Below are 72,089 nucleotides of genomic sequence, written 5' to 3' on the forward strand. Positions count from 1 at the left end.
ATATCAGCACCACCACCCTGCCACCCCCCGTCGTCCCCAAACTTAGGCCCTTTGTCCCCCCGTCCCCACGTCCCCCCATCCCCAACGGTCATGGAACACTGTAAAAACTAGAATGCAATCAATATAAGAGATCGAATTTTTTGTTTGATATTTTTTATTTTATCTTTAAAATTAACTTTTATTCTGTTCGAAGTTTCATTAAATCTTGAATCATTAAAAAAAAAATGCACAAATGTAATACATCATCATTTTCATATATATAAAGAGAGAGACTTAACCATAAAAATAAGAAATCATTATGTTATAGTTAAATTTCTACAAACTAGGCCCTTCAGAGATATAGAAATTCTTTTATTTTTACAATGCAAATGAAGTATGCATGATGGTGAAGGTGTATGTCCTTGAACATGAAAATAAGAGATCATTATGTTAAGGTTAAACTTTTACAAGCCAGACCCATTTAGAGATTTAGTAATTCTTTTATTTTACAATAGAAATGAAGTGGGCGTGATGATGGTGTTTCTCCTTGACAATGAAAAGAAAAGATCGTTATTTTATAATTAAATTTCTATTAGCCAAGCCCATTTAGAGAATCATAGATTCTTTTTATTTTTACAATAGAAATGAAGTGGGTCTAATGTTGAATGTGTATATGCTTGTTCACAAAAATAAGAGTTCATTATGTTATAGTTAAGCTTGTATAAACCAAACCATTCAGATGTTGGCAATATAACAAGGATATTGAGAAGGTTGTTGATGATTATGGACATAACTGATTAAAGATGTTTTACTGTCTTGATATTATTATTTTGTCATTGATGTCAAGAAATTGATTTTCTAATTCAGTATGATGTTGCCATATCTTATGAAATATGATATGAAAATCATAAAGAAGTCGGTAAAGACACAGGAAAGAATATGATGAATAAAAGGATAAGTTATTCAATGGGCAACTCTACCGAGTCAGACAATGATGAGATCTTGATGTTTTAGATTGTTTTAACATCATACATATGTTATAAAATGTAAAGGTTAATACTACACTATGTTATCAGCCAAAGGACCTAGTCGGTAAACCCTAAGGTTATCGCAATCGGTTAATGAAGATAGAATGTCTACCGAGTAAAGTTTAGTATTCACCGAGTTGTAACCGAGCTATAACAGAATGCATTAAATGTTTACATGTGATATTTAATGAAAGAAGTTGATGAGCTGGAGCGGATCAATGATTGGCAAGCCGTGGAAGAAGTTTGTTAACAAATCTAAGGCAATGGAAAGTCGGCAAGAAGATCTACAGCTCAGATTGAACCGCATTACCCTAACACAAGTTCCAAGATGATTGTGCAAGTTCCGAGGTAGGGTAAAACGTTTTTCAGATCGTAAGATACAATGAACCTGGACAAGATTGAAGATCTGATGGCTATGATTGATCATGGGAAATGTGATCAAGGAGATTAAGCGGTTAGATGATTGTTTATAAATAAGGAACTATTGATAAACAATGTATGCGAGCAAGTGTATGCACAGGGATGCTACATAGTAATCACCGAGCACAGAAGCTTGAAGACCTGTTGGAATAACAGAGTATTGATGCCCAGCAGATAGACAAGATTAGTTCTATGTCTAGATTGTGATTGAACAAATAAGAATCTGCTTTAGCATTTTAGATGTAAAGTTGCAGATAGATTGTATTACTGTTAGCTTGTGAAAATAACAGAAAATCTCTTAACCAAGTGGACTTAAGAGTCTTATAAGTAAATCCTCTAACAAGGTGACATTCTAAATGAGTGTTTGAAATCCTTTGACAAGGTCACTTCTAACAAAGTGAAGATCCTAACAGATCTGAGGGAAATCCTTTAACCGGGTCACATCTAGCAATGTGTTTTGTAATCTTTAACAGGATTGCCTTTTAACCGACCATACTCTAGAAGAGTATATTTCTTAGTGGGTCCGAAATCCCACAGTGGTTTTTCCCTATTTGGGTTTCCATGTTAAATCTGGTGTTATGAGATTTATATAGTTCATATGCTTTTGAGTTTGCATGTTTGATAGTTTTATTCTATGACTGATATATGTTACCGAGGTTGAATCTGATGTTTTCATTGATGATTAAGTTTGTATGATTCACCCCCCCCTCTCATCTTGTTGGCTATTGGATCTGTACTTATATTAAGTATTAGAACTATCATCAGAGACAGTTCCTTTTATTTTTACAATAGAAATGAAGTGGGCATGATGGTGGTGTGTACCCTAAAAGAGACAAGTTTGGATCTAGAACGGTGTAGGGTCTTTATGCTTTGTTGAAAAATGCTCAATAACTACAAAATAATTCCCTCATCCGGGGCCTAAAAATTTACATCTTACCCAGTTTGTGCTTCCTAAATAGACTTATTTCCAGCTAAAATTTATTAATCCAACAATTTTTTACTGAAATAAATTCATATTACAAAATTTCAATGTTTATTATTTATGTTTGAAACCCCATCTCTAGTCGGATAGATTTAAAATATGTGACAATCTAATTGTTGGGTATATGAAGCCCAACAATCACATGGCTGTTTGCCTTCCCCATAAGACTCTTCATTTCATATTTGATATGTTTATATAAATGGCTGTGTGCTGCCCATAAATGATGTACTGTGTAATTGGATATTGGTTAATAAGAATTCTCCCTGCATTTTTGGTGGACGTAGCCACTTAGTGGTGAACCACGTAAATAGTTGTGTCATTCTGTGTGTTTGTCTTAATTTGTTTTCAGCTGTTTTGTATTCTTTATTGTTTTCTCTGCTGAATTAAACTAATAATTGGTATCAGAGCCACGGTTGGCTTGAGCAGAGATGGGATCCGATTGGATAGTTGATCCTGGACATGGGTGCCCTTACTTTGTGTTTGATCCGGAGCTGTGTGCTTTTATGTTATCGACAAACGGGCTGAAGTTTCAGATGATGAGGCCAAATCAGATGATGAAGCCGAATCAGTCATCGAAAAATTTCTTGGCAGTCTAGACTCGATAGAGAGTGATGTCCAAGTGGACGTTGAAACCAAACGTCATTGGTGGGATGGCTGGGAAAAGGAGGAGACTTCAGCTGAAGAAGAAGAGGGTTTGTTGTATTCGCTATTTGAAGAAGAATAGACTAGTTTGTTTCCCTTCCAAGATGAGGAGGATGCCTACCGGGGTGAAGAGGATGTAGTCTCGAATCTAGCGAATGAGGATGACCCCGAAGACGAAGAGACAAATTGCAGAAGCGACGATTTATTGATGAAGATTGCAAAAGTGGAGGCAGAATGGAATGCATTAATTGCACGTTTCTCTTCCAGACCTTCGAACCTTGTAATTGAAACTTCATAAGGTGCTAAGGATAGTGTGGAGTTGGCAAAGGCGAATGGAATTCCAAATGAAGATATTCTCTTACGGGGGAGCACAAGAGCAAGAGACTTTGATGGAGGAGTATATTATGCATCTACAGATAGTAGTGTTCCTGATTATGGATTACCGGATGAAGTAGTTAGAGAATATGTTTTTAACTCTGATATGACTTGGAGAAGATTAATTCGCACTGTTCATGAACAAAGTTTGGCGATATTAAAATCTTCTCAAGAGTTGGTTGTAGTATGAGCCTTGGAATGGAGATGCAGGGAATGTTACAGGCTGTGCCGGTTGGACTTCACGGGGGAGATTGTTGGGTATATGAAGCCCAACAGTCACATGGCTGTTTGCCTTCCCCAAAAGACTCTTCATTTCATATTTGATATGTTTATATAAATGGCTGTGTGCAGCCCATAAATGATGTACTGTGTAATTGGATATTGGTTAATAAGAATTCTCCCTGCATTTCTCGTGGACGTAGCCACTTAGTGGTGAACCACGTAAATAGCTGTGTCATTCTGTGTGCTTGTCTTAATTTGTTTTCAGCTGTTCTGTATTCTTTATATGTTTTCTCTGCTGAATTAAACTAACACTAATGGAGTCCCCTAGAAGAAAGAAAGCTTCCAAAAGATACAAGGTTCTAGGACGCCTACTAAAGGCTGGAACTGGAACGGTCCAAATATCAAAGCAGTTACATGACAATTAAAATATTCATGTCAGTTCGTGGAGAGATATTGAGAATTTGATGCATAGAATTTGCTTATCAGTATTACTTCTGCAATTCTGATTTACAAAACGCAGCTTGACCATCTTGGTAAGGTAGCACTAGTAAAAAGTTACTGATCCTAATTCATGTGTGAAAGTCTCAGTTTAAAATTTACTTTTTAAGTCAATAAACACCTCAAGTACAACCCTGATTTACTGTCTAACAGGAATTCAATAAAATTAAATTTCCAAGGAACCGTAACCCATTACTCTCCATCTCATCTCACTATTAAGAAACATTGACCCCAGCTGCTGAGAGCAAGGAAGCGAGTTCCCCATTTTGGTGCAACTCCAATGTATCTAGGAAGCAATATAAAATAGCAGTTAGGACACCAGTCATGTTTTTGACAATTCATGAGCCACCAATATGCAAAGGGACAGAATAAAACACATGGTGTAACAAGCAATTAAATAGCATGCTCAGAAAATAAATGCTCACTTGGTACAGATAAACTTTAGCAAACACAAATAAGTATGAAGGTAAAAGAAGCACACTGAATGTGCTGAAGAATCTGAACCACATACTAAGCAAAAGAATGCTGTGGCAATTAATAGAAAAGTAATTTCTTCTAAAGCATCACTCTGACACATGCATAAATTTTAGATAGTGAAAATTTAAACTCACCACTGCAACCTCCAATGTGCTTTCCACCTGCTTAGAGAAAAAAGAATTAGAATCTCATAAAGTTTGGATATGATCTTTCAGAAAAAAAATTAATTTACAGTAGATGCAATATTTTCTACAAAAAAACGAAGTCTTTTATTAACAGTTACAAGAAAGCTGGTTTTAGGATTACAGCTCTATACTACGTTCTCTTTGAAATGTTTAAACAAAGAAACTCAATTGGTCAAATAAATATCAAAGAATAATATATAAATACGAGTGGTTTCTTCATCAACTGAAATGGTAACATCAATATAAAATTGAAGAAACTAAGAAAACATGAGAAAACAAACCTTTTCAAGCAGTCAAAGTAGCAAAAAAGCAAGAACATGAAGAAATGCCAATCTAAGACCATCAAGCAAGTAGCAGATCCAGTGGGAACCAAAGCCTTGTTCTGATCTTTACTTGCCACCAATCATAAACTGTGTGAAATGTGAAGGGAGACTAAAGAAGAGTCAGTGTGAAGCAGGAGGGTGGGGTACCAAGGGGTATAGAGGCAGTTTTGGTAAGGATATCTATCCATATGGAACTTTAGGAAATAAAGCTTCCTCAGTTCACAACCTGAAACGTTTCCTAGGCCATGGACGCCACAAGCCATCCTACCAAAGGCCAAATGTAAGTTTACAGAAAGGAGTAGGATATTGTAGAATATTTGGATATTTCTTCAAAGCTGTAAACAATATTTGCTATAAACAATCATGAACGAACTTAATCTTCTTATTCATTAAACATTCGTAAAAAAATTTGTACACTAAATCAGTTAAAACCAAAGTTGCACGGAAACAGATATGGATACGGATACAGGTACAAATAGGAGGCCATTTTTTGAAACCTCTCATTTGGATATGGCATTCATAAAAAACATATACACATATAATTAACACAATTTTCTAAGTTATTAAAGAAGATTTTCATTACTGTGAAAGCAATATGGACACATAATTGTGACATATTCCAAAATACTATATTTAAATATAGTTCTATAATTAAGACAAAATTCAAATACAAATTTAGTTAAGAATGTAATTCAAATAATTTAAAATACATAAATAATATATACTATTCAAATTTATCTTTTAAATTTAAATTTAAATTAATTATAAATTTAAAAAATTAACAAAATATAAAATGAAAATATTATATATGAGCATTATTTAATTTCATGGTAATGGTGATCTATAAAACAATTATATAAATAAAAAGCTAAATAATTATAAAAAAGTTATATATATTATAAATACAAAAAAAAAAAAATTAAATTTAACTTTTAAAGGCTAAATGAAACACATTAAAATCTGATTAAATAAATATGTTTTAAGTTGGAATAGATTACATAAATATTAAATTGATTATATAGTTTAAATAAATTAAAGTTGAACTATTAAATATTGATTCTAAATTGTATAGCCTAAACTTCCAATTCTAAATTTTAAAGTTTTGCAAATTTTGCAAACATTACACTGTGAACAAAGGGAAAAACGCAGTGTTCCACGAGGACGCGCCCCCCCCCTTTTTGGGCGCGTCCCCCCATCAGAAACATCTCGGGGACGGGGGGACGGGGACGCGACATCCCCCGCCATCCCACCACCGCCACCCAAGCGCCGTCGGGACGCGGAGACGTCCACGCGTCTCCCGTGGAGACGTGGAGACATCTCCTTGGGAGACGTCTGGGCGTCTCCCAGAGAGACATGGAGACGCCTCCACGTCTCACGTCTCCTTGGGAGACGTTTGGGTGTCTCCCCGTCCTTCAAGAGACATGCAGACGTCTCTCCAAGGATGGGGAGACGCCCAGACGTCTCCTGTCGCCCCCACTTATATGCAATGTTTAAAATTAAAATTTAAAAAAAAAAGTGAGTTTTTAAGTTTTTTGAGGGTTAAGGGGTAACTCTAATTGGACGTGGGCCAATAGAAAAATAACACTCGACGCCTTTAGAAAATAATAAAAGTATTTTTGGCCTCGCGGGGCGTTGCCCCTCGACCCCGCCCTGTATCGCGACAGGGAACACGCAAGGGGCGTTGCCCCTTGACCCCACAAGGGGCGATGCCCCTTGACCCCAACTTGGGGGCGTTGCCCCCAAACCCCCGTTGAAAAATATAGGGGGAAACCACGCCGATAGAAGTAGGGAAAATCTAACCTCCGAGTTTGATTAGGCTCCATATAACAACACAGCTTAGAAATCTTGGTATTTAGATTTAGTATTTCAAATTTCCTATAGTCTCATTTGAAATGTAATTCTTACACTGTAATACTGTCATACATCTTTTCAAAACTAGTTTTTCAAGTACTATATGTATATGTATAAGTATATGAGCACCACCACCCCGCCGCCGTCCCCAAATTTAGGCCCTTGGTCCCCCTGTCCCGGAAACGCGTCCCCCCCCCCCGTCCCCCCATCCCCCTGTCCCCAATGCTCGTGGAACACTGGAAAAACGTGAGTAGGAATGGAGCAAATTGAAAAACTCATGCAGTACCCCCAACGACCAGAAACCCCAAAAAAATTGTGCAAAGAACTTGCCGAAATTCTTTAGAACAACTCTCGGAAATCTAAAATCGAAATTGTAGTATCAGTTTTTGCTGCGGACAGTTATTTATAAAGAAATTGTTTTGATTCTTTTAGGTGAAGTCTATAGTTAACTAAAGATTTTCCACACTCGCCCTTTTTTTTTTCAGAAATTGCATGCCAGCGAATCTAGCACAAGTGCAAAAGCAGTAAGTCTTTAGAAATGGAGGGAAAAAAATTTATGCTGTACAGTATCCATATCTGTACCAGGTATGACGTGTGGTGTTTCTAGTAACCTTGGTTAAAACACAGTATCTTTGGAGACATCAATATTTGATGCAAGAGCATTGAATCCACAGGCAATCCTACATCACCCAAAAAAAACAAAAAAATCAAGTATGTTCGTTCAGTTTTGATCTAGTTTTGGTGTGTTTTCAATTGGTTTTAGTGTTTGCTTCACGACGCAAATTTTCAAGTTGAATTTTGGTCAAATGATGATGACATCTTGTTAAATGGCTTAATGGGTATCCATAGTTTCAATTTTGTGAAAATTGAAACAAAATCAGCTGAATTATACCAGATCTAAGGTTCGGTCTTAATCAAGAATAAGTCATAGGAACAACTGGTTCCAGGAAGTTTTGGAACTATCAATAGATTCCAATTCCTACTAAAATTGCCGACCAATTTTTGAAACTAGGCTTTTTGCAAAATTCGATTCCACCCTAGAGTATAGCCAAAAGGGTAGCAAAGTTATGGACGATCAGAGGTTTGGGCCATTCGAAGAACCACTGAAACCATCGACTGGTTCCTAGTTCCTAGTCTAGTGCCAAAAAGTTTCCAATTGGAGTGTAAGTTCCAATTTTTTTGTTTCAACCCAATGAAGTGATTTTTCTAAGTGTTTACATTGTTTCCTATAAGGCAGGAACCACCAACAAGACCTCAACACTAATAAGTTTTCATAAAGTGCCTAAGGACCGCACAATTCTCGATGGATTGAAAATCTCCAACAAAGGATAGTGGTAGTGGTGGAACTAGTTCTAAAAACCCCTAATGATTTGGTTCCCACCCTTACCTCCAACAAAATAGAACAATGACAAAGGCTTCAAAACTTGGTTTTTAGGACTTCCTAGTGAGCCTAAAAGCCTCGACAAAAAAGAAGGATTAGAGTTTCAAATGGGTTTAAAACCCCAACCAAGAGACAAAGGACCAAGGAATTGTGAAGGTCGAAACCCAATGAATGCAACAAAGAGATAAGTTAAACATTTTGGGACTTTTCCAAGAACCAAAACCACTGATAGGGCTAATTCCTAATAGGACCAAAACCCCTAACCAAAAGGCCACATAAGACAAGTATGAGAAATTTCCTACAGAGGCAAGAAGCCCCAATAAAGTGTTTCGTGTTGGGTTTCTACGAGCTTAAAAGTTCCGACAAGAGGCAAATGAGATTACTTTGAAAGACTCCTATCAAAGCAATAATCTCAACCAAAAGAAACTAGTTCCTAGTTTTTGGAAAATCACTAACAGATCAAGATTTGATTGTTAAAGCAAGCAAGTGCCTCCAAGCTATGTAGGAATTGCCAATAGGAACACTCAAAGTGTTTTGGAGGACCATTTTAAATTTTAAACGACAACACATGGATGAAGGAGATGAAAAGAATGGCGATCATTCAATTCCATGATGGATGGCCGATAATTTGAGTTCCAGCAAAAGAAGTATAAAAGAAAGAAAAAGAATGATCATTCAATTCCATGAGGTATGGCCGACAATTTAACTTCTAGTTAAGTATCGACGTTAACTTACTAGTTCCTGACCGTTGTGGCACTCCCTGGTTAGTTCGTGATGCTAACATCTTCTATATCAGTCTGCTGACAGTGGTAGATCAGTTTATTTTGGAGGGCTTCATGAGGGGAGATGGTGAGATTTATATTTTATGGTTGAGCAGATTTTCTTTCTCATTGCCTAGGATTGAGTCTGGCAATGGGATTGCTACCAGTTCCTGACCGTTGTGGCACTCCTTGGTTAGTTCGTGATGCTAACATCTTCTATACCAGTCTACTGACAGTGGTAGATCGGTTTATTTTGGAGGGCTTCATGAGGGGAGATGGTGAGATATATATTTTATGGTTGAGCAGATTTTATTTCTCATTGCCTAGGATTGAGTCTGGCAATGGGATTGCAGATATGGATTTCACTTAGATGCCTTGGGGATTTTTTGAGGTTCCATGAGAGGAGAATGCAATTTGCTCATGTTGGTTTCACAATTATGATCAAAGTGGTGCAGCATCAACATTGTGATTCTTTTCTGAGACTAACTTGGAACTCTGCGATCTCATTGGTTTGTAGTTCAACGGCAATTGGGAATGTGAGAAGTAATATTGACTTTCTGGAGTTTACTCCTCTGGTGCATCGGGTTGGTTCTCTCGAAGAGCAATTCTCTAAGTTGACCTAGTTTATGCAGTATTTGATTGTTCATTGTTCTTACATTACAAGATAGCGCCTTGAGTAGAGCTACAGATATACTAGGTTAACTTGGGACCATGCAATCATTCTTGGTTTCAGCCTGGATCAGTCTAATGATTGTGGGATTGTGTTGGCATTTCTTGAGGACAAAAAACAATCTTTGAGAATGGAGAACTGTAATGTCCCAATTTTCGAGTTCTCTTGCAATGTAGTTGACATTTGACTTTTCTGGGTTTGTGTCAACGTGGTCAAAGCGGTAATCTGATGTTACCAGTGCACTTAGATAGTTTAGTGGAGCTGTAGGACTCTTTTGGATGCGATTTTTGGCTTTTGGTTTGGGCATCAAGATTCTTAGGAGCATCTATTTTTAACTTTAGGTTAGGTCTGGTTATCTTCTTGCATCATTGGGATCACTCTTGCACAATCATTTTTTTATTCTAAGGCTTTTAGACCATTTTCACTAATTGGGTGTATTATTGAGCTATATTTAACTATGTTACCCTGAGTTTCCAGGACAGGGACGGGGGACGGGGGTACGTGTTTCCGGGACGCTAATTTTTTTTTACCAATTTTGGGGACGGCTAGGAGACGGCAAAGGGGACGGCTATATAAAAATAGGGAAATCTAAAATATATAGGGAATTTTAAAATATTCATATGAAAACATGGATAAAACATGCACATATACTGTTGAAACAATGTAGCTTCGATAAGATAAATGATTAAATAAGAGATAAATAAAGTCTCTCATTCAATCATCTATCCTATCCATAAATCTACATGCTAATGGTAGACATCATAATCATCTTTATAAGCATTTCTATCATCGATCAAGATATGATCGTATTTGCTATGCAATGATTTCATTTATATGCTGTGATTGTAATCGGTTCTGCATATCTAACAACTAGCTAGTTGTGCACGAAGCACTTAGGGAAATAGAAGTTGTGACTAATCTATTGTGCAGCAACACTTATTTGACATCAAAACCTACTCTAGTATATACAGGGTGTTGATCATACCTCAAAACCAATGCTTGGGGTGAATCCCAATGATGTAAGGCCTGCTCCAAAATGCATCGAATTTGGAATGTTTTCAGGCCTACTTTTAAGAGTGTCCCATTCCAGCACTATGTCTCCTTGGAAATTTCTTGGAGATGCCTTTTTGTCAAAAGAACTCTTCATTTAAGCTTGATGTTGTTCTATCTTCCTCATGCCATCATTCTTGGTTTCCTCTAGCTCAACTAACTGAGCTAATCTAACTATCAAAGGGCCTTCTTCTAGTGTGTCCAGCTGATTGGCTAAATCAAGTGTTGGAAGCTCAAATGAGATAGGAAGCCTTGCTTCTTTAGCATATACCAAATTGAAAGGTGACTGCCCTATGGACCTTTTGAGAGTGATTCTATCAGCCCATAAGGCTGATTTCAACTAAGTATGTCAGATCCTCTGGTTACCTTCCATAGTCTGTTTGATGATTCTGATCAAATTTTTATTTGTTGACTCTACTTGGCCATTGCTTTGCGGATAGTAATTGGAAGATGTATTCAGATAGATCACCTTCTTGACAACCCAATCAGATATTTTGAAACCGACAAAAGCAAGGCCATTGTCTGAAATGATAGACTCAGGCACTCCAAATCTAGCAATCAAATCTTCATAAAAAACTTAAAACAACAGACTCAGTGGCTTCTTTGAGTGCCACTATTTCAGTCCATTTGGTGAAATAGTTTGTGGTTGTGAGAACCCACTTATAGCCGGCACTGGATGGAGGGTTGATGACTCCAATAAAGTCTAACCCCCACTTCATGAAAGGTTCTTCAAACTGAATTGGTTGCAAAGGTAAGGCTGTCAATCTCTCTTTGCCAGCAAACAAGGCACATTCTTTGCACTTCCTAACCCATAAGTGTGCATCTCTAAAAAGACTGGACCAATAATAGCCACCCTTCATCACCTTAAGAGTTGTTGCTCTTGGTGAGAAGTGACCTCCAGTTGACGCCTCATGAAAATCATGCAACACTTTATCAACTTGGTTAGGCTTGATACACCTTAGTAATACACCATTGAAGTCTTTACGAAAAAGAACACCATTAAGAAGAACATATGGTATGGATTGAAGTATGAAATACCTCCTTTTAGCTATGTCCAAGCCTTGAGGACAATCACCAGTTTGCAAAAAATGAACCATTTCCTGCACCCAATCAGCAGTAGGGGCAAAAACATCTGCCTGTTCCTCATCTTGCAATGTTAGGGCAGCTTCTTGCTCATGCTTTGTACTGCTAGTAACACCATCAGCAAGTTGTTCACACAGCCCTTTGCCCCTAACCAGCTTGGTAACCTGGATCTTAACATCATATTCCATTACCTTGGTTACCCAGCCAGCTCTCTTATCACTGAGATCCTTAACAAAAATTCTTTCACGCTCGGATGAGCAACCATTAGATTAATACTATTGTTAGACAACATGTGCTTGAATTTCTTTAAACTTTTGATAACAGTAAGTACATGTTTTTCTACAAAAGTGTACCTTAGTTCATAATCCTTTAAAGCTTGACTGAAAAAAGCTAAAGGCTACTCAGAACCCTCATCATTTTGCTGTACCAACATAGCAGAAATAGAATCAATACTACCGTAAGCATACAAAGTGAAATCCTTAGAAAAATCAAGATTCAAAAGTGTAGGTGCAACTGCCAGTGCTTCATTAATAAGCTCAAAGCTCCTCTTCCCCTCCTTAGTCTAGCTAAAAGACACGTTCTTCCTCAACATAGCAATTAGAGGATTTAACAAATCTGCAATGTCAGGGATAAATCTCCTGACAAAATTGATCCTTCCGATGAAATTTTGCAAACCTTTCTTGTGTGCTGGTAAGGGGAGAGCTAAAATTGCACTGATTCTCTCAGGGTCAATAGTAATTCCATGTTTAGAGACCAAGTAGCCAAGCAATCTGCCCTCATGGACAGCAAATACACAATTTTTGGGATTAAGTGATATCCCAAATTCTCTGCATCTCTCGAGAATCTGCCTCAAGTGGTTTAGATGATCTCTAGCTTCCTTGGCAAAAACTGTGATGTCGTCAAGGTATACTAAGACAAACTTGTACATTAAGCCTTGAAAGACCATATCCATGGCTTTCTGAAAGGTTGCCCCAACGTTAGACAAACCGAAGGGCATCTTCTGGTAGGCCATAGTCCCCCATTTTGTAGTGAAAGTTGTCTTAAACTGATCTTCCTCTTTAACAAAAATCTGATTGTAACCAGAATAACCATCTAGCAAGGAAAACCTTTCTGATCTTGAGACTACTTGAAGTATCTGTTCCATAGAGGGCAAAGGATGACGATCTTTCAAAGAAGCTCTATTGAGGTCATGAAAATCTATGCAAAGTCTAATCTCTCCATTTTTCTTTCTAACCGGTACAAGGTTGGAAACCCATGAGGTATGCTTAATAGGAAATATTATGCTACTCTCAATCAGTTTGTTCAGCTCTTTCTTCATAAGAGGCTCTAACTTAGGATTCAATGGCCTCTACTTCTGCCTAAAAGGTTTGGGGTTAGGCTCAAGCTCTATAGTATGTTGGGCAAGTTGAGGGTCAAATCTTTTTATGTCACTATATTCCCATGCAAAAACATCACTAAAACCTTGAAAAAGTTGAATAAATGCTTGTTGTTCTTTTGTTGTACATACCTTGCCCAGTTTAAGTAGCTTACCCTTGAAGACTTCAATCTCTTCATAATGATCATGTTGAACTTGTATGTTGGCCTTGGGTTTCATGGCTTCATCATCAATATTGAAAATAGACTCTAAGGTGACTAAACCCTTTGGCATCTTGTGTTTCTTGAGCTGAATGATTTGGTCATTGTACTGGTGTTATAGTCTTTCTTGGTTAGCATGAGAGAATTCAGCTTCCTCTCTAAGGAAGCTCACAATCTGCTGGTCACTTTCAAACACCTGCCAATGAATATTGTTATCTGGTACAGCAGGCCTAATAATAACCTTAACATGCTAATGGCTACTATCAGTACCAATTTCCTTGGGAATATCAAACTCAGCTCCTATAGCAGCTAACCTATCAGCATGTTTATTCTGATTTCTGGGTACGGATACCAGATTAAAAGCATCAAATCCCTCCAAGAGACCCCATACCCTATGGTTATAAGACTTAAGCAAATCATTCTTTGTAACACAAATGTTTCTTACCTGATTAGCAACTAACTCACTGTCCCTGAATACCTTCAGACAGTTAATACCCCTCTGCCTTGCCCATTCCAAGCCATGGATAAGAGCCTCGTATTCAGCAGCATTGTTAGTACAGCTGAAAGAGAATCTAAAAGTTGAATAGTACCTCTCACCCTTCAGGGAAATAAGCATGCATCCACCACCGGCACCAACTCTATTCTTTGAGCCATCAAAATACAGCTCCCACACCTCATTGTCTTGCTGATTATCATCATGTTCTGTGTTTTTCTCAATATTAGGCATAAAGAAATCAACCTCATGCATCATATAAACACCAAAATCAACCTCTTCCAACTGCTCACATGGACCAACTGCCTGAGTCTAAGCTGCCCACTCATCAAGGAGGATATCCGGTATGCCTTCGGTCGATGTATTACCTTCTTGAACAGCAGGTTGTTCCTCATGTTCACTTGCAACCAAACTGGCATTAATAGGGGGTGGATTATACGGCTCAATATGATCTTTGGCTATGGGTTCTAACCTTATAGTGACTTTTGTGCCATACCTAGTCCTAAAAAGCATATGAGACCAGTCAGAGGAGAGATAGCCACCTATCTTGGCTGTGAAATCCCTAGATAAACATATGGCAAAAAGAGGAGGGAGTTCAATGATATAAATATCTTGTGGGATAGAGAAATCTGGGCAGGCATGCAAGGTCAGGCTCAGACCCTTTATCACACCTATTGTATTGACAACAGTCCCATCCAGTTGAACTACCCCCTTTTCAAGTGGTTCATACGCAATACCCAACTTGTCAACAATTTGCTTGGACATAACCGAACTACTAGCCCCTGAGTCTATCATGCAGTTATGTACTAAATGGCCTCCTATAATGACAGACACATAAAATGGTGGGGGCTTAACCTTTGAAGCTTGTTGTTCCTTATCATTCACTGCAACATTGGTCAACACAGCCTTGGCTTTATCTCTATTAAGCTCTTTAGATATGCCTAAATTTGACAACATTGATTGGAAAAAGTCCTTTTGGCCACAGATACTCAAAGAATCCCACATAGACATAATAGATACATTCATTTTCTTCATATGTTCCAGAATATTAAAAGAAGATGTACCTGACTTAACTTGCACCTTAGGGGCAGCAGCATCACTCTGAATAGCAGTTGTTTGAACTGATGGATTGGGTTGCTCCTTGCCTACCAAAGGCTCACTTGTTGGCAAAACTCTGACATTTCCAGCACTTGATGGGCCAGCAGCACCTTGATCCACATTTGGCACTTGATGCACATGAGTTGGACTTTATCAGACTATTGCCCTTCATCTATAGCACTTTTCTTAGACCTTGTATAGACTATAGCTGCTGAATCGGGCTGATTGACACCACAAAATTCCCCTCTTTGCCAATTAAGAAGCATTGTCTCAAGTTGTTGACCCTCTTGCTGCTGAATAGAATCTTTAGGAGGCACATCTGACTGCACACTTGAACTATTTTGGACCATCAAGGCCTGGTTAATCATCCCATTTGCACAAGTACTTTGGTTATGGCGTTGATTACAGGGAAAACACCAGTCAAAGTCCTAAGCCATATTGTTCAGAGTGGGTACGAGCTCCTTCGAAGAGCTGGCAGCATTAGGGTTATAAGCCTGATAAGGTTTAGGGTTGTAGGCTTGCCTTGGGCCTTGATTATTTGGCTGATAAGGTGGCCTATTTGACTGGTTCTGCTGATAATTAAACTGAAATGGGGGCTGATAAGGCCTAAAACCTTGATTTTGCTGCCTCTTCAAGTTTACTATCTCGCTGCCAAACGTTTGCAGCAGTCCCTTAATCTCTTGTAAATCATTAGACTGCGCTGGAAAGGTATTCTCTTGCCTAGCAGACTGAAAATTTGGCACTGGCAATGCTAGTGCAGCTGGAATAACAGCTAAAGGAGGTACTTGCATTGGTATGGGTGGCTGAATATAGACTGAGTCTATCCACAGTTTAAAGTTGATTGTTTGCATTGTAAACCTTGGAGGTGCCTTATTTAATCACAATGTTTAGCATATGAGGTTTCTTTGTTCAAGAGAGCATAGAATAATCGGTATCTTCTTTTGTGTTCAAGGTGTCCTAAAAAAAACATCAAAGATGAACTCTAGATTGTGGAATTAAAGTGAAGGTATCTCAAGTTTTTATTTTGTACCCTCCCCTACGCTCGATAGAATTACCACAAGAAGGAAGGCGAGAACGCTGGATCATCAACTGATTTTGCAAAAGAAAGGAAGCAGTTCACATTCAAATCAACCGCAAGATGGAACCAGTATGAGCTTTCAAGTGCTAAATTTGAGAAATGCTAGATCCCTTATATGTTAAAAATCCAAAAAAGAAAAAAAGTTGAAAATATCCATTAAAAAAAGTGAAAATTTAAAAATCAAAAAAGTCAAAAAAATAAAAAATTGAATATATATATATTTCTCAATGAATAGGCAGTAATTTCACATTTCTTGTGCCCAAGAGAATCGTCAAGTTGATATTCGTCAGCTTTTGTGGACTTTGAATGCACAACTACATCCACGAAGTTTGATCGAATTTGCATTACTAGGAGAATGTAGAATCCACGACACAACTGAACAAAACGAGCTACATTGTTTGACATTCCTATCAAGGGTTAAGTTAGCAATGCAAGGAAAGATCTTCTTTTGGGATATCTCCAAGACAAAGGTATTCGTCAACCCTGACAATTTCAATGCTCCACGCTTTCACAAGATTCAAAGGGTTGATTGAGAATTTACTTAAGCCTTGACGATGAATTATGCTTAGAAAGTATGTTGCTACCTCGGTGGTGTAGGATTCACAATGCACCCCATTCAAAATTTACTTGCTCATTATGTCAAGAGGCCATCCACCAAGTCAAGTACCAATGTGGATTACCAAAATCAACAAACAAGTGCATCACTGACAAAATTTGGAGTGCATATCTTGCAGCTGAGGAGTATAGAAGAACAAAAGAAGACATACAGCATCCCCTTTTTTCATTTCTACTTCATTTTTCAATCATCCCAATAAAAAAATTTTAAGGCCATAGCCACCGAACCCCCACTTCCGGACCACAAGGGAACAATATATATTGATGTCCCCCAAAATGACCTAAAAAATCCCATCCCCAAAACACGTCCCCCCATCCCTGAAACTTGGTTGAACATAGTAAATTACATAATCGATCACTAAATATGGCAATACCCTACTCCTTTTGTCAAGCTGTATCTTATACATAAACATGGGTGCTAAGTACTTACAGCACTAAGTAATATAAAAATATTTTCTCATACCCACAATTCTTCGCATTTCTTTCTACATCATTAATTTATATTACTACTATTTATTCTTCACACAATTGACCAGCTACAACCATTTCAGTCTAATCTATAATAATTGGTATTGTATCATTTATTTTTAAATCACATTGTTGCTTTCACTTATCCATTAGAGAGAACAGGGATTTAATCAATACTAACAGTTTTGAATTGATCTTAAAACCAAGTCTAAGCAAAGACTTACTGCGTGATGGAATAAAAGAAAGAAGGAAGCCATTTTAGGCATGCAGATGATCCTAGTGCAAATGCTTTCACATTTATAACAATATATCCATCTTCAAAATCTTGTCTTCTCTGCTTTTTGAAGATTTTTAGAAGAGGGAACCTTTTCAATGTTTCAGTGTCCATGCCTTCAAACTTGAAAAGGTGCCTCACTCAGTCACCTGAATTTTTAATCAAGGATCCTTATTTCTACTATTACAGTCAAAATTTCAATGTTCAAACCTACAGAAACACAAGGGATTGCCCAAAAGAATCATTGAAATCCTAGGAACAATAAATCAAAGGAAAAAAGCATGGCTACATAGAGAGGGCAGAGGAACAGGGGTCAGAGATGCAGGACCAAGTGGTGGAGGCACACCTCCATGAAACATAGGCTCAATCGACCCCAAAGAGTGCTGCTGCTTAAGTAACTTCAATTACGCTGCTCCTTAACTGACTTCAATTAAAAAATAAGAGGCTTTTCTTACCAATAAAGATATTTGGTACTGTTGATTGCCCCGTTAGTGCCTTTAGTGCATCTTGTGCTTGGAATTCTCCAGTCCCTGTAATCAAGCATGTAATATACGAGGTAAAAGAGATTTATATTCTTTGGTAAACATATATATTCTGTTGTAACAAAATTGATATATATGATAAAATAAGAAGTGAAAAGAAATCCCTAACAAGATCAACATGCATAGTGATACGAAAGTACTGCAGCAATCAGTAACAGAAGAAGAGAAGAAAAAGATATCAGTTAGACATATTAACATTGAAAAGGGGTAGTGTAGTACCCATATCGAAATGAACCTTTTCACCTTTTGTCAATAGTACTATTTTACTTCATTTTGGCTATTTTAAGATGCCGTTCACATCATTATTGTGATCTGGGTGGATTTAAAGTCAAATAAACACTGTACGATGTCCTCATTATCAATAAATTGCAGGTACAAATCAAGAAAAAAGGAAAAACTGATTCGGGGCCCAAAAAAATGCAACCAGATCAAAGTTTCAAATTCTCCTCCAAGCACACCGTAATGCTTCAAAATTAATTTTGTCCAAATTTGATGAAAATTTACAGGCACATGAGTTTTCTGATCTGAGTCTACTAGCGAAATCAGATTTTATAAAAAGTAACCCAGGCTCAAAGTGCCAAAACACTCTGCCAATGTGCTTTGTCAAGCAAAAGAGGAAAGTGAAGTTTGAAAAAAAGAGTCAAGTCATTTTGAAGAGTGGCTTTCATAAGAATCCACGAGGTGATTTATGTGTATACAGATTCGGTCATAAGGTTTCCAACATTTACTTTTATATCAAGGTTGCTAGACACAGCAAGAGGCCTCTTATGCTACCCAAGTACACTAATGTCAAGATTATTTTACTAGAATTGAACAAAAATTTGGCAATGGTTCATTCCATCTTCAGATACATGCACAGAGAGAGGCTACGGGTGAAGAATACTCAAGTATACTAAGAGGGGGGGTGAATCAATATACTAATTAAATCTACTCCTTTTAAAAGTATCAATACACTAATTCTATGTACAAAGTAAAAACACATAGAACATTTAACTGATTTTTAGTTTTTAATGAAACTCAAATGAAATGAATTCTTATATGTATAATGTTCCTTTTTGCAATTACTTGTAGGCAACAACCTACTAGAGGCACCAACCCCTAAACTAATTAGTGAGCACCAACCCACTGGAAGCACCAACTCCCAAATCTGATTTTGTGAGCACCAACCTGTTGTGACCTTTTTCACACATCGCCCCATTGCAAATGGGGACCCCCCTCGTTTTCACTCACCTGATAGTTTGCTTTAAGTCTCTTGGCAGTGTCATCGTGACTTTCCCAATTTCAAGTGTTGAAGGGCAATGCAAATAAAACTAAGTCTCTCCAAGTTTATAGCGCCATCATTTTTAGGGTTTTTGTCTTGTTAGTTCTGAAAGAAAAGGCTTGAGTTGAAAAATGAATCTTTCAAGGGCCTACCAGTAAAATTTGAGCATTTTTTTAGAACTTTCTATTTTTAGAAAGTCTATTTTTAGAAAGTTACATTGTGGCCCTATTTGACCTAATTTTGCAATTCGACAAAACTTTTTATTTATAGCGATTTCTAATTTTAGAAACAAATAAACGTTAACCATGCATGGAGCAGATATCCAGATTCAAGTCCAAAACAACGGAGATCAAATGTAGAGCATAAAAAGTTAGTGCAAAATGGAAAAATCCTCCTCTAACCCAAAAATACGCTTGAGTGGAAAATCCACCCCAAGGAGGAATTTTTTGCGAGGAAAAACCCTTCTCCCTAGCAAAAGTGCACCCAAGGAAGAAATAAAACGGACATAAAATAATTAATATTTTAATACGTTTTTAAATAATTTTATGGGGTGGGGTCCACACATGGAGGAAAAATTAATTATTTTTTTGAATAAAACTAGCTATCCCTAAATGTAATTGGTTGTTTTCCCCTTTTATAGACCAATAAGATGAAGAGGTGCGAGGAAAAATCGCGTATAAAAGTAAATTGGAAATTCAGTTTAACCTCAACTTGGGAATTCAAAGCCAAAACAACAAGTGCGGTTTTCAGAAGGAGAATTTTGGGCGAATCGATCAAGGCATTTTTTTTTTCATTTTTTTTATCTTGGAATTCTTTCTTGGCAAGGTTGGTTATTTATTTATTTATTTTCATTTGGAATTCTAGGTATGCAATCATTCCAACCAAAACCACGCTATGGACTTGTACATTTTTCCTTGCTGTCAAGAATTTTAAATTTATATTTTATTAATCCAAGCAATGAAAGATTATAGATTATAGGATGGATTAATAAACTTTTCAAGTTATGATTTTAACATTTTTTTATCCTTGGTATCCAGGAAATTGAATGGCGGAAGTCAAGGTCGCAATGGAGTCTAGACAGGCACTGATCAAGAAAGAAATGAAAGGATTTCTTCTTGAATCCAAAATCCAACCAAAGTGGGGAAATATTGGCGACATCAACTTCGGGACATTGAACTTAGAAGATTTCAGGCGAAAGGCGTTCAGGTGTGATGGCATAGTTCCTTCAACAGTGGTGCGAACAATAGTTCGAAGTGGAATCGTCCAGGCAACTTAATTTCCTCCTTCCATCCAGTGTCCAGAATTGATCGTTGAATGTGTGAAACACTACAATCCAGAGAGAAGAACGATCTCAGCTCCTGATGGCAAGTTGTTGGCTAATCTCACTCCAGGAGTGATCTTAGAGGCATTTGGAATCACCACATACCGCTCTATGGAGTATAAGAATAAAGAGAGAGCGTTGAAGTTATACCATGTAGGAGCTGATGAATGTGCAACTGCTGTCAACCGTAAGTGGATGGAGAAACCTAAGCCTCATCATTCTAAATTGCCAAAACAACTCATCAAGATGGATTTCAGGCAGGAATACAATGACCTAGAGGTGCTAATGAACAGACTCATGGGAAGTCAGCATGCCTACGCCTATGAACCATGGATGTTCTTCTACATTGCAGAAGTGATACAAGGAATTAGAGTTATAGACTGGTCCAGATTGATAAGCGACAACTTGGATGAGCAGCTCGAGGACTTGGAACAAACTCGTTCCTTCTACATGGAATCATAATTAGTCTACAAGAAGTATCATGGACTCATATGCCAAGGACCGATTGGACTTGGTGAAGGAAAGTTCAAAGTATATGAATGCTTTTCAGTTACAAGTGACCAACACTAATCATTACAGGAGAGTGAATGATGCATTTTCGATACGTATTGTTGGGAGTATGCAAGGATGTTTTCACAAGAGGTTATCCTCGAAGGCTAGGAAATTGCTAGAAAAGTATGGCACATGGTTCATTGTAATGTCCCCTTTTTAGCAGACATGGAATTCTGGACGATAGCCTATCATTCCTGACCCTCGTAGGCTAATGAGGATGGTTAGAGGGTCTTCTAAGGATTGTTTCATCTCCAACATTCAAAGATTTATGAATTTGGCCTTCGTTCAATATCATTTGGACTCTGTTTGCCATACTTACTATTTATAGTAAGTCAGAAGTAATAGAGATGGACCCTTTCTATTTTTAGAAAGTGTATTTGGTCACATGGGGAATTATGAGGAGAGGCTCCTATTTCAGACGGCATGATAAAATGTTGTGTATTTAGGGAGATATTAATATTTTTGTGGCCAGAATAATATTAAATCATTAAATGATTAATAATAAAGTTATCAATTAACTTTATAATTGTTGAAACAATGTAGCTTCGGTAAGATAAATGATTGAATGAGAGATAAATGAAGTCTCTCATTCAATCATCTATCCTATCGATAAATCTACATGCTAATGGTAGACATCATAATCATCTTTATAAGCATTTCTATCATCGATCGAGATATGATCGTATTTGCTATGCAGTGATTTCATTTCTATGTTGTGATTGTAATCGGTTCTGCATATCTATTCTAGTTGTCATATGACAACACTAATTAGTGTTGTCATATGATAACTACAATAGTTATCATATTAACATTTTTTGCTCTTATACCGATCCATAATCGGGTTGCATTTACCATCGATTACCATGAAATAGCATTAAGAATAAACCGATTAGTGATCGGTTAATGATAACTAAAATTGCATTAGAAACTAACCGATTCATTATCGGTTACAATGATAATCAAACCACATTAAATCACAAACCGATTGGCATCGATTATCATTTGTTATGTATCGGCATTTATATTAACCGATAGTTATAGGTTTGCATTATGAAGAGGCACCACCCTTGATCAAGACATATCTTGATCAGACATGTCATGAGACATGTCCGATCAAGGCATGCCTTGATCTTACAAGGCAATGCCTATATATATGTGCTGTGAAGAATGCTGGAGAAATATCGAAATCAATAAATATTATCTACAGCCACCTGCAAACAAAGAAGTTTCAGTTCATAATCAGAGATAACTAGAGAGCATACATTAATAGCATTGAATATTGTCTAAGGAATTAAAAGAAAGACAAAATCCTTAACATTCCACTTTTGAACATAAATTTGAATACTTTTACAATAATAAATCACTTAAGTGAGGGTCTTGGCATCATGAAGAAGGGGACCAAATATTAATTAATGTGAGAGCTCATTTTCCAAAGTTTGGAGGCCATTATTATTAATTGAAAAGTTATATCAATTTTAATGTTATTATATGCTTTTATGGGGAAATTCAAGCTTGATGAAGAAGATATTAAAGGGCTTCATGGAGAGAAAACGATTCATTCTTTGGCATTTTGATAAACTTCTTTTGAGAGCATTGAGACGAGGTTTTTTGCGTTTCAGCTTGATTAGCCATTGGAGAACGGACAATCTTCAGTGTGCGACCATTTGAGGGAGTGAAATATCTTCTGAATTTGGTTTACAGGAGGGCTTCACATCGGGAGTCCATTTGGAGCTTACAGGTGAAGAATCAACATAGGGTTTTGAAGCAATTTGAAGGTATATCTATTGCAGACCTATGTTTTTATCATTGGCAGCCATTATCAATCAGATTCCAAGCTTTATTTGCTGCTACAGTACCCGTGAATAGTGATGCTACAGTGCTCGTGAATAGTGACGCTACAGTGCCCGTGAACAGAAATTGCTACAGTACCTTCCTTTTGGCAAGGGTTTCAGAGTATACTTATTTGCAGATCATAAGTTTGAAGATTATTGTTGAAGAATATTTGACTGTTGGATGTGTGTCATTCTTCTTCAGCACGTGGGGTTCTATAGTTGCTTCCAGAGACTTCAGTCATCCGGGTACAGAGATTAAAAAAATTTCAATCTTTGCTTGTAGAGCTGAAGTAAATATATTGAAATATTGCATGTTAATGTAATCTGAAACAAAGTGTATCAGATCTGATATAATGGTAATAAAAATTCATTTGAAGGGTTGAATTTTTATTATTTGTTTGTGCAAGTTATCGGTTATCATTTCTATGTATTGGTATATGTTTTGGAATTGCAAATTATTGAGATACAAACGAAACAAACACATATACACTCAGAAATCAGAACTTAAGCATTGCATGCCAGCCATTTGACGAAATGTCAAAAGGTCAAAACTGAGTTTTTGGAGCAGAACTGGTAAGGGTTCCTACATTCATCCAATTTCCCAAGTTCACGTATATCAAAGTCCAAGGGTTTGATGGTAATCCTCTTCGGTTACCAAGATACCCAACTGATAAACTAATCTTACTGGAGGTAACAAGATAGTTAACAATATATGACAAAATTCAGAAGAAGAAGAAGAAAAAACAAGGATTACAATTTCCCTTTATCATGGGAGATGCATATGAAGTTTGTCCATCACTTTTAGCAGTCAAGAAGTCAGCTGAGAAGTAGTAGTTCTACAAACTCGCCACATATATATCAAGGGCAAACTTTGATCCTTATAACAAGATCAAGATTGTGGATGGCTAGAGACGTCAGCATAGAGCACACATGGAAGATTATTGGGCAAATGACAGAGATGATTTTGAGATTAGAAAAAGAATGTTTTCCAGACTGCCACTGAAGCTAGTCCGAGCATGTGAACTCTTTCCAGTGTCTGATCAGTTAGGAGAAGATTAAAATAGAGTGCACCCAGACTTTGAAAAAGAAAAGAACAAGCCAATTTTTCAACCAAATTGGACTGATCCAAAGATAGCCGATCTTGATGCCTTGCCAAGACTAGTGACCAAAAGAACCAAGATATGACTTGAAAGGCAGGTTAGCAGATTCTAGGCCCAAGGTACTCAATTGACATATGATTTGATGGGTGATCCTGAATCGCGATCCACTCAGGATGGGATTACTGAGGAAACATAGGATGATTTGGCTGGCATGAACAAGGCCAACAGGAAAATAATAGTCAAAGGGTAAGGAGATTGTCGAAAGTCCGAGTTCAAGGAAGGCAAAGAAGCAAAATACACCAAGTATAGGGTCAAACTCAAAGAAGCAGAAGACAGTGACACCTAAGTCATCACCAAACAGTTCTCCAAGCGTAGAAGAGGTGGACCTATTTACGAGAGAAAAGATATCTCGACCCAAGAATGAAAGCCAAATGGAGATTGAATCTACTGTACCTAACAAGCAAAGTGGGAATGCTTCCTTGGAACCTCCTCACCAAGGAAACGGTGAACAGGAATCTCGTCAAGATGAAGACTTGGACATCGTGAATTTCTTTGACCAGCATGATACGACAACAGAAGCGGAAGGTTTGGGGAATCCCAATTTTCCCTTTTCCAGCGAAAATTTCCTTGAGAATGACACTTTACCAAGAAAGCAAGAACAAATGGAAATGCATAATCAATAGTCGAAAGTACCAATGTGGTTAAAAGACCAAATGAGAAAAGATCTTGAAGAAGGTGGTGATCTAGCGGGAGTATTGGAAGAACTCCTCGGACGGATAACCAATTCAGAAGAAAATAAGGCAGCCAAGAAGTTCTCTCGATGGACAAGAGGAGGATCGGGATCAAGAATTCTACATGTTGTAGTTCCCAAAGTAGACAAGGGATAAAATCACTCCAAAGGAGTCTGAAGTAACAAAGATTGATTTGGGACATACTTCAAGAGCCCAAGCCATTGAAGATTTTGATGACTCCACTGAAGCATTGAAAGATAAAATCGAAAAATTGGAAGGAAAATACAAGAAGTTGAAGAATGATCATAAAGCCTTAGGTGGATATGTGCAGCGCCTAATGAAACCGATTATACAAGAAGATGCGACATTTGTCCCACCCACTACCCCTCCAAAAGAATCGGTTGAAACCCTTGAAGAAAAGAAGATAATTGCTTAGGGAACTAAACACTGGTTGAACAAAATTTACAAAGAGGTGGATATATTCATTAAGGACTTAGTGTAGATGTATAGCAAGAATCTGACTATACTCAATTTAATCCAAGATATTGATCATGCTTGGGAAGACACTCGTATCTACCAAGACAAGACTATCCCATGCCTAGGAGCATTGATGGAGATTCCTCGAGACACATTGATGAAAGGAGGGGTAATCAAGGAAAAGGAAGCATATGACTTCTCCAAATGGTATTAAACAGTGATATTAGGAAAAGAAGCACTCGAGAAGTCAAATGAAGAATCAGCCCAGCTAAGGAGGATACTCAAATAAATTCATATGGAAATCCTCTCCTCAACAGAGGAATTATTTGTGCAATAAATGGGAGATAAGGAAATGACTACAAATAATTTGAAGAGCAAGGTCAAGGAATACGTTTTCAAGGACATGAGTTTTTTCTCGAGGAGTCGCTATGGTGACATTTCCATATTCATCAGTTTCATGAACAACATTCAAGAAATCAAGCCAACATAGGCGAAGACTCTCAGTCAATGTGAAAAGGATACCACAGTCATGAAGTACAAGCATGAGACTACAAGTGTCTCTGTAGATGAACTTGAGATAGTGATGTCTAGGTTCATTGAATTTGCCAACAAAGAGAGAGATAAGGGACACTTACTTCTAGATAATGAATTGTTTGATGCTTAGTTCACACTCAGTTATTGGCTTTTTACTCTAGTTCTTTTTGCATAAAACGTGGTTATTTACTTTGAAATCCTAATTAGGGTTTGCTCTCATTGCCTCTTGAAGGCCTATATAAAGGGATTTACCCCCTCATTTGTAATCAAGAGAGATATTATGAAATTGTTGTTGAAATACAGCCAAGATAATAATAATTCATTCATTGGTTCTTTGGTGAATATTTGTGTTGTCTTGAAGTTGCATGGTCTCCTATCCTTCAAAATAAACTAGAGTTTGTTTCTTTTGAAGTTGTTTACTGAATGAAAGATCTAATAGTATTGATTAGTGGTGAAATCCTTTTGCTCATACCTTCAGTGAATAGATGATTTCTTTTTATTGTGTAAGGTTAGTCTGAGCTTGTTTTTGTAGATGTTTAACTCAAAGTTACAGGACTCTACGAGTCCAAAGGCGCGTCGACTCTGCAAATCTAGACGACCCTGGACTCGGACTCGATCAAGTCTAGCTGGGTCTGCTTAGATTCACCAAATTTGTCACACTCGCCAAGTCATGCGCCTAAGACTCCACCGAGCCCAGCAAAACCCATAAAGCAAAAAAAATAAAAAAATGTTTGTTTTAGTTAATTATTGTTGTATCTTTGTGTTTGAAGCAATGAAATGTTATTATGACATAAACAAATTTCAAATCATTTAGGTTTATGAGCAAACCATTTCCAATCAGAAAATACATTGTAAGAAGAACTAGAAAACCATTTGATAAATTGCCTAATCAATTATAAAGCTGAATTGGAGCAAAAAGTTGGGTCAAAATTTGGTAGGCTCTTTACAGTGATATCAGGGCAGAGTATCATGTCAGCATGTTTTTATTGTAAGCATGGCATCATTTTGTGAAGAAGAGCTGGTCAATAATTTTTTTAATGCGAAAACTAAACTCGAACATTTATCTCAGCCAAAAAGATGTAATTATTAGCACTATAGAGGAAGGTAGAGGACTATTTGCACGAGGAAACCCATTGGAGGACCCCTAGCCCGAGGATGATGTGGATGAGGATGTTGATGTCATTGAGGCTCAGCCTGAGACAAAGGCAGATATTATGGTTGCAGAACGTTCCAAGACCTATCTTAGGGGCACACGTAGGAGGGTTGCGGCATTGAGTGATCACTGATATTGGCTCCTCTGAGCCTTAGACTTCTAGGCTCTAGCTTTTATGTTGATATATGTTTTGAACTTTTGATGCCATGGATTTAATATTTCATGAATTTTGTAGACATTTGACACTTTATATTTCTAATGCGTTATTTAGTTTAGCTTATTTCCTTCAGCTCAAGCCTTAAATTTGCATTTATACTTATGTGATCAATGTATACATGTGTAAGTGTTCAAAGTAGCTTCTATTTGATGAGATTATTGTGTCTTTAAAGTTTATTTACTATAGGATGCATGAAATAGGTTTTAAATCCTTAAAAATCTATTTGTCGAGTCTTCGCCGACTTTTTACCGAGTACGGGCACCAAGTCCAAGTCTGAGTCTTGTAACTATGGTTTAACTTCTATCCTTAGATAAATATCGTTCATTTTGATGGTAATTATTCAAGGTATGAAAATCATAAGCACAACCTTTTAGGATTGCACCCACTTTGTCTAGTTGTTTCTTTCGGCAAACCTAAGTGTGGTTTGATTCACCCAATCAGTCACTATCTCTTGAATTCTTAAGGAGTAGAATAGAATTCATAACCCAATCCTTTTTCATTTTTTTTTGAATTCCATGATCCAAAATCAAAAAAAAGACTGCCTTCATTGCTATATCTTACGTATCATATGTTTTGGAAAGTGCATTGTTATCAAAGAACAACAAAACCGTAAGTCCCCCTTGGATTACCAGCACACATCATACCAAATAAGCTATATCCATCATAAAGTTGCAAGTTCGTAGGAGCCTTGGAATCACTTTTATGAACTTTTCAATCTTAGCATAAAAGGCGATTTTGCTCAAGAGAGGATAAAGTGTCTTTGGCATTTTTATTCTGTGTTGGTGTGGTCATAAAACACCCATCAGCACAACCCCCAAGGGTGAAGCACCAACTTCACCCAAATGAGGCACCAACTTCAATACACAATTCTGCTATAATCTCCTTATATTTTCTTTTAATATGCTTCAAAAGTCTTCATAAATGTCTCCTTTTCAATATGTATGTAGTTTTGTCTTCAAATCTGATGTAAAGTCTTCAACAAATCTGCTATGAAGCATTCATAAATCTGTCAAAACTGATCACTTTGAATTCTTAAATCTGCAACATAATCTTCATGCTCTTCCCTTTTAATAAATTACTCATATATAAAGCCTTCTCTTAATCTGGTATAGAGACTGGTAATCTTTAGGGAACATATACACAGTTACTAGTTTCCTTTCTTATTCTCCTTTTATACACATTATATTCACCTTACACACATCCTAAACTGATTTTAATTTGTATGTATATCTTCTTCTTACCCTTACGTGGAAGGGTTATATACCTTCATCTTACCCATTTGTGAAGAGTTATGTCTATTGATAATAATCACCAGTATTACTATTGATTACAATCACCAAACGGTTTTATAAACAATGATTTATGATTACCAATTAACATAACTAGATGGTAATATACACGTTCATAAACTAGATAATAATATTATCTAAGTAACATCGATTGTAGATTGCTTGCTTTCAGACCTACATCATTTCTTTTCGAACCTCATATTGTGATTATAAATAGATTGCAATGTGAATTGCCGTATGAATTCTGTCATCTGATTCTTTTGGTATTGAGCATGATCTCAATGCAGTTTATAGTCTCTTAATACTGATGTTTAATTCAATACTTAGAATGAAGTTAATCTATATATTTCTTCTATGGTCTGGTCATTTATTGACTGATGTTTAATTCAATACTTAGAATGAAGTTAATCTATATATTTCTTCTATGGTCTGGTCATTTATTGACTGATGCACAAATACAGTCTTGTCCATTTATCAGTTCTTATAACAATGCTGGTCTGGTCTTGTTCTTATATCAGTTCATATAACAATGCTGGTCTGGTCTTGTCCTTACAAATATGTACTCCTTCGCACCATATCAATGCTTTATAACGTATGTGGTTTATATACAAGTTTATTTGACATCAATGACAATTTTTCAACAACAGGTGGCCTATTATTATTGGTCATTACACCTACAGTACAAGTGATGCAGTTGAGGGTGTTGATACAGAGATTGCTATTTATAACCTGAAGGCTGTTTCAACTTTGAAGCCATTGGGAAAAATTCTGCTTATGTACCACTAGAAGATGTTTTGGCAAATTGTGCCAATGAATTTCAAGATAGAGAAACAGATTATTGCCACCTTCCTGTTAACTAAAATTAGATCCTAAGTAATTTAATTACCTTGCATTTGTAGAGGACAATGAAGAGGTGAGATCAGCTACATATGAACAGAAAAGATCACCACAGCTCCATTCTCAATAATAAATTGAGCTGATTCATCTATTATTTTCTTAGGGCAAAGAAGTGAGAGAGAACTTTAAAGTTTAAATAACTTCTAAGCAGATACAGAGATGAAAATAGCAAAGCTCAAGGAAAACAAGTTTATAGGTGCATCTTCCTCTAGGGTTCCAAAAACCCCTAAGGTTCAACCACATCAACAAAAAGCAGCAAAAAACTTATATGATATGGCTCCATCTTCAACTCCATAAATTACTCTTTTGATGGAAGTAGAAGAAAGTCATGCTAGCAGGGTTGTTGTAGAAGCACAGGGTGATGCACAGCCCAAGAACAGAACCAAGATTTGCAAAGTAAAGGATAAAATCTACACAACAGATGAGGCTTGTTACCCCCACACAAAATGCTCCAAAACCACTAGATAAAGGCAGTTGATTAGAATCTATTGTTACTACTACAACAAAAAAGAGGAAATCTTTTGTCACCTGCTTCAAACTCTCTCTCTCCTACTATTCTTTTATCTGGGATATCACCCACTCCTTTGCCCTCTCCCAATCTACCTTCACCTCTACTTCCAACACACCCACCCACCACCTCTCAATCCACTATTCATATCACCACTCCCCACACTATTCTACATTTGTAGGTACTTTCTCCTCCACATTCAGCTAAACAATTGTTTGTAATGTAGGGAAATATTATTTGCCCTATAAAGTCATATTCTTCAGATCCACAAAAGGGAAAATCACAAGAAAACCAACAGGAGGCTCTAGAGTGGTCAGTTAAAATGATAAACAGAGAGGGAAATAGTGGAAACGGCACCACTAAACATCAAAGCAATTTCATTCCTATTTAAGGATTCTCCAACAAAGAGGAAAAAGAGAAGAACCATGTTAAGAAAGGGTGATCAGGGAAATATTTTTTCCCAAACAGTCATAGTTCCACCGGATACAAGTATTCAAGATGTGCAGCCAACAGAATACATGGTCATAGAAACCCATTAGATATAACAACTTGAGTGAAAGAAAGGATGAAAAAAATGATGGAAAGAGAAAAGCTAAGTCAAAAGAACAGATCAGAAAATAGACAAATTACATATAGCACGTGGTCAATCTGATCCCAAGCACTTCTTCAGCCGCACCAGGTGTGAAAGATTCTATATGTACACAGCTCAATAAGATTGCATCATAATAGGGTTCTGGAGGCTTCAAGCAAAAAGTTGTTGCTAGGGCGTTGCTAGAGGGGGTGGGGGGTGCTGAAATTAATTGCATTCAACGAAGTTATGTGATAGGTTTGACACTCTGGAGCAAATATGGGAAACAGTTCAATCTAAAATGTATCCAAAAGCAGTATGGTCACAGCACTTCCTCAGACTTGCACAAAATAATACTTCCAACTAATTTACATAACCTGGTCTAACACCTAAAAGCTAACGATTTTAGCTCGTCTTTTGCATGTAGGATCAATCAATTTTCAATTGACCTACACTTTTTTTAAAATGGTACAACTTATACTAAGATAAACATAGAACACATTAGAAAATACAAAATTTAAGTGAATATCAAAATACCAAATTACCAATAACTAATAGTGAAACATAATACCTTCAAATATTTGCAGCACCAACTTTTTAAGTAATATTATTTACAACCCTGTAGTAACTAAAACAAAGAAAATTCCATATAATACCAACATAGCTTTCACGCTCACCTAACTCATCAAGTTCTACAACAAAAGGCTTCACACCAAGTCCTCGGAACAAACCTTTTGCTTCCTGGCAATACCTGCAACGCTATAACTAACATTTTAGTAGTTGACCTCCTTTTAAAGATTAAATCATTGAAACATGAACACAATTCATTCTGAATGACATAACTCTTCTGAAAATTACATCTATTTTCGCTATACATAGTTAAAGAAAAATCAAAATAGTTGTGTTGAACATTATAGATGAAAGTGAAGTAAATTATCAGTTGGCATGCCGATGGGAATAAACACTAGGTTATTCCAATTCTTCAAGTAAAACAGTTCAGTTGCTCACAACATAGAACTTTTGTGATTCTGGTTCATAAATTGAAGCCTCAAATGTAACCCATACTTACTATGTGTACGATTCTAATGTGGGTTGTGAGATTATCTCATACGACCTGATCCCACCTGTGTTCCATGGGGATGCATCCCTAGGGGACCTGGACCATGACCTAGATGTTAGGAGACAGAACATCTCCTGCCTCTCAACACTGTCCCACATTTATTGAGGAGATGGCCCTTAAAAAGGGAAAATCAAGGGAACACCACCTATTTTAGTGGTATCCTCAGGGCAGCCAGGGGGGGCTATGAACATCCCCCAGCAATCCCAAGGATGCTAAAACTAACCCACAAAACGCATTTAAGAAAAGAAAAAGTAATAAAAAATTAATATTATATGACTAATTTTAATATATTAAAAAAATCATTAAATTGTTTCAAAATTGTCATAAAAACTAAAAACAGTTATAAGAAACTTTTTTTTAAATGTATTATTTTAATAGCTGTCCCCCAACCATCCCGAAATCCACCAAAATTTTTGCCATTCATGAAAACTTGGAGAAAAACTGGACAACACAAATCAGATCCTTGTAATGGAGCTCTCCATATAGGACTGGATTGAACTCAGATGTTACCCGCATCCTGTGTACAATGAAGACCCATCAGTCAAACTGATTTAGGACTGGATTGAACTCAGATGTTACCCAAGAACCAATTGAGCGATGACAAGGCCATCAACATCCAAAGGACTAATTTACAACAAGTGCAATTAATTCCGGCCATGTTGATATGGGCATATGCCACAAACAAATCCATATATGGCTGAATTTATACAAGCAATTGTGCATGGCTAAATTCTGCTGTACTTTGCATTATAGTTCCTTTAAATGGCTCTTCCTGGACTCAAGGTTGAACATGGATAAAAATTTGACCCTGTTTTATATCACAAAACAAATTGTAGACAACAGTAAGACATGAATTCTGTGACAATTGCTAGCAACTGACATTAATTATCAGAGATTGAAACTCCACTGAAAAAACATCATTCCACAACACACTAACAGGAAATAAGCAAAGACTATCCATGATCAAGGGGAGTTTACATAATATAATTGATGCCCAAGTAAAACTATGATCAGTATAGTAACTGCAGTTATTTTGATAACATTGTCTTCCTGCTGTTGTTCGGATAGATAGAAAAATGCTAAAGTTTTGCATGGTTTAAAAGACTGTTTCTGACAGAAAAGGGGGGTTGGCATCTCAGCTTACAAGTTTTACAGGTCTAAGGTCTTTTAACCCTAGGTACCCGTGGGTGTTTTACTTGAATCAATTCATTTTTATCTTTCTAAAAACCAGAAAAATCAGACGACTTTTCTGTACGAATAAAAATTTGTTTTATTAGAAGTGCTTTCTACCCTTTTTCTAACAATGAAATTTAAATTGTTAATTTAAGATAGAGAATAAAAGTTAGATAGACAATGACAAAGGGGTGGTGCTCAAACAGTTAAGCCCTTTTTTTCTTACAATGGTGAACCGAGTTCAAATCCCTGCAATGAAACGTAAGCACCAGAGTGCACGTTATAGCAGTATTCCCACAATTGTAGTGGTATCCCCTAAGGAAAATCTTTCAAAGTATTTTTGTGCAACTAAAAGGAAAAGATTTTTGCCATTAATGAGTTGCTGGTACGCGAGAAGAATATTCCATATGTATGATGCACAACTCAAGAATTTATGGAAATTTCCGTTTTTGAACTCATTGATGGTGGGGCCCGGTTGCATGGCGAGTTGTCGAAGGAAACATGACGCATTTTAATGCAGCTGCCAATTTTAGCCTTTCACCAACCTAGCAGCTTGGTGGGAGATTTCTATTTAAACAATGAATGAGAATTCATTTCTCACAACGGTTATTGGAGAAATTTGAAGTTAGAGAGAAGTGGAGAAAAGTCAGAAGCAAAGTTTATTATTTTTCAGAAGTTCTTGTTCTCTGAGGTTTTATTTTATTCCAAGTTTGGAATTTGCAAACTAGAATTCCTTCTTCAACGATTTATTAAATTCTTTTATGATGATTTTAATGTTATTTATTTTATTTTGTAGGAATGGAGGAATCCAGCAAGGCTGTGAACACTTCCTAGCAAGCACAGATCAAAAATGAGCAAAAGGGATTCCTTCCTTTCAAAGTGGAAGGAAGTCAATGTCACCAACTTAGGAACATTCCAGTTGGGAGAATTCCGGAAGAGGATTTTTGGAACGGATGGACGTTCTCTGTCAACTATTATCACCAGGATTGTCAAGAGCAAGATTGTTGCAGCTGTTGGCTTCCCTCCAGCCATCCAATGCCTGGAGCTGATTATAGAGTGCATGAAACATTATAATGCTAAGAGAAGGGTAATTTTGGCACTGGATGCCAAGCTCTTGGCCAACCTGACAGCTGAAGCACTTGGAGAAACATTCGAAATTCTGGCATACCAGTCCATGACTTACAGAACCAAAGAGAGAGCAACGATGATATATGATGTTGGCGTTGAGAGATGTGCTAGCATAATTAACAAAGTCTAGATGCAAAAACCAAAACTGCATATTTCCAAGATGCCCAAGCAAATCACCAGCTTTGACTTTAAGGAAGAGTATGCCAACCTTGTGCTAATGTTGAGCAGAATTATAGGATGGCCACACGCCTTCATGTTTGAAACTTGGATGTTTTTATTTATCAGTGAAGTAATGTAAGGCGATGGAATAGTGGATTGGGCAAGACTGATCAGCCACTACTTGCATGAACAGTTGAAGAATTTGAAGACATCCCAATCTTTTTATATGAGTTCATATGCCATCTACTCGCTGGCAAGAATGGGCAAATTAAATGGCTTGCAAGGAAAGAGACTCATGGGATGTGGACCAAGGCAATTGAAAGTTCATGAGTACCATCCGCAGTTGCACTTGTATGAAACTACTTCTTTCAAGTTGGTAAGCGACACCTTCACGATGCATATAACCAGATTGTTACAAGGTGGACTCCACCCAAGGTTGTCACAGGAGGCTAGAAAGTTGATACAGAAGTACGGAGCCTATTATACTCAATTTCCGAAGCTTACCTACATCCAAGTCCAAGGGTTTTCTTTCCAACCGCATAAGCTACCGAGATATCCAACAGACAAGACCAAGTAGTTGACCAATTGAATTTCCAATTTTCATAGGTGATTACGCAAAAATGTGTCCGACGTTGGCAGCAACTGAAAAGTTCGTAGATGAATTGTTATTTTATCACCTGACATCCCATATGGCTAGGTCCTACTTTGATCCATACAACAAGATCAAGATGGTTGCTGGATTGAAGCACAAGTACAAAATCCAACTGGAAGATTACTGGGCCAATGCTAGGGATGATTTTGAAGTCAGGAAAAGGATGTTTTCCAGATTGTCCCTTAACATGATTAGACTTTGTGAAGTTGTTCAAGTGCCAGATAAAGTTAAGGAAGATGAAAATGTGGTTCAACCAGAATATGAAAATCTGAAGGATGGGCCTATTCAAACTCCGAATTGGTTAGAGTCAGAGGTTGATGATCTGAATGATTTAAGTAGGCCAGTCCTAAAATTCACTAGGCACTGGGTTGAGCAACACACCATGAAGTTAAAGGCAAATAATGCTTGTCTGACTTACCAGTTGATGGGAGACCTAGACTCCCATAGCAAAGCAATGGAAGGGTCATCAGGAGCGCAAGTCGGGGAAGAGGAAATTCCACAAGAAAGAACAGCGAAAAGGAAAGAGAAAAATATTCCTAGGAAGTCACAAACAAAGAAGAGAAAAGAAGTCCAACTAAAAGAGTCACAGTAGAAAAGGCTAAGGATGGAGGAAGCACAATCACCGGCTAGTTCTTCCAGCGTGCACGAGGTTGAGATGTTCACACAAGAAGTTGCAAGAAGCCAGCTGCAAAAAAATGATCTTGACACTGCACAAGCGCAAGATATTCTCAGCATCAATGCTTCTCATAGACATGTTCAACAGGAGAATCAAAGGCAGGAACTTCCTCCTAATCCAGAACTGCAAGATCAAGATTGTTTCATGGAAACAATTTTTGGAGACTTGGGCACTTTTGAGGATGTTTCACAGGAACAAGTGCAGATGGAAGTTCAGGATCAGCCAGTAGCCGCTCCAGACAGGTTGAAGGAAAGGATGAGAAAGGAGCTAGAAGAAGAAATAGATCTGGCACAGAAATTGGAAGAACTTCTAAGCTGAAAAGATAAACCAATAGAGAAGAAGGCAGCTAAGAAGTTTTCCAAGGTTACAAGCGACGAGACAAGATCCAGAACATTGCACTTAGCTATGCCCAAAGTGGACAAGGATAGGAGCGAAATCACACACGATGAATATGAGATTAAAGAGGTCAACTTAGAGCGTGCTTCCAAGGCACAGGTTGTGGAAGACTTTGATGAATCTTCCTTGGCACTAAAGGAACAAATGAAAAGAATGGAAGAAAAGAATAGGAAGTTGAAGAGCACAAATAGGGCATTGCACGAATATTTGCAGTGCCTAAAGCATCCACTTAGAAGATTCATCCTTTGTTCCTTGCTCTTCTTTTCCCAAGGAATCCATTGATGGCATTAAAGAAATGAGGAGAAGAGCTCAATATTCTAAGGAATGGGTGGAGGACGTGTTCGCTTCAAATAGGAAATTCATTGAAGACTTGGCTCACTTCCACTGGATAATTCTTGCTATCCTAAACAAGCTAGAGATTGCCACTGGATAATTCTTGCTATTTGAACAAGCTGAAGACTATGGATAGTTCATGGGAAGATATGCATATTTATCAAGACTTGACTATTCCACAGCTTAGAGAATTAATGGGAATTCCTAGGCAAACCTTGATTGATGGGAAGGTTGTCTAGGAGAATGAAATTTATCACATCCCACAGTGGTTTATGTCGTCTGCACTGGAAGGGAATCCTTTGAAAGATTCAACAAGGAGTCTACATCATTGAAAGAGTCAATCAGAAGATACAGGGATAAATCCTCAACGTAGTTGAGGCATTATTCAAAAGAAGGTTGACTAAGGAGGACCTGACAGTTGACTTCTTGAAGGACAGGCTACATGAGTTCTTCTTTGTAGAATCCTTTTCCAAGGAACGTCTGGAAAATGCTTCGTTGATCTCCAGCACGATGCGAAGGACTCGAGAAGCAACAACAAGTTGGGAGAAGTTTTTCTCCGAGTGTGAAGAAGATATTTCGTTGCTAGAATTCAAAATGGAGAATGTGCCAAGCGTCTCCGTAGGAGAGCCAGAAGCCATTATTTCCAAATTCGTTACGTTCACCATTAATGAATTAAATAATGGTCATCCAATTTTGGACAAGAATCTTTTGACCGCACGAGGGCATGGTAGTGCATTGATTGCTAGTAATGTTTGACCAAGTGGCGGTTAATTCAAAGCATGGCAACCATCATAAGGAGATGGTGGGATATTTATTGCATGTTTAGCGAGTTTGGAGATAATGGTGCATTTATTACACAGTGGGTGTTTTTTGAATTTAGTGATGTAATTAATGCATTATGCGCGCCATTTTGAGCAAGGAGAAATTCATAGTTTATAGACTCACCGAGTCTGTGAAAACACACCATATGGAAACCCTAACAAGCAGCTCGCGAATTAACTTGCAGTTGTTTATTAGGGAAAAAATCGCCGATTTGTTTGCTTAAACTCGCCGAATAAACGCAGAGAACGCGCCGAAAACCCTCGATGCGGAAAAGGAAAAAAAGTTGCATGAATCTCGACGCGTTTTTTTGAGTTAAACGCCCAGTTTCAGATGCTATATTTCTAATTTCGAACACTATTTTTCCAATAAATACCCTCGCACGATGTAAAACCAAAACACAGCGAATTTAAATACTTCACAGCAATTTAGGACGATTTCACAACGATGAAACCAAGTAGAAAAAAAATTATTTGTTTGATTTTGTTTCATTTCTTTTGCATTTTCCTTCTATTCCATTCGGCGTTTTGCTTCTGCATTTGTTTCGTTCGCATCTTGCTTCTGCGTTCGGCGACATGAAAAAATATTCGCAAATTAAAAAAAATTAATTTTTTTGTAAAATTCCCTAACTAGGCTTTGATTGCAGTCAGTTGCATAACCAAGACATAGCAGAAGATTATTTATGCAGCATAGTCAAAGGTGGAAATGAACACCTTACACATTATTTTCTTTATTTGGAGTCTTCCTTATTTGCATTGATTCTAATTCTATTTTAGTAATCACTGAAACATATAACAAACTAAAACAGACATTGATATCAATTTATTCCTTCAGAGAACAAGGTAGAGAAGTCTTTTTATGATGCACCTGGATGGGCAGTAACGTCCGTTGATTAAGACTTCACGTTGACTCATAACCCTTCAATAGAAAGACAGAATGATACATTACTGGTTGCAGCCGAATCACCAGAGCGTATAATGTCTATACATATGCATCAAGTTTGAAGACGCTGCACTTCTACTGTGTGCAAATACTCCAAAATTCTCCACGCGATTTCCATTTCCTCCACACCGCGATGATGGCAATCTCTTCCTCCACATTAATTGACGACACTACCCGTATGCAGTAAGGTAAACGTCCGCGTCACTACCCGATATTTGGGTTACCAAGGCACGCTTAGACGTCCTACGTCGATGCAGTGTTTCCGAATTGCAGAGGGACTGGCGATAGTTTGTGTGACGCTGTGTATGCTTCTCGTGATTTCGCTGTTTAGTTTGGGTGACGTCATGTATGCTACCCACGATTCCGCTATTTTGTTTGCACTAATACGCACTCCGCATTATATACCAAGGATCACTGTGAACTTCATTCTGTAATAAGCAAGATTGATTCTTCTCCATAATCGTATGACCAATAGGTCAATCGAGGACTGACGAAAGGCTATTAATCTCTGAGATGTGTATTAACACACGCAGGCTTCAAATCTATTCTTCCACGCATACCTCCCATCTCTCGAAGCCATCCTTTTATTCACCAAAAATTGGTTTTATTCCCGTAATAGTTAAGTAAATAGTTATGGTGCTAATGAAATGTTTTATTAAAATGCTTTAATAAATAGGAACATATAATATTAATGAATGAGATATTAATATAAAGTAATTAATATTTTCCACGTTTGACCACATTTAGACCCCATTTACTAGGGGACATTACTTTTTTGTTTTCAACTTTTAAATACTTTGACATAAATTAAATTTATATTTATTATTTTCCATTTCTATTTTGTACACTTGGGGAAATATACAAAATTGTGGTTTCAACCACAATGTGTGAGTAAAACTCTCCTAATCAAGGGAAGGCTCCCCCTATCTATATCTAATCTAAAACTAAACGGGATGAGACAGCAGTCTTTCTTCTTTCTTCAAGAAAGCCAATATCCTTTTCTCTTCACAGAAAAGTGATAGCAAGTTAACTTAAAACAATAATGACAACCTTTTGAAATAAGATGAGAGAAAGGAAACGAAGTTTCCTGAAAGCTCAAAGACTTCCGTCACTTCCTTTGGGACGAGACAGCAATATCAAGCTCAAAGACTTGAATATACGAAGTCCTATCTATCCTTTTCTATGCTAATGATATCAAGAACAAATTATAGCAACACAAAGTCTGAAATATCTTATTCTTTTTTACACAATACAGTAAGAACTAGTATGAGCTCAAAGACTCACAACTTTTCTCATCACAAAATCTATTTCTAATCTCTCTCTCAAGAATAAGTGTGAGCACAAAGGCTCACAACTCTTCCCCAGAGAATATTTACTCTAATTGATATTAACCTCCAATACTTGCAAACACAAAGACTGCAAATCAAATTCGATTAAGCTCTCTAAGAAACACTTGCAAGAAAGATAATATGGAACACAAACTCAATAATGTAGCACAAAGACTGAACACTTGAACAATCTTCTTCTATTTCTTTCAATTCTTCAATTTACACATAAAAGCTCAAAGACTTTTGTGTTGCAAACTCAGCAGAGTTTTTGCTTGCTTTCTAAAAGATAAGAAAATACAATAGACCCCCTCTAAAATTTAAAGGAGGAGAACCTTGAGAAAAAGGTGGGAGGATCCTAACTTGATAAACTCTCTCAACCACCAAGACTTATTCAACAACTAACTATGACTTATTCAAAGTTACAAGTCCTATTCGAAATTGACTTGTAATTTGTCTTCTTGTAATTACAAAAGTGCAAGTAATGACTTAACTTGCAATTTACGAAATGTTTTTACAAGTAAACATGTCAAAAGAGAAACTACAACTAAGAAATTACAATTCTGAAAATGCAACTAAGTGTTGAAAAACACTTATGTTGCAGCATGTGTAGACATGAATCCTTCAAACTTCTGGATGATCATTTGCAGCTCATCACGATTCGGTTCATGGGTATTCTTTGCCACGATCATGGTCTCCACAATAACATCGTTGCAACGAAGGATTGTGGCATTATTCTTCTCAAAGGAAGACTGAATTTCATGTAAGAAGATTTGGTAAGTAACCAAAGCTTGAATAGATGCAGCTGAAAATGGTTCACTCTTCCACTCATGATGAATCTTCAACTGTAGATCTAAGAGAACCCTTTCTTCTGATAATAATTCCCCATTCTGATCCATGATATTACAAGAAGCTTTCTCACAATGAGAAACAACATCCTAAAATACTTCCACTCGCAATCTCATGGCATCATCAATGTCTTCAACAAGTGACTTGATAACAAGGGCTTTGTTCTCCAAGAGCTCTTGGTATTCTAGATACACAACCCTCGAAGGAATAACCTGATGTTCTAGAAGAACACTTAACTTTTGTTGAGGAATCTTGAGCCAAGTTGTCAAGCTATCTTCCACCTTTCACAAGTTCTGTTTGAAAGTGTCAAAAACCCGATTCAATTGTTCCTCAATGTTCTTCAATTTGACCATCATTTGAAAAACCTCCTTCAAGACCTGTGCACACAAATCATGAAGTTGATCTACCTCAGATTCCAATGCTTGTAACTTTTGAGCAGCTCTCTCAACTCCTTGAATTGATTCTCGTGGACCAGAAGAACTTGAAATATTGCTCCCTTCACTAACGGATTTAGTGATATTTTGAACAGCTGCAACAAATTGCCTATTCTCCTCTTCTAGCTTGTCCTTCTTCGCTAGAAGCTCATCATATCGTTGTACTAGTGAAGCTATGGACTGTTGGGCATCATGCTTGACTACATGTGTTTGCTTACCCAACTCTACCCTTGTGACCCTGTAATCAGCAGCTTGCATCTCCTCATGTGGTTTGTCTACAAGAGGCTCAACAATTTCAGCCACCTTCATCTTGTTCCTGTCAACTATTAACCTTGAGATTATCTTGGCTCTTTTAGCAACCTTGGGCCTAGATTGCTTAAGCTAGTGATAATCAAAGACATCAGGAAAAATTTCCTGCTTCTTTCTCTTGGGAGTGAAAGAACTGAGCCATGGAGGTAAAGCCATTACTTCTCCTCCAATAGCAGCTGAAAGCAAAGGAGAAGCAGTTTCCGTTTGAACAACCATGGTCATTCTGGGGAAAGTATCTGTCTGGATGGCAACCATGGCTTGCTCGGTAACCAAAGGGCATGAAGATTGTCTCATAAACTCCTCAAAGCCAGAAGTAGAGATATCAATTTCTAACAAATGAATACATGCAGGAGTATCCTCAAAGATTTTAGCAAACTCTCTTGTTGATGATCAAGAGGTGGCTCAACTGCTGAAATGGGAATGGCATTCTGAGGGGACTCATCCACTACTATAGGAACATCATGAGTTGTGGAAGAAGCATCCACATCTGTGTCAAAGGGAGATAAAGGTCCATGTTGTCATTTTATGACACCCTTGGTCCATCACTGAGAACCGATCAGAGATACGATCCATGGACCGGCGTTGCCCTAGTTGATCAAGAAGAAAAGTAGTGGATTTATGAAGTGTGAAGTGTTGTCTTGTCTGGAGGAAGTTCCTTCCTTGTTGCCTTTTCCCTCTCCCCCGGAACCCAGAGGTTATGAAGTTCCTTCCTTGCTCCTTTTCCAGTTCCCCGGAACCCCGAGGTTCCGAGGTTCCTTCCTTTTCTTGTCTCCTCTTTTGTTCCCGGGAACTCCGAAACCCTGAGGTTCCGAAGTTCCTTCCCTTTGCTTTCTCTTCTTCCCTTTCCCAGAACTCCAGAACCCCAAAATTCTGAAGTTCCTCCCTTTCCTTCCTCCTCTTCAGTTCCGCGGAAATCCGAAACCCAAGGTTCTGTAGTTCCTTTCCCTTGCCTTATTCGGAACTCCGGAACCCCGAGGTTCCGAAGTTCCTTCCTTAGCCCCTTTTTCCAGTTCCCCGAAACTCCGAAACCCTAAGGTTCCGAAGTTCCTTTCCCTTGCCCTTTTCTTTTCCCAGAACTCCGAAACCCTGAGGTTCCGAAGTTCCTTGCTGCCTCTCCTTCCCTTCCCGGAACTCTGGAACCTCGTGGTTCCGAAGTTTCCTCGGCCTTTTCCTTTCTTTCTCCGGAACCCCGAGGTTCCGAAGTTCCTTTTCTTAGCTTTTTTCTTTCCTTGTCTCTTCTTTTGTTCCCCGGAACCCCGAGGTTCCAAAGTTCCTTTCCTTTGCTTCCCTTCCTCTTTCCCAAAAACTCCAGAACCCCGTGCTTCCGAAGTTCCCTCCTTGCCCTTTTTCCAATTCCCCGGGAATTCTGAAACCCCGAGGTTCCGAAGTTCCTTTCTTGCCTTCTCTCCAGTTCTTCGAAACTCCGAAACCCCTAGGTGTTAATTTAAACCCTAGGTATGATAACCAGATTTATCTTATTTAATTATGCCCTGGTTTGTATTAGATTTGCAGTAGTTTAGTGAACCAACATGCATTAAATTGTGCCCTTGATTGTAATCAGATTTGCAGAACTTAGTAAGACAACATATATTAGAAATATTATAGAAGACAAACAAGCATACCCTGGGAAAACCTCCAAGGAGGAAAAACCAAGCATGAAAGACCCACAGGTCAAATTATATATTCTCCTCTAAATAACAGTACAATACTTAGCTCGAATCTGATCTTCACATATCAGATCTATCCTTGTATGCTTCAATGACTTGCCTCAAGATATGCTATGTCCCCTTGGACAATATTACACCAAACTGAGTAATTCGCCCTCTTCCTTATGTTTGCACAGCAGAGCTAATTTGCATTCTGATTTTAATTGAACTTGATGATTTGACTTGCAAAATAATCTTTACTTATATGCCTCTTTACTTTATTGAAGTCGGCCCTTTCTTGTAAGTCGGCCTCCTTGATATTTGAGGCGCTAATGTTATTTTGGCGCTAATATTTAATTGGTGTGTTTTAGCATGGTATTTAGGATAGGGTCACGTTAGGGTAAGACCTGGTCCTAAAGGGGTTCGGATGTTGCCTTAAGGCAATCCGAACCCCTATACCCTAGTTACAATCAACACTCCCTCTTAACTAGGGAGGAGGAGAATACATAATCTGAACCTTTTACGTTCCATCTAGCACACAAGCATAGAATTACATCTTCCACCTAGCACACAAGCATAGGATGGTTCTAGCACACAAGCATAGAAAGTGTAATACACCAGTGGGTCTTTACATTATTACAACTATCCATCTAGCACACAAGCATAGATTGGATGAAATTCATTCTTGCACATAAGCAAAGAATGATTCAAAGTGCTACCAATAGTCACTGAGATTGAAGCTCCCTCTCAATCAGGGTTCCGTTTTCCATGACACCGAGTCTATCTCTGAAGTACTCGAACTTCACTCTGGATAAGGGTTTGGTGAGGATGTCAGCAATCTGTTCATCTGTGCTAATGTACTTTAGGTGAATGGCGCCTCTCTACACCATATCCCGAATGTAATGATAGTGTGTTTCCACATGTTTGGACCGATCATGAAATACAGGATTTACTGACATCTTTATACAGCTTTGATTATCACAATGAATAGTGGTAGGATCATTGACTTGACCAAATAATCCAACAAGAAGCTTACGGAGCCACACTGCTTCTCTGGATGCAACAGATGCGGCAATGTACTCAGCTTCTGCAGTGCTTAATGCAACCGAAGATTGCTTCCTACATGCCCAAGAGATTACTGCGGAGCCCAAGTTGAAGCAGATGCCTGAAGTGCTTTTCCTGTCCTTGACACTTCCTACCCAATCTGAATCTAAGTAGCCTTTCAAGAGGATTGGGGTATTAAGTGTATACTTCAACCCATAACCAATCGTGCCACGTAGATATCTTAGAATGTGCTTGGCAGCAACCAGGTGAACATGTTTCGGTGAGCTCATGAACTGACTGAGAGCATTCACAGCATAACAGATATCTGGCCTAGTATTGACTAGGTACATTAGGGAGCCAATCAATTGTCTATACTCAGAAGGATCTGCAAAATCTGAGTTAGCTTCAGAAACACTTAACTTCTTTAAGTTAGATTCCATAGGAGTATGCATAGGTTTACAATCTATCATTCTAAATCTTTTCAAAATATCAATAGTGTATTTTCCCTGACTTAGAAAGATTTCATTAGCTCTTTGCCATACTTCTAACCCTAGGAAGTAGTGCATTAGACCTAAATCTTTCATTTCAAATTCTGAGGCTAATTCCTTTTTACATCTTATGATTAATTTATTTTCACCCATGAGAAATAAATCATCTACATACAAAACTAAAATAAGCATCTCATTATTATAAATTTTCAAGTAAATGTTAGCATCAGCATCATTCTTGGAAAACCCTAAACTTAGTAAGTACTTATCAATTCTTTCATACCAAGCGCGGGGAGCCTGTTTGAGCCCATATAAGGCTTTCTTCAACTTGCAAACATGAGAATCTCTTTTATGGATTACATAACCTTCTGGTTGCTCAATATAGACTTCCTCCTCAATGACTCCATTGAGGAAGGTTGTCTTAACGTCCATTTGATGCAGCTCCCAACCTTTGGCTGCAGCAATAGCTATTATAGACCTAATAGAGGTATATCTAGCAACAGGGGCAAAGGTTTCTTCATAATCTATTCCTTCCTTTTGAGAAAAGCCACGAGCTACAAACCTAGCTATATATTTTTCAATACTACCATCAGCATTATGTTTAATTTTAAACAACCATTTAGAGGAAACGACAGACTTACTTTTGGGTCTGGGTACAATGTCCCAAACATCATTCTTGATGATAGACCCATACTCTTCATCCATGGCTAATTTCCAAGCATGATGGGACATAGCTTCACCGATATTGTGGGGTTCAGACTCAATTATATTGCACATCACAGAAATGTAGTTGGCGTGATTTTGGACACTCTTGTTGTTTTTGAAGGTTCCTCTGGGAGCAGCAAACCCTTCAGCATCTTGAATTGTATTTCTAACCCAGAGTGGTCTCTTCTTGCAGACCACAATATCCTGAGGTATATCGGTAGATTGCATGGGTTCTGATGAGTCATTTTGAACTTCCTGATCTGGAAGATCAGTAGACTCCTCCTGTAACTCAGGGTTAGCATCAACAATTGAATCTTGTTTTTCCATCATCATATCATCATTGTTGATTAATGAACCTTTAGATCTTTTGAAAGCAATATCTTCTTCAAAGGTTACATCTCTACTTACCTCAACATACCTTTGACCTGAAATGTAGATCCTGAAAGCTTTGGAAGATTCGCTGTATCCTACTAGGATGCCTTTCTTTCCAGATGGATCCAGCTTGGTTCGTTTTTCTTTAGGCACATGAACATACACAGGGCTTCCAAATATCCTTAGGTGACTGATGTCAGGTTTGATTCCTGAAAATGCTTCTTCAGGTGTTACATTCTTTAGGACTTGATGAGGACATCTATTCTGAATATAAACTGCAGTTTTGGATGCTTCTGCCCATAGAAAAGGATGCAAGTCTTGATCATGAATCATGGCTCTTGCAGCTTCAACAATGGTCCTATTCTTTCTTTCAGCAACTCCATTTTGCTGAGGGTTGTAGGGAACACAGAACCCCCTCTTAATTCCTGCTTTAACACAAAAGTCATAGAAGCTACCTGAGGTGTATTCACCTCCATTGTCAGACCTCAAACATTTAATTCGATTTCCTGTAGTATTTTCAACTAAGGCTTTGAATTCTTTAAATCTATTTAGGACTTCTTCAGACTCTTTAGATTTAAGAAAATAGATCCATGTTTTCCTAGATAAATCATCTATGAAGATAACATAATATAAGAACCCACTAGGAGATGCTACTGACATGGGACCACATAAATCTGAATGAATAAGCTCTAACCTTTCTTTAGCCCTACTATCGCTTTTATGAAAGGGATTCTTTACATTTTTACCCATTGCACAACCTTTACAAGCATCATCATGAGATAAACTGAGACCATTTTACCCAGAGTGGGAAGAGCTTGAAAGTGAAGATGACCCAATCTTTTGTGCCATAGCTCGCATGATTCAGGGGTCTCATGAATGAGAGCTTGAATTGGATTGGCTGCAAGCTTATATAAACTATCACATCTATGTCCAATAATACGAGCAGATTTGAAGTTAGATTTCTTAGACCAAGCGAGTACTTTCCCTTCAGAAAATGCTATTTGCAAACCCTTATCTTCTAAAGCCGAAATAGAAATAAGATTTCTTTTAATACCAAGTACAAATAGAATATCACAGAGTTGGAAGGAAATACCAGAATCTAGTTTTAGAGAGGTAGTACCAGAACCTTTTACCGAGTATCAAGCATCATCATCGATTACAACATGAAGATTGGTGTCTTTTTCAATCAGATCTAAGAGATGCTCACGAAATCCTAAGATGTGTCTGGAGGCACCACTGTCAAGTATCCATGAATTGCTATCCGTAGGAACATTGCTGGAAAGAGCAGAGATAAGAAGGTAGTCTTCACTTTGTTCGGCAACCTCATTTAAGTTAGCTTCCCTTTCCTTTGGGTCATTTTGACAATCTCTGGCATAGTGACCATACTTATCACATCTGAAGCAACAAATGTGAGAGGAATCTCTTGACTTTTTCCTTGGATCATAGGAGGAGGATCTAAAATCTTTGCTTCTCTTTTCTTTCTTCCAATGACCACCTTTCCTAGATTTAGATAAGAGAACATGATTATCTTTGAGAGAGTTTTTGAGTTTTCATCTTACCTCAATTCGAGATTCCTCTTCAATGCAATCAGATTGAAGACGCTCAAAGTTGGGACGATCAGCTCTTCCACCAATGCTACGAATGAATGGTTCCCATTCATCTGGTAGACCATTTAATGCAATCATAACAAGGTCTTTATCTGAGATTTGGCAATCAAGAGTGCTTAGCTTGTCCCTTAGTTCATTGATCTTCATGAAGTAGGCTATGATTGAGTCTTCTTCCTTCATTTTTATGTGTAGAAGTTGTTGTCTTAGGGCAAGAGCCCTGCTGAGATTGTTGACTTCATAGATCCCTTCCAAGTGTTTGATCATTTCTCTGGCAGATGTAAACTTTGATATGACAGTCACAAGATGATTCTTGACGGACTCAATTATGATCCTTCTAGCCTTGAGGGAATCTTTCTTGAACAGTTTCAGCTCTTCAGCATCTTCTGGAGGAGACAGCCTTTCTTCTTCTACAAATTTCAGTAGGTCATTTTCTTCAAGGATCAACAGAATATGAACTTTCCAAGCAGCAAAGTCAATGGCTCCCTCAAGCCTATCTTCAGCCTTTAAACCTGACATCTTTAATCTGAACACAAACAACAGCTATATGCAACAATTGATCTACTAAAATCAGAAGTTAGTAACACCTAGAGCTCTGATACCATATTAATTTAAACCCTAGGTATGATAACCAGATTTATCTTATTTAATTATGCCCTGGTTTGTATTAGATTTGCAGTAGTTTAGTGAACCAACATGCATTAAATTGTGCCCTAGATTGTAATCAGATTTGCAGAACTTGGTAAGACAACATAAATCAGAAATATGATAGAAGACAAACAAGCATACCCTGGGAAAACCTCCAAGGAGGAAAAACCCAGCATGAAAGACCCACAGGTCAGATTATATATTCTCCTCTAAATAACAGTACAATACTTAGCTCGAATCTGATCTTCACATATCAGATCTGTCCTTGTATGCTTCAATGACTTGCCTCAAGATATGCTATGTCCCCTTGGACAATATTACACCAAACTGAATAATTCGCCCTCTTCCTTATGTTCACACAGCAGAGCTAATTTGCATTCTAATTTTAATTGAACTTGATGATTTGACTTGCAAAATGATCTTTACTTATATGCCTCTTTACTTTATTGAAGTCGGCCCTTTCTTGTAAGTCGGCCTCCTTGATATTTGAGGCGCTAATGTTATTTTGGCGCTAATATTTAATTGGTGTGTTTTAGCGTGGTATTTAGGATAGGGTCACGTTAGGGTAGGACCCGGTCCTAAAGGGGTTCGGATGTTGCCTTAAGGCAATCCGAACCCCTATACCCTAGTTACAATCAACACTAGGTTCCGAAGTTCTTTCCTTAGTCTTCCCCACTTCGGGAACCCGAGTTTCCGAAGTCTTCCGACTTCTTTCCAGCTTGCAACACTTCTGGATGGCGTGATCAGCACTCAAAGCTTTAAAAGCTCTGACGACTCTTGCGACTTGTACACCTTTTCTAGAGCTACAAGGGTGCATTTAATGATTTTTGCAGGTGGGGTACACGGCCATGCTTATTGTAGTTACTTATGTCATGCCTGCATGCTCTGACTTTGGAATGTCAATCAATCCACCTTCTTGAAGTGCTTTTCTTCTTAGGATTGCATTTTCAGGGTATGGCTAGGTTGCTTGTATGTACAGAATGTCAGGTGCATGCACTTCCCTGCATTCCCTGACTTACATTTCCCTACACACACGGGGATCATGATCACTCTTGTACCCAATTTTCTATATAAAGGCTGGTAAGCCTCATTGTAAAGAGTTCTCTCCCTGCTGGCTTGAGCTATTCCATTCTCTTTCACTTCTCTTGTATTTTTCTGCATTTTGCAACTGTAAGTTCAGCCATTGGCCTTCGAATGAATTGAAATTGTTATTCTTGTCTTTCTTCGACTTATGTATGTTGTGTATGTTTTATCACCTTCATCATAGGTGTATGTTTTGTTGCTCTTCTCTCATATATGTTGTGTTAATTTATTTCTGAGTCTGACTTGTGGGAAACCTTCTCCCCTCTTGGCATTCAGCGAATTCTAACCTCCATACATGCATTGGGGTCACTCATACAACTAAAGTTTGTGCATCTTCTAGATATTTCAATTGATTCTTTGTGTCATTTTGGGTAGAGAGAAACAATCTCTTCTAAGTGCATCACCTCCTTTTATTTTAAGCATTTCTCTCTTCCCTTTTCCTCTGCAAGTTGTTAGGATAGGCTTAGGAGTAAGTTTTGAAGTGTTGAGTTGGTTCAACACCTGCACCTGGATTGAGAAGGAAGCAAGCCTTCTCCGGAGATTCAACCCCCTTGCGCAAGGTCCCACACTTCAGAGTTGTTTCCATGTTTCACAAGGTTGCTGAGTTGATAGCTCAGCAAGGGTGCAAGCTTTTGTGATAACAGTAGCTCCATGGGGATTGAAGAAGGAACCTCATGAGGTGACTCCGAAGCTGGTGACTTAGGAGCATCATCTGATCGTTGTTCTTCCTCTGGATTTTCAGGATCAATCACATGAATATGAAGCTGGGATTTCTCCTTGCCACGAACTGTCACCTCCTCAGGAGGAAGTACCATTGCCCGACTCACCCGCAACTTAATTCTAGTGCCTGAAGATGATTCAACTTCCTTGTTATCTATTTGAATCTCGGACCTACGACCAAGGGGTCCTGTAGAGTCATCTTCCTTAACAATTTTGATCTTGATAAGTTTAACACCATTACCTTTGAGCCAAGTGTTGGTGTTAGCTAGGATAGGCTGAAATCTCTCAAGAATGGAAGTGCATTCTTTGTGTGACCACTGAATTACTGGAAGTGGGGCTTCATCAACTCTTCGTGAAACATACTCTGGATCAAGCACATTCCCATCATCAATCATTCATTGCGGAATGTCCACCAGATTCAAATCAACAATCAGCTCAAGGGTGAGCTTGCAATAATCCATCTTACGAACCTCCTTTTTTGTACGAAGATCCGCCCAAATGTCTTCTATCCAATGCACATGTATAAAGGATTTTTTGATCCTTTCTTTCATGCCTCGGTAGTCAAAATCTACTCTTGACTTAAACCTTTTAAGTTTAATCTCCTGCAACTCGGTCTCCATGGCCTTGGCTTTGGTAGATGTGATGAGGGAATATCGGCCAATCTTCAATGGGTTTGCTGAAGAGATTCTCATTCCAACCTTATGCTTGACCAATTGATATGCATGAACAGCCATGATCTATCTTCCCAACTCCATAAAAATAATCTTATCGGTTGGGTATCTAGGAAGCATGTATGGCTGCCCACTGTAACATCCAACTCTCATGTATGTGAAAGTTGAGAACTAAAGAAACAAACAGCCATACTCATTCACCTTCTCCCATGCTTCGTCTGACACTCTTTTGTTTCTCAATGTCTTGTCAAACTAACACATGTAGTGACCAAAGAAAGCATCCTAAACCCTCCTATAATGCAATCTGTTGGACCTTAAGGGCAACTGAACATAGTACTCCCACACAGGTATAAGCGAGCGATCACCCTTGGTAGAAAGACCAGGGAAATATCTAAGTGATGCTGCTATATACACAAGATATGAGTTCATATAGAACTTCATAGTGGTAGGAACTGTTGCAAGTTGTTCATACAAAGCTTCACTATTTACTTCTCCCCAAGAGATGTGATGGGACTGCCTTATGAACATGATAAATTGATACATTCAGGGTTCGAAAACATTAGAATGTTCCAAACCCAACATCTTGCTAAGGAGAGTGATGGTGTCTCCGATTTCCCACTTGAAATCACAACGATGCAATTTGGTCCATCTTGTGAGAGCTACCCGTGGTTCATGAATCCACCTATTAATGTGGCGCTTGCAATCCTTTTCCCTTTTGGCATAGTAATCAGCTGCACTACTTTTGGAAATCTCCATGTATAGGGAAGCAGATGGGATTCTGAAAACTTTCTCAATGGTGTCTGCATCAAGACGGATTATGGCTTCTCCATCATCATTCTTGATGGTTCTTGTCTCCTTGTCAAAATGGTGAGCACAAGCAAGAACGAACTCAGGTTCTAAGGCAGCCACCGGAAAAGAAGAAGCATGGTAAATGTGGCTGTCCAACAATCGCTACATATTGCTATCCTTTGGATCCTCCACCCTTTTGATGAAATCCGACATGTCAACATGCCCTATTTCCATATCCTTGATATGATCCATAGGAGAGGAAACTTGTGAAGGGGAGACCTCATCCTGATACTTATCAAATTTGTATTTCATCTTCTTTGGAGGAGAAGATGATGGTAAATCTGACATTGAAGAACAACCTGGTATGCTGCGATGAAGACTGAAAAGTTTCAAAGAAACATCAAGATCAGCTGCAACTATCATCTTTCCTCTTCAAATGGGAGACAGGCTTTTGCCATACGGTGTACGGTCTACACGTACGGACACAGTAAGCAAAATTTGCCTGTGGAAGAGACCGTACGGCGTACAGTATAAGGAAAGCAGCCATATGGGAAGTGTACGGCGTACGTCGGCAGTACTTTGTCCGTACGGTAGGTACCAACCTCGACAAATTGCTCTGTACGGCAGGCTACCTCGGCACCCTATTCCATATGGAGCCCTGCACATATCATACGACCAGCTAAGGAGAAAGAAGTAGGAAAAAAAAGTACCGTACGAAAACCAGTACACAGTAGTCCGTTCAAGTAGGCAGCATGCAGATATAAGAAGGGGGTCGTCTAGCAAAACACGTTAGGGAAGTTGTACGGCAAGGGAACTGTGAGTGGTACAATGGGTCGTACAAACTGGAGAGACACTCTCTCCGACAATTACAATAACGACCAAGGACGGGGCAAGGGAAGAAGAATAGAAAAAGGCAGTTGCAGTACAGCCATGACTGCCACAGAGCCCACCAACAGCAATAAAACCAGGAGCAGACCAAAGCCACCTAAGGACTCAAAGGGACTCACAGCGGCGAATGTAGCATTTGAGAGTGTGACCGTCAGCGAATGTCGTACCTGGTGAGAAGAAACCCCTCCAAACCATGTGACGAAGGAATCTCTCAGGAGGGCACAGGTCGACCACGCCATCCAAATGCCCACATTCAGCATTAAGGAGTTCGAGCCAGTCCTGCGAACCATGGTATCGGGCTATAATCCCCAGGAACGAGCTTTAGTCATTCAGTTCCAAGGGTGCACAGTGCGAGTTTCGTTCAAACCAGAGGATTTCAAGCGGGTATTTGGTATACCCAAGAAAGGGGCATCTGCGGCCAAACCAACCAAAAAACTCACCAGGAAAAAGAAGAAATGGTTGATGGATTTGGTGTGCAAAGACGATCTCACGGAGGAGCAATGGAAAAGTGCTTGGGCCGACAACAGAGGAATGAAGGGTGCGTTTATCGCACCAGGAGAATGGAGGATGTTAATGGGCCTGGTCAAAAGACACCTTACGGGAGCCAGCCAGGCATCCGACATAGCTATATGGATGATAGGATTAATGAATGGGATCAGATGTGGGAAGGTGTACAATTGGGGGCAACTCCTGGTAGAACGAATCCATGATTTCCTGAGACTAGAACACAAGACGTTCTACATGTGCCACCATGCTTGTTCCTGGATGTCATACGCCTCCAAGTACCACCAGAAGTATGGGGAACATTTGAACCACGTGGACGGTAGAACCAAATAAACCCACCATGTACTACTATATCCATCTGGACACCCTAGGCGACACCGTGCAGCCGACCAGAAAGAGGAGGAAACTGGACACATCCATGGAGATTGAAGATGTTAGCAAAGCAGAAGATTCGGGGGAGGAGGTGGATGAGACTGAAGAGCAGGAAAGTGGTGATGAGGGGTTCCATTTGACAAGACACACAGTTGTGGAGGAGGAAGAGGAAACAGAGTCGTGGCAGTAGGAAGAGGAGGAAGAGGAGGAACAACAGGGAGGGTTACGAGCCCAATGGAAAAGTACGAGGATAAAATTCACACCCTCGAAATTGTCCTCGGCACACTTGGTACCTCAGGAAGCGCTTGCAGTAGCCAGCCCCATGGGCGATGTACGACCAGTAGGGGTGTTGTTCCAAAAAATCAGCGAAGGGGAACCACCAGCACAACGACGGGTATCCCTACCACAGATCAGCTTGGTCGTACTTATGGCAGAACCTACAGAGGCTACAGCAATAATTGGTACGACAGACGTGGGTACGGCAGACATCGGTACGGTACCAATAGATTCCGGTATGGGTGCATAAGATACTGGTACGACCCTAGCAAGTACTAGGACGGCCCCATCAGGGAAGGAGACAGGGAATATACAGGGGACTGAGGGTGACTTGGAGGCAGCAGTAGCATTGGACACTCTTACAGATGAAGATATAGACGCCTCGCTGGATGGATGGCTAGGGCAGTTCGCACTTGCCCCGCACCTTCCCCCCTCCCCTGCACCGCATAACATGGCCATTGGGGCGGGCATGACTCCAGATAGAGATATTACTATCCCAGACTTGGACAGAGAGAGACCCGCTGATCAAGAGCATCAAAACCCAAGAAGTGACAAGCAGAGCAGTGGACCGGAGGGAGCACTCGCAGGGCTCCACATTACACCACCAGATCCGAGTGATCCAACAGGCTCACTCGAACGATTCCCAAGGGAGCTACAGGGGCTTTCCGATGTTGCACGCAGCATGGCTCAGCTTACTGGACAGATGGAGGCCGGCAATTCAGCCGACACTACACAGCTGTGTCACTTCATGACTGTGGGGTGTACGGATGAGTTCACGCGCCACTTTGAGCAGCAAGGGTGGCCGGACCATAGTATGCCTGAGATGATTCAGAACTGGACCCACAAGCACCTGGTAGGAGGCACAGGCACCTTGGGCACCACCTTCCGCAGCATGGAGAAGGCCTTCCGGCAGGTGTACTTACAGATGCGGCAACGTCAGGTGGAGCAAGAGGCTCAGCAGATGTACATAACAACACTGGAGAAGGAAGGCGAGAAGCAGGCACAGTTAGCTACAGTGGAGAGGAACTTGAGGAAGGCGATGGAAATGAAGATGACCACCTATGAGGCCTGTTGCAACATACAGGAGAAGGAGGCACAGGCATTAGCAACCCAAGTGGCAGAGTTTACCTTACAGCTAGAACAAAAAGATAAAAAGCTACTGGAAGCTGCTCACATGGTAAAGAAAGCACGAGAACGGCAACTGCTGACAAAAAAGAACCTCAAATTTCACGCCGGACAACAAGCTCCTCCTGCAGCCACTATAGGGATGCCTCCTTCCTCTTCTCGGTCTTAGCTATGTTTTATATAATTCAGTTTTTCTTATCTAAGTCGTCTAGAAGACGACTATGTTTTTGGGGGGCTAATGTTAGGGGTAGATAACGTATGTTAGTAAGAATAATATTGGTAAGTGTGTTATGTTATGTTTATGTTTATGTTGTCGCCGAGAGGTTCCCGAGTAGTTGGGAGTTGGTGACAGTTGGCAACTTGACCAACCGTCGGGTCTTTATATTGTTTGGTTGGAACCTCGGCAGGGGGAATGACGTATGGACATTTCTGGACATTGGAATAAAGATATAATTCTTCTAGTCTAATTAGTATCATTGTCATTTATGTTGTGACGGACGCTTGTTCTGTTACATGAATATTTGGTACGTATGGGAAATACTGTGTTATCTGTTTATTCACCAACCATACATTTAGGACTAAACACCCTACAATGAGAAGGAAAAACAAAAAAAAATTGCAATTAAGAAACTCAAGTATGGACATTGTTAGGTTGCATACCTTTCAAGTGCTACCAAAAAAGTTTTCAATCATCAAAAGACTAAAATGAGTCCAGGATTATGCAAAATCAACTGAAATCCCTTGTAATGCAATAAATCTTTTCAACATGTCTATGAAATGAGAATTGGAAGAAGAAATTGTGAAGAATGAAGTATTTTGTTGGTATTTTGGCTGCCAACTATTATTATGCGTCACTAGATGACCTTTTTCATCGATCTCACAAGTTTAAGCAAGTTAATGTTGGAGTAAATAATTTATAAATTAATTATTCACTTAATTGCATTAATTCACTAATAAATATGTGCCTTAATTAGTAATTAATTATTGGCATTTATTATTTAAATAATTAATTAATTGGGGATAATTAATTAATATTTATCTCCATGCATGATGCAAACTAGAAAAAGCAAACTATGTTTAGATTTTGAGAGTTTCATGCATTTAATTAGTCTATTATGCTATTTGTGCATACATGACTGATTCATGCATTCTATTTTAACTCTCGGTCTATCTTGTAAACTCCACCATTTAGGGTTTCTATCTTTAGAATTAGATTTCTTTATAACAATGTCATATCCTTCATTGTGACTCAAGCAATTCAATCAATTTCATTTTTATTGTCTTCAATTATTTTGCTGTTCAATTCTCTCTTTTATGTGTGACAGGTATTTTTGCAAAAGATAATTGGGCTTGTGGGATTTGCATTTCACAAATTCTAACAGTTAACTCATCAATCACTTGCAAAGAAATTGCACAACTCACAGACAAGACTCACTAGTAATTTACCCAATTTCTCACAGGATTACTCACAAGTTTGCAAGTTTTTAAATTATGATTCATTGCAAATAAGCTCATGGCACAACCATTATAAGTCCTACATAATGCAAAGTTTAACATGGTGATGTTTAAGTTCAAAACTTCAAAGGCAACTTTGAAGTGACTAGGCTAGACAACTAGCCTACATTATTAGGTCTTTCTTGGAGCTACATGAACAATGTAATTGTGTGGTTCAAGAAAAAGGTATATGAGTTTTGAAAATGGGGAGCATCAAATGCTGATGTTTAAGTTCAAATTATGGGTCCTACATAATGCAAAGGTTAACATGGTGATGTTTAAGTTCAAAGGCAACTTTGAAGTGACTGAGCTAGACAACTAGCCACCATTATTAGGTCAATCTTGGAGCTACATGAACAACGTAATCGTGTGGTACAAGAAAAAGGTATATGAGTTTTGAAAATGGGGAGCATCAAATGGTGATTCCCTTGGATTCAAAATAAGGACCTCCTTCTGTGGAAAAAATGGAAGTGAGGATGACTTGTATGCCATCATTACATACCATAAAGAAAGTTACAAGTGCCTAAAAACAATTAATGCTTGTTATTAGGTTCAAGAAGAATACAAGGTAATCAATATATGTTGCAATGAACCCACATCAAAAGGATAGACACGTTAAGGCACAAGAAAAGATGGAACCAAACTTAGCCAAACTTGCCAAGGTAAATTCTAAAAAGCCTCTAGTAGAAGGGTGTAAGAAGGTACATAGTGGAAAGGAAACTGCATGAGTTCACCAAAACACAAATGCTATATAAACTCATTAGTAGAAAGCACACATATTCATGCACAAAAGTGAAGGAAAAGTGTGCAAAATTGAACATTGCAAAAGACAAGGAAGCAAAAGGACACCAAACAACTTGACTCACAGCAAAGGAATGGAACAAGTGGGAAAAAAACTTGTGAAAGCCATTGTTAAATGCTAGTACAAGTAAAAATTGAATGCTAATAGTAAAGAAATAAAAATTGCTACCTATGAAACCATGCACAAAACAGAAATGGGCCCAATAAAGTAAAGGTCAATAGAAAATAAGGATCAACCCATTGTTTAAGTTGTAATGCCAATAAAAATGAAATTAAAATCAGCAATAAGGTCACCCAACCAAAATAAAATGTATCGATAGGTACACAAAAAAGGGACTACACAAAATTCTAATATGAAGACTAAACAAAGAAAAGGAATACAAGTTTGGTATGGAAGATAGTAGTACAATAGTATAATATTATAGATACAACATTCAAAATTTTGAAAAAATCACAAGGAAAAGAAAAGGGACTAGCATAAAAGAAGCAGAATACATGGAGAAGCAAAAATTGGATAGGTTGTACAAGGAACATGAAAATGAACACCAAAAGGAACACTTGGAAGTAGTTATATAACACAGCTACAACTTGGCAACAAGAACAATAAAGGCAAAAGGAATCAAGGAATGACATGAACTAGACTAAATGTGAACAAAATGGACATAAAAAGGACAATGAGTGAGAATGAACCCCATATAAAAGGAGGGGTTGCATTCCAAGGAAGAAGGATATAGGAAAAAGCAAGAGGGCATCGAAGGGAAATAGGAGTCAAAATCAAGGAACAGAGTCTAGAACTAAAAAATATGCAATGGAAATAATTCTAGATGATAAAAGACCAAAAGAGCATCTGCATATGCAAGCCCAAGAACACAAGGAAAGGATGAGTGAATAGAGAGTTGACATGACACACAAACATGCATGAGAATTGAAAAGAAATGGGCAAAGCATAGGATTTGGAAATTTTGTATGGGCAAATAAAAAGAAATGGGCAAAGCATAGGTTTTGGAAAGTTTGCATGGGAGAAGGAAGGAGCCTAAAAGAAAAATTTTAGCTCCAAAATTACGGATTGGTACTAGTGTAGAGATAGGTATATGAGATACAATATAAGTCATAGTTGCAAATAAGGACTCTTATCCGTGATGCATAGGCAATGGAAGACCCGATTGCAAGCCTTTTAGAAAAGCAAGTCTATGGCCAATACAACACTCTTTGAGAATGATGAGCTAATCCTCCAAAGGAAGGACCTAGGCCATGTTGTGCCATCAAATGGATATAGGCTATCAACTATACGTTATTAGAGCTAATGTAGTGGAAACGTAATTACTTGAAGAGGATTTGAAATCTCAATCCAAAAGCAATGGAAGGTTTGAGTAAGAGTTGTTTAGCACCCTACAAGAGAAGCCTCTAACTAGAAGATGATTTTTCTAACAAATTCAAATCTCAACAAATTGTCCATGATAACTTTATGAATCAGCTAGTATAGACACTAGATGATATTGCCAAGTGGGAGAAGGCCTTCAAGGCAATCATTGTCACTCAAATTACCGAGAGATGGGAGAACTTCATAGTGCAATTAGGAGCCTAGACCCCTAAGAGTTTGGTCATTATCAACAACCTTCAACAAGCCACTAAAGAAGCTCGCTGTTTGGGAACATATAACAAGCAAACTAGTTCAAGAAGAATTGCAAATGAAGAAGGTTGTTACTGGTGACCTAGCAACCTAGTTGGGAAAGGGACAAGAGAATGAACCACAACAAAACATTCAATGAATGATGACTGCTATCCATTCAAGGGAGGATCTTCACCACATGATCTAGAAGTGGGTGAACTATAAGTAGAGAAAACGATAGGGCTAAAGAGGGAGAATGGCAAAGAAAACATGAATATAGAATGAAGATAATAGTGTTAGTGATGCTCTTTGTGACCTTGTGAAGAGACCCCAAAGTGTAAGGCCTAAAAAATGTAAAAACATTTTGATGAATGATCTAGTGCAAACATAAAAACTTGCTCTAAGTTATTTGTGTCATCTCTGATCTCCTAAGGGTCCAAAGAGCTACCATGCCTCGAATGAGCTTGGTAGCCATCAGTCTACGTAGGCCCAGAGGCACAGCAAAGTGCACGCACCCTATTGTCAACATACACAACAATCAAAAAAAGTATTCTACCTTTGCTATGTTTCCCTTAGGGCAGTTGCACTAAGATAAGCGATGAGATGAGTGGATAGAAGAAGAGGAAAGGTTCTCGTTTATGCTAACAAGACATTTAAAAATCTATAGGACTACAAGCCAGCTACAGCATTGTGCTACATGTTATAAAAATGGGAGGGTACAGAAAGAATTATACACAAGCAATAGACATAAATACAAGCCTTAGTGAGTTTTGAGAGCATACGGAAGAACCTAACAAAAGCAATAGACCTGCATACAACCTTTAGTGGGTTTTTTCTGGAGTATGGATCTGCTGTTGCTAATTTTTTATTAAAAACTCTCCTGTGTTTTATAAATTTCATTCCCACTCTAAAAAACCGTGCACCAGTATGGGGGCAAGGGTCAGAGAATGGGAACAGGAGCGGAAACGTCATTTCAAATCAGGACATAGAATAAATAAATAAATAAGTGTTGAGTCGTATTATATCTAACTATATCGGGGTATGGAATCCTGATGGGATACTTAGGTTTCCTGTAGACTATACTAAACTTCCCTCTCCAGAAAGGCTGTGCCACGGCTCATTCTGGATATACCTGCACAAGGCTCTCATGTGGCTATAGGCCTGAGTTACCAAATACGGTAGATATCAGGATATCCCTGGCTTTTTTCATTTTTCTTCCATTCTACCATATAAAAGCATATTAAAATGTGTTTAAACAGTAAAAAATTTGTTAAAAGTATAGTATATCCTTGATTTTAAACATTAAAACAGATGTTACATATATTTTACTAAATCACGGTAAGTAGATTGTTTTGATCTCATCTTAAAACGATCTATTCATTTCTTTTTAATTATTATATTATTTTTAAATACACAATTTACCGTGTTTATCTTTTTTCCAATGAACTTTTTGCTGGGGGAGGAATCGATTCGAGGCTCAAACTGGTTTGCTCCTGAGTACATCTACCTGAGGAATCTATGTAAATTTGTTGAGTTCCTGAGTACATCTACCTGTAGAAACTAGTTTGCTCCCACATGAGACTTTGTTGATTTCTGACGAGTAAACAAATTCCTATCCACCCGCTAAGACTCGAACCCAAGACCTTCCAAAACGGGTGCTCTATCTCCTTACAATACAGAGTGCACATACAGTTCTTCCAACAAATTGGCACTGAGAGATCGTGGGTTCCAATCCCACAGAGCTAATTTCACCAAAAACAAACACAGAAGCAAAAGCCCAAAACAATCTGAATTACAGAGAATAAATAAAGAACTTACGGGCACCAAGATTTGGAGTAGATTACAACAGGATTCTGGGAGATTTCGGTCTTGATAGAATCCTGTATCTCCGCTGAAGAAGACCCCGATAGGCAATTTATCTTCAAAACGCTGTAGCTTCTCTTACCATCCAGCTTGTTCATAAATACGGGAAATACAGGAGACGAGTTGCGACATTTGATTACGTTTAACAGATATGATGAGTGTGGCATAAATTGAAATGTCTTATGGGATGATAAATATGACTTCGAAGGCAGGCATGTGTTTTTAATGCCCAAAGAATGCGCCATACCTGCTCAGGATTGCCCCCTTTCTTCTTGCTTGAATGAACTGATTGTCCTTGTAATCATTATATAGGGAACATGAACTAAAGTGGCTCAAATTTCCAAACGTGTAAGGGGCAGATTCATTTCAGGGAGCTTGGAGTGCATTCCATAGAACTCGGAGTGATTCTACACCGCCCCCTACAATGCATCTGACAGGACATTTGAACTACTTTAAGCAACTTTTTTGAATTTGGCCGTTAGGGCGACCTTCTTGGAGCGGATTAAAAAAAAACACAATTTATTGCTGTAATAAGAATGGTAGTTGTCAACAGCGGCTCCTATAATTTGTCCAATTATAGTGGTCTAATTATAGTGGAGAAAAAGTATGGTAATTAATGAAGAAGCCCGAATTTGGATGTTAACACATTCCCAAGTTAAGAATTTGTCCAATTATAGTGGAGAAGAAGTATGGTAATTAATGAAGAAGCCCCAATTTGGATGTTAATACATTCCCAAGTTATTTATTTTGAATTGCTTTTCTATTTTTAAGAATAAGGGGTAAAGGTTTGCCTTTTGAAAGTTAGTGGAGTAAAATTAGTGTAATTTTGATTCATAAATATTGATAAATGTTAGGAAATATGTAAGTTCTATATTAAAAATTGTGAAGATTGATCTCTATTCAATAAATCAATCAAAGGATGAGATATAAGATTTAGACAATTATAATATGAAAATCTAATATTTATTTACAAGTCTGAAAAAATGAGTTGTCTTAATGTGGAAAAACCATGTTTTAGATCCTCCTTTATTATGCTAAAAATTAGCCTTCATATTATCCTTATTAACACTACCTTATGTGAACTAATAACAACAATAAATAATGAATAACATCACCATAAGATAGCATCGAAGAGGCACAAATCAGAAACATGAGAACATAACATAACACGTAATATATGTTGAGAAATTGCGAGAAAAAACACTCCTAACAAGAGAGTTCAAGTATGCATCATTAATAATAAATGTGATTAAAATGCATTCACTTGCATTCTCCTCTTAGCCTCCAACATGGCAGCAACTATGTACCTATGAGTGACCTCCTTATGCCTCCCATGTGTACTTGTTCCTACAAAGCAACTCCACATTTAATTGTTCTTAATTACTTTCTACATCCAAAGAGCTTAATTTATAAAATGGTAAGAGCTCCAAAACCGCCAACAAGGTGTCCAAAGAAAGTTCTTCATTCCATACGAGCCCAATCCTTAGGTTACCTCCACAAAAATCAAAAGTACACTGATTTTGGCTCCAATACTTTCCCTCCAACATGGGCACCTAATCTTGCAAGATAAACATTATATTAAATACAATAAATGACACATGTTGCCTCTTTCAAACACCTGCTCGGAGAAGCCCAAGGGTCACTCGTTTGACCATCCTGTTAGGATAATGACTAGGAGGATTTGAAAAGCATTATGGCATCAAGATTTCCAAAGTTCAGCCAAGGCTTGGCCCAGGACCCAACTACTCGTCGTATTTGGTTTGGTATTGCTACTGCACATGACTTTGAGAGTCATGATGATATTACCGAAGAGCGTCTTTATCAAAAGATTTTTGCTTCTCACTTTGGTCAGTTAGCTATAATCTTTCTGTGGACCTCTGGTAATTTGTTCCACGTAGCTTGGCAAGGCAATTTCAAAGCATGGGTCCGCGACCCCTTACATGTAAGACCTATTGCTCATGCAATTTGGGATCCTCATTTTGGTCAACCGACCGTAGAAGCCTTTACCCGAGGAGGTGCCCCCGGTCCGGTCAATATTGCTTATTCCGGTGTTTATCAGTGGTGGTATACAATTGGCTTACGCACTAATGAATATCTTTATACTAGAGCTCTTTTCTTGCTATTTCTTTCTGCTCTCTTTTTAACAACGGGTTGGTTGCATCTACAACCTCAATGGAAACCAAGTGTTTCATGGTTTAAAAATGCCGAATCTCGTCTCAATCATCATTTGTCAGGGCTTTTCGGAGTCAATTCTTTGGCTTGGACGGGGCATTTAGTTCATGTCGCTATTCCTGAATCAAGAGGAGAACACATAAGATGGGATAATTTTTTAGATGTATTACCGCATCCCAAAGGGTTGGAACCACTTTTTACAGGTCAGTGGAATCTTTATGCTCAAAATCCCGATTCCAGTAGTCATTTATTTGGTACTACTAAAGGGGCGGGAACTGCTATTCTAACTCTTCTCGGGGGATTTCACCCATAAACACAAAGTTTGTGGCTAACTGATATCACGCATCATCATTTAGCTATTGCATTTGTGTTTTTCATTGCTGGTCATATGTATAGAACCAACTTTGGGATTGGACACAGTATAAAAGATATTTTAGAAGCACATGTTCCTCCGAAAGGCTTATTAGGACGCGGGCATAAGGGTCTTTACAACACAATCAATAATTCTCTTCACTTTCAATTAGGTCTTACTCTAGCTTCTTTGGGAGTTGTTACTTCCTTGGTAGCTCAACACATGTATTCTTTACCTGCCTATGCATTCATAGCACAAGATTTTACTACCCAAGCTGCATTGTATACTCATCATCAATACATTGTCGGATTCATTATGACAGGGGCATTTGCTCATGGAGCTATATTTCTCATTAGAGATTATAATCCAGAACAGAATAAGGGATAATGTATTGGCGAGAATGTTGGAGCATAAGGAAGCCATAATCTCTCATTTGAGTTGGGTTAGTTTATTCCTAGGTTTTCATACCTTGGGACTTTATGTTCATAACGATGTTATGCTAGAGTTAAGTCGTATAGCTTCTCATTTGTTATGGCTTGGACCTGAGATCAAAAAAAAAAAAAAAAAGATATGGATTCGTGTAAGCAGAAAAAAAAAAAAAAAAAAAAAAAAAAAAAAAAATTGTGTTGCTTTTCTTATTGGCTATGGGTCTAAATTCCAAAGATATTTTCAACTATAAGAATATCTTAGCATTTTTCAAGTACTTGGAGGAGTATTATACATATTTCTATTGGTATGGCGGGAAGGAAGAAGCCATCTTGGAACTTTATAAAGAGCTCTACATAAGTGACGAGATAGAAAAAGAAAATTGTGAATTTTCCGATATATATGAAAAAGTAAGAGCATTTTTTTGAATGAAATGTGCATTAGGAAAGAATGGTCGACGAAATCCGAATAAAAAACTAAGTCTTGATATACTCGAGAATGAAATTTTTTCATTACCGCACGATGTATTGGCTGCTGTGGATTACCTCATCAAAGTGCGATTTGGAACGGGTACACCTGATGATATAGATCACCTACAAAATTGATATATTCGTTCTGTAGTAGATTTATTACAAGAGTAGTTATGATTCGCCCTAATTGATTTCAGAGAAGCAATTGAAAAAACTATATTATCTGCATCAACCAATCCTAAAAAGAGAATAACTAATAAATTGGAAATGTTAATTCCATTAACGGAAACTTTTCAAGATTTTTTTGGTTTACACCCTTTATCACAATTTTTGGATCAAACTAATCCATTGGCAGAAATAGTTCATAGTAGAAAAGTGAGCTCTTTGGGCCCTGGAGGATTGACAAGTCGAACGTCTACTTTTCGTACACGGGATATTCATCCTAGTCATTATGGACGTATTTGTCCGATTACGACATCCGAAGGAATAAATAGAAGAATTTAATCTATTTAAACGGGAATCTATTTATGTATCTATTTTCTAAATATGATACTTTTTGGATATATTTATCCATATCCAGTTTTATTCCGATTCTGGCATTCTCAATTTCAAGAAGTTTGGCTCCAATAAGTAAAGGGGCGGAGAAAGCCACTAGTTATGAATCAGGTATAGAACCAATGGGAGATACTTGGATCCAATTTAGAATTCGTTATTATATGTTTGCTTTAGTTTTCGTTGTTTTTGATGTGGAAACAGTCTTCCTCTATCCGTGGGCCATGAGTTTTGATATTTTGGGTCTATTTACATTTATAGAAGCTTTTATTTTCGTGATTATCTTAATTGTTGGTTTAGTTTATGCATGGAGAAAAGGAGCATTGGAATGGTCTTAACTCCCAAATTTCGGAATAATAAAAGGCGAGTAGAAAATTATCTAAATCTAAAGCCGGCGATAAATCCTATAGAATCATCTTTGCTTGATCAAACAACTTCAAATTCAGTGATTTCCAGTACTCTAAACGATCTGTCCAATTGGGCGAGACTCTCTAGTCTATGGCCGCTCCTTTATGGTACTAGTTGTTGTTTTATCGAATTTGCTTCATTAATAGGTTCGCGATTCGACTTTGATCGTTACGGTTTGGTGCCAAGATCCAGTCCTAGGCAAGCCGACTTACTTATAACAGCCGGAACCGTGACCATGAAAATGGCTCCTTCTTTACTGAGATTATATGAACAAATGCCTGAACCAAAGTATGTAATTGCTATGGGAGCCTGTACTATTACAGGAGGAATGTTTAGTACAGATTCTTATAGTACCGTTCGCGGAGTAGATAAGTTAATTCCTGTGGATATCTATTTGTCGGGTTGCCCTCCTGTTCTAAAGTTCTATCCGCTGCTTGAATTTCATTTACTTGATAATGATCAACATCTACAAAAATCCCGTCGGAATCAGAAATTATGGATGCTCTATTCACAAAGTTCTGTAAATCTTCTTGCAAAATACTAGAGGTACATGTAGGTGTCAATATGATAAGATCAGGATGTTCCTCTTTTTCCGAAGAATATTATCCACAACTCTTTCTTGAGATCCACGTGCTAGTACGTGACGATCTACTATGCTAGCAGTTGCAGCAGTAAAATCTCTTTCGCATTCTAACATAGAACGCATTACATTGAAATAATCATCTCCTAGAGGAGTGTGCATAATGGCATGCACATTTTTGAAAGAACTAGCTACTCGTAGGGTTCCAATATGAGCAGGACCAGTGTACTAGGCATCAGCATGTGAGAAAAACAATATTAAGTAATTGTGTTCACAACCCACCTTTACCGCTGCTAGTGGAACTCATCACCCTTTATAAAAATTTTACAAACAATAGTAATAATTATTATTATAAAAAAAAATTCAAATACAACCTAAGTACCTTAGGATAGTTTCCAAAGATGTTGGGCATAGCATTTACAAGGTAGATGACACCTTATCCTAAAAATCTCCCACTTGACATAATAAATTCCCACAAGTTTGCTAGACTCGAAAATTAAAAAATAGAGGAATACCCAAAACCAGTTAAACCTTCATCTTTGATACGAAGTGTTGGGAAATATATAAGTTCATGAAGAACAATCTCTAGCCAATAAACCAATAGAAAGATAAGATACAAGGCTTGGACAACTACAACATGAAAATTTGAAACTTACAAAACTAAAAATTAAGTTGCCTCAATGTGGAAAAAGCATGCTTAGATCTTCCTTCTTTAGGATGCTAAAAATTAGCTTTCATATCATGCTTATTAACACTACCTTGTGTGAACTTATAACAACAATAAATAATAAATAAAATCACCACAAGATAGCAACAAAGAGGCACAAATCAGCAACAAAAATAACATCGCATAACACATTTTGCATGGACAAATACTTGTAAGAAACAAATTCCACCAAGAAGAGATGTCAAGTAAATGTATTATCAACAATAGATATGATTACAATACATTCACTTCCATTTTCCTCTTAACCTCCAGCATGGCAACACCTATGTACTTTTGAAAATCTCCATATGCCTCCCACCTATCCTTGTTCCTACAAAGTAGCTATACATTCATTTGTTCTTTATTACCCTCTACATCCTAAAAGTTGAATTTATAGAATGTTAAGAGCTCTAAAACTACCAAACAAGTCTCTTCATTCCAAGTAACCCCAACCCTTGGATTACCTCCAAAAATTCAAAAGGATGCCAATTTTGACTCTAATACTTTCCCTCCAATTTGGGCATCCAATCTTGGAAGACAAGCATTAAATTAAATGCAATAAATGACAAAATACCAAGAGACACATGTTGCCTCTTCCAAACACTCACTTGGAGAATCCCAAAGATCACTCCTCTATCCATTTCCTAAGTCATTAATTATCTCAATCTAGGAATCCACATGCAGGGAAAACAATATTAAATAATTGGTTTCACAACCCATCTTTACTATTGCTAGTTGAACCCATCATCCTTATGAATGTATTGCAAACAATAGTGATAATAAATATTACAAAATATTTTCCAAATGTACCCAAAGTTCTTTGGGACACTTTCCAAGGATGTTGGACATAAGATTTACAAGGTATATGGCACCTTAGTTCTAACATTCTCCCACTTGACAATAAACATTGTAACTACACCCATAAGAATCACAGACAAGGAAAAAACATCCCTTGGCCATCCATGTATCATTTGAATATTCACCATGCTCTCATACTCCAACAAAACACCTACAAAAAAAACCATGATAAACACCATCGAGCAAAAAACTCCTCACATCCTCCAACAAGTCACATATGGAAGGAAAAGGAACATGCCAAGGTGAAACATATCAAGTGTCACTGAAAACTGCACCAATCTTTACATGAACATAAGTAACAAATTCAAATGACAATATAAAGTCTCTAAGTAATTGTCTTACTCATATCACCCAGAATAACAACCACAACAAGATACAATTCATCCAAGCTAACCATCCTCTAACCAAGCTATATTAACATAGATAGAACTTCATGTCATCGACATATTAACTCTAAACTACAACCAAGTCTCTATATATCCATCCTCCTTTCTCAATACAACATATCAATGCACAAATGACTTTAGACAAGGCCAACTAACAAAGTCCATATCAACACTAAAAAATCTTGTGGATATAGACAATCCACATCTGAGTAGGCCCTTTGAAATCGATAGGTTATACACACCTACGAATTGCATAACTTGTAGATCCTAATCCAATTAAACATGCAAACTCATTATCACATTAATGATCAGCAAGCCAAGATAACAAAGAGGATAACTAGATGTAGTACCCCTCTCTCGATCAGACTTTTTAGATTCATGTTTGACTTCAGTTGACTTTTTCAGCGGATATTAGTGGATACATTATATTGTGATTTTTTACTTAGACATTATGCTATGATACGTTATGCTTTAATTTGTGTTGCAATGTATGTTGTTCATGTAGTATTTCCTTTAGATAGTTAAATGTTATTTTATTGGATTACTGACATGGACTGGCACATTTATTTTATGTGTGTGATGTGTTATATACATGTTTCATGTTTGTAAGTGTATGGGGTGCAAGGAGATGATTTTCCTTCACTCACTTCGGTGAGACATGGAATGTCATGATTCTCCTTCACCGATGTGTTTACTGTGGTTGTATATATATGCATATGTGGTTCGTTGATGTAGGGAACTACAGGTAAAAGTACTGTGTAGGTACGGGGTATTGTCTCCACCTGGCTTCACAGATCTGAGCGTACCTTATTGACCCAATGGAAGTGGATGAGATAATTGTAAGCCCCTACATTTTAACCCTAGCCTTGCTCAAAGTGAACATCGTCAGTCATCCGTCAATTCCCTATGTTTGGTATGTGGGTCATGTGTTTATTTGGTTTACTTGAGTTGCGTGTTATGCGTTTTGTGAAATTAACTATTAAATATTAAAGTGTTTTATTAATTAATGTGTTTTATTTGCATATTTAAATAAAAGGATTAACATTAATTGGGAACCCTTAGTATTATAAATTGTTAAATCAATTGGTTCAATTCATTAAATTAGAGAATTTGATTAATTGTTATTTTAAATTGTGAAATTAAATCATGTGTATGCATTTTTGAAAAGATTAAATAGAATTGAAAAAATAAATATCTCCCTCATTGACTTTTTGGAAATAGAAATTTTAGTTTTAATTTAAATGAAAAATGATTTTTTTTGGGAAAAAGGCATTTTTTTGGAAATGCACTTTAGGAGTAAAGTTTTGATTGGTTGAAAAGATTTTAACCTAAAATGGATATTTTTGGTAATTTTTTTCTATTTAACCTTGTGCATTCACGGGGTTGAGGGAGGAGAATTTGCATACAAAATTTTGGGGTTTTTGATTTGCTTGAAAGAAAACTTAGCTAAGAAGAGGAATTGTGGATTGCTCTTCTAGAGCTTAGCTTCCAAGAAAACAATAATAGGTTGGTTGATTTGATTTAGTTTTGTTTTTAGAAACTCTTTGTATATCATAAATTCTGAATTAAAATTTTATCTCTGGTTTGTTAGTTTGGTTGGTTTGGTTGGAAATAAAATCTTCTTCTTCCTTCTTTAATTTGTGTCTCAAATTATTTAGCAAATTGATTTTTGTTTAATAAAGTTATGTTGTCAAAATTTGGAAAAATTTGGGTGAACCTGGGTATTGGATAAAAGTCAATTTCTGAACTATTTGTAGAAAAATGGGTTTTCAAAGTTAAATTTGGGTGTAGTTGTCTACTATGTTTTTATAAAAATTTCATACTTGAAGTTTTCAATTTGTTTTTAGAAGAGAAAATTAGATTTCTTATTGTGAAAATTTTTTTGGGAAAAGTTTGAAAATTGGTTATATTTCACCCCTCTATGGGGTTATGCTGGCAAAATTTGCCCAAACTTGGTTGCCTGGGAGTGGAAATGGTTTTCAAAAATTTATCCTTCCTCTGTTTATTTGACTCAGAAATTTTTCTGAGTATACTGGTATTGGGGGTTTGTGTTTAAAAAAAATGAAAGAGAAAAATTTAATTTTGTTGTTATCTTTTTTACTCAGAAAATTTCTGACTGTATATTTCCTGGGTTTCAATAGTTTCTGGGAATGTTGTTTTTTTGTAAAACAAAATCTTTTTAAAAAAAATTTAAAAAAAAAACAGTTTTGTTGGGGTGACGTGGTGGCCCAAGCCACCACATACCCCATGGGAGGGGAACCAATGGCTTCCCCTTCCCATGGGAGAGGCGGCATGGTTGGGACCACGTCGTGGTTCCCCACAGCCATGGGTTGTGGGGGGGGACCACATCATGGCCCCCAAGCCACCGCCTCCCCTTTTATTGAGGGTTGCGTGAGGCAACACCATTCGGTACTTTTTTTAAAAAAAATCAATAAAGTTTTTTTAAATTTTTTTAATTTTGTTTTAATTTATTTAATTTAATTAATATAATATATATAGGTTTTTTTTTTTTTATAATTGGTGGTTATAAAAAAATAATATGTTATTTAGAATTTTGAAAATGGAAAATGAAAAATAGATATAGTTGGAAATTGAATAATATTTTCATTCTAGTGAAATATAAATATTAGTTGAATTAATTTATATTTTTATATGTATTGGAAAATATGTATAATTATATAAATGAAATTTTGGTTTTTAATTTATTGTGAGATAGTGATATTTTTTATGGTATATTTGGAAATATAGATGAATTAGAAAACCTTGGTCGACTTGTATTTTAAACGAAATGGAAAATTATTGTCAATTTAGATTAGTGACGATGCGTGTTTAATTACTGTATTCGCATTTATTTTTGAAACTACAAGTCCTTGGTCAGATTATTAAATGTTGTCATGTGGTGGTTTTCATGGTTGTTCATGTCGCGTATCAAGGATTTGTCAGTTGGTTAACATTATGTAAGGGCTTGTTTGGCCAAGTGGTTTTCTATCGTTTTGAATTCCATGTACAATTTCATGTTACACCTTGGTTTTGGGAGTTTGTATGATTTTTGGTTAAGTGTCATAAGGGAGAGTGGCTTTCGATTGGGGGTCTCACCCAAAGTGGTTAGCAGGGTAACCCATCAAAAGTTTGCTTAAGTGATAACTTAATAATACATTAGGGGGGTTGGTAGATGAAAACACTAAGTAAGATAATTGTGTCTCGCTCATGGTTGAGTGCTAGTACAGACTTGGGATGCAATGAAAAGCCCTAGAATGGCAAACCAACAACCTTGTCCTCATGAAAGGATTGTTTGGGTCCACATGAGACTTGGATGGGGCTAGGGGTTCGGGAGAGGTTACCAAGGTAACCCAAGATGGGGGTCGGGACCTATGGAGGCCTGCCAAGGTAACCATACCAAGCTATGTGATGACACTCTTCCCTTATGGTCGCTAGTATATAGTCTTGTTGATTTTACCTGATTTTGATGTGGAGTTATGTTTTGTGAGTGTTACTTCATGTGTGTCTATCTGATGTTGTGATTTTGACCATGTGTGTGTGCATACCTATAGGTTGCTAGTAGGTCTTATTTCTATCTCCTAGCATGGTTTGGTGGTTCTTTTTGAGCCACATGGTTGGGTGGTAGTGCCACTTTCCATCAAGTGTGTTTGTCCCTTCTTGCGGGAGTTGGCTTCACAAGTGTTCTAGTTGCGCTTAGATTCAAGCATTTTGTTATCCAGTTGGATCCCATTTGTCATGGATCATTCTTTGTATATCATGGACCTTTCATGGTCAGTTGTTATTGATTTGATATTTATGCCTTCGTGGCAAGATGTAAATTGTGATGTAAACATTATCTGATTTTGTAACTTAGTGATTATTGGAATGCAATGTAATTTCTATCTTATGATGCAAGTAATGTATGTATGGAAATTTAATGCAATGCATATGTTTCATTTGAATATTAGATGTAATGTAATGGTTAGTTTCCTAATGAATGAACTTAATCATGTTTTCTATAATTAAGATTATTGGATAAATTAACCACTGATTAAGTGTAATTATGTTATTAAGTTTAATCAAGTTAATTGGATTAATTAATGTTAAGTAATGTTAGTGGTAAACCTAGTAAACCAAGTTGGGAAACCCCTTAGGTGTTAAGTTTTTCTTTGTGTAATCTAAACTTATTGTTAACTCTTTGTCTCATTAAACTTATTAAGTTTTTTTTTTTAAATTATTTGCTCTTAATTCTAGTGTTTTAGTTTTATCCCTTCGGGGTTTCCTGGCGAGGCGTTACACTAGACATATCTCTAGATACTCCCATTGCACAAGTAATGTCAAATCTATAAAATAGATCAAAACATACCAAGTATATCTATAGTTCTTTGCATAGAGGATGTGGCTAATTCCTATATTACATAGTATTGTATTGTTTTAAATTGTCACCAGGCCAATTTACACCTCATGTTTGTGCCCCTACTTTAGCATGTCTTATCCTCATCACCTTTCTAGGTCCGTTTTGTTCCTATTCTCCATCTCTGAAGCCATGAACAACCTTTCATGGGTCCTATCATGGGGCACCAACCCTATTTTGACATTTTTTGGGTCCTAATTGAAGAGGGACCAAGGCATGGAGTGCCCTAGTCTGGACCATGGAACCGGGCGCCATGGGCCCTCCTAATCTAGCCTCAATTTAAAATGGGGTAGGTGTTATATCTCCTTGGTAAGATTTGATCCTCATGGATCTGCATGACCATTGGAGGTCGGCATAATTGGTAATTTACCTAGATACCCCTATATAAAGACATTTTATCAACTTAATTTCATAAGCATTCTAAGTCTCCATCTACATTCAACCTAAAGTAATCTTGCATACATGAAGCATTCATTATCAAGCATTTTTAGAGATCTTCAAGGGTGCATATTCATCATTCAACCATTGTGGAGACAAATTACATCATTCCTATGCAAGCATGTGTGTGTGATTAGGGTTTTGTCATGTTCATGCCATTTCATACAACTTATGTGATCACATTCAAAGAATAAAGCATCATCTTTAACAATTATAGATTTGAGGTACATCTTTCCAGTATTTATTTTAGTGTTTGCATTATTTCATTCAAGGTTAATTCCTAAAATGGGGTTTGACTTAGGAAAACCCCTATTCCCAAAAATTCCCCCTTCTTTCTGTGTGCCAGAAACAGGTGCAAAGCTATGTTCGAGAGGTTCAACAGGATTCCCAGAGACGAACAATCTCACCTTTTAACGATGAAAAATTAGAAGGACCAAGTTGACCAATAGCATGGTCCTTAAAAATCAAGCCGAAATTCTGGGAACATATCTGAATCATCTTCTTCTTCTCAGATCCAGGTTGGTATCTCTGTACGATGATTGTAGCTCACTATTTATGCCTAATCTCTTCAATATTCATCCATTTACTCTAATTTTAGAATTTTCACAATTCAACAAGTAGAAAGAGGGAATAAAAACCCTAATAGAGGTGGAACCTAATTATAATTTCAAATATTTTTCCTGAGAGGGCTTAAGCCTAGATCTATTAGGTCCCTCCCTCTTTCAATGTGATGGCCTTTGAAAGTAAAATTAGTGGTTTTGTTACCTTGATTGGTGAAACCCTAATTTTCACCATTACAAGTGTTAAAGAAACATACAATG

General features: G+C 37.7%; 2 protein-coding genes and 1 pseudogene across 2 annotated transcripts; 2 read left to right on the forward strand and 1 right to left on the reverse strand.

Moving 5' to 3' along the window:
• Positions 1 to 4,101: 4,101 nt before the first annotated feature.
• Positions 4,102 to 59,963, reverse strand: LOC131072707 (monothiol glutaredoxin-S10). The gene is made up of 5 exons (XM_058008948.2): positions 59,483 to 59,963; positions 31,188 to 31,261; positions 17,984 to 18,058; positions 4,758 to 4,784; positions 4,102 to 4,432 (listed from the first exon to the last, which is right to left on the reverse strand). Exons 1-5 carry the CDS (start codon positions 59,770 to 59,772, stop codon positions 4,362 to 4,364), a joined length of 537 nt encoding a protein of 178 aa, XP_057864931.1. The 5' UTR covers positions 59,773 to 59,963; the 3' UTR covers positions 4,102 to 4,361.
• A 1,233-nt stretch (positions 59,964 to 61,196) lies between these two features.
• Positions 61,197 to 63,727, forward strand: LOC131875768 (photosystem I P700 chlorophyll a apoprotein A2-like; annotated as a pseudogene).
• Positions 63,709 to 64,451, forward strand: LOC131875769 (NAD(P)H-quinone oxidoreductase subunit K, chloroplastic-like). The gene has a single exon (XM_059220439.1). The coding sequence runs from the start codon at positions 63,807 to 63,809 to the stop codon at positions 64,449 to 64,451; it is 645 nt and encodes a 214-aa protein (XP_059076422.1). The 5' UTR covers positions 63,709 to 63,806.
• Positions 64,452 to 72,089: the final 7,638 nt, after the last annotated feature.

This window comes from Cryptomeria japonica, chromosome 5 (assembly GCF_030272615.1).
Source record: "Cryptomeria japonica chromosome 5, Sugi_1.0, whole genome shotgun sequence".
NCBI classification, from domain to species: domain Eukaryota; kingdom Viridiplantae; phylum Streptophyta; class Pinopsida; order Cupressales; family Cupressaceae; genus Cryptomeria; species Cryptomeria japonica.

Bases quoted from the DNA above. Each gene is read 5' to 3' on its own strand.
- LOC131072707 (XM_058008948.2), bottom strand. From the start codon at position 59,772: ATGGCGCATTCTTTGGGCATTAAAAACACATGCCTGCCTTCGAAGTCA. The intron at 4,785-17,983 runs GTAAGAAAAGCC...TTCTCTAAGCAG, and splicing joins AGTACCAAATATCTTTATTG to GTGGAAAGCACATTGGAGGT. The intron at 4,433-4,757 runs GTGAGTTTAAAT...ATTGCTTCCTAG, and splicing joins GCACATTGGAGGTTGCAGTG to ATACATTGGAGTTGCACCAA.
- LOC131875769 (XM_059220439.1), top strand. From the start codon at position 63,807: ATGGAGAAAAGGAGCATTGGAATGGTCTTAACTCCCAAATTTCGGAAT.